Source organism: Globicephala melas, chromosome 15 (genome assembly GCF_963455315.2).
Source record: "Globicephala melas chromosome 15, mGloMel1.2, whole genome shotgun sequence".
Taxonomy (NCBI): Eukaryota; Metazoa; Chordata; class Mammalia; order Artiodactyla; family Delphinidae; genus Globicephala; species Globicephala melas.
In genome coordinates this window covers 86,091,603-86,148,791 of record NC_083328.1, presented here as the reverse complement: position 1 = coordinate 86,148,791, position 57,189 = coordinate 86,091,603, and the positions used below count along the sequence as shown (strand labels likewise).

The 57,189-nt window shown below is 64.4% G+C and overlaps 1 protein-coding gene across 21 annotated transcripts; it reads left to right on the top strand.

Annotated features, from left to right (window-relative positions):
- Nucleotides 1-1,116: 1,116 nt before the first annotated feature.
- Nucleotides 1,117-56,931, top strand: KCNQ2 (potassium voltage-gated channel subfamily Q member 2). Of its 21 annotated transcripts, none has more exons than XR_009559127.1 (18): nt 1,117-1,465; nt 16,381-16,471; nt 17,692-17,818; nt 18,085-18,260; nt 19,256-19,381; nt 23,224-23,334; nt 24,013-24,108; nt 29,321-29,415; nt 30,512-30,541; nt 34,917-34,985; nt 35,843-35,872; nt 39,934-39,987; nt 43,365-43,588; nt 44,015-44,123; nt 44,548-44,679; nt 47,239-47,346; nt 49,080-49,272; nt 49,828-49,923. XR_009559127.1 is itself a non-coding variant. In XM_060285435.1 (18 exons), exons 1-18 carry the CDS (start codon nt 1,170-1,172, stop codon nt 51,294-51,296), a joined length of 2,694 nt encoding a protein of 897 aa, XP_060141418.1. In that variant the 5' UTR covers nt 1,117-1,169; the 3' UTR covers nt 51,297-56,931. The 21 variants fall into 21 exon arrangements, 15 of the variants coding, with proteins under 15 accessions (XP_060141418.1, XP_060141416.1, XP_060141415.1 ...); XM_060285435.1 differs by lacking the exon at nt 49,080-49,272 and adding an exon at nt 50,565-56,931 and having other exon boundaries at nt 43,401-43,588; nt 49,828-49,951; XM_060285433.1 differs by lacking the exon at nt 49,080-49,272 and adding an exon at nt 50,565-56,931 and having other exon boundaries at nt 44,018-44,123; nt 49,828-49,951.
- The last annotated feature ends 258 nt before the right edge of the window (nt 56,932-57,189 follow it).

The following is a 57,189-nucleotide window of genomic DNA, read 5'->3' as shown; positions in this document are numbered from 1 at the left end:
TGAAGCTGACACCATCCTAGGTGTGCAGATGGGGGGTCCGGGGGGCACATCGTGAGGAGCTGACAGCATCGAGTGTGCAGGGGCCCCTCGGGAGCTGAGGAACGAGCCCTCTGGTCTTCCAGCAGCAGGTTCCTGAGTGACCCCCCAGGACACCCACAGCCACAGGGGAGGCCAACTCTGCCCACTGCCCGCCAAGGGGACACGCTGCTGTCTGCGTCCAGAGCCTGCTCTCCTGAGGCCTAGGTCTTGCCCTGGGGCCCACTCTCCAACCCCCTGCTCCTGCCTCGGGCCTCTTTTGGGATCTGAAGAACAAATCCCAGGCCCCTTGGGGGACTTCAAGGCTCCCCGGGGTGTCTCTCAGGTCTGAGCTTCCTGACCCTCCTTCCTGCCGAGAAGCCTCTGCACACCCCCACCTTTCCCCAGCTGTCTCCCCCGCGGGGACGTCCTCTCCAAGGCCCAGTTCACGCTACCTCTTAGGAAGGAAGTCTCCACAAAGGCCTCCCTGCACGACCAAGGGCCTGGGGCCTAAAGCGTCCTCATGCCTGGCCCATCTAGAGGCCAGGAGCATAAGGTCCCGGGGAGCTGGGCCTTCTAACAGAGAGCCTGGCCTCCCCGGCTCCAAGGGGTCCAGTCCGGGCCCAGCTGGTAAGAATTCACCTGGGGCCAGGCCCCGGCACCGCACCGCCTGGGGATCCCAGGGAGAGCTGGGGTCTCTGCTCAGGCGTGTGCTTGCCTGGTCCTGCCCACCCCAGAGGGGACCAGGGGGCCGGATCCCCTCGTCAGGGCACACGTGGCCGGAGGGGCGGGAAGAGGTCGGCGGGGTGGCGCAGCCTGACCCTCCCTCCTCTTTCTTCCCCCTCCTCTCCTCCCCTTCCCTCCCGCGGCCGGGGCGGCGGCGCAGGAGTTAACGGAGGGGGGGGCGGGGCGAGGCGGCGGGCGGAGCCGGCGCGGCCGCGGGCCAGGCGCCCAGGCGCGCGCGGAGCGAGGGGGCCGGAGCGTCCCCGCGCGCGGCCCGGGCCCGGCAGGAGCGCGGAGCCGCCGCCGCCGCCGCCGCCGCCGCCGCCGCCTGGCCATGCGGCTCCAGGGCCGGGGAACTGGGCTCGGGCCCGCGCCGCCCCCCGCGCGCCGCCCCCGCTGAGCCCGCGCCCGCCCGGGCGCCGCCCGGCACCATGGTGCAGAAGTCTCGCAACGGCGGCGTGTACCCTGGCCCGAGCGGGGAGAAGAAGCTCAAGGTGGGCTTCGTGGGGCTGGACCCCGGCGCGCCCGACTCCACCCGAGACGGCGCGCTGCTCATCGCCGGCTCCGAGGCCCCCAAGCGCGGCAGCATCCTCAGTAAGCCGCGCGCGGGCGGCGCGGGCGCCGGGAAGCCCCCCAAGCGCAACGCCTTCTACCGCAAGCTGCAGAATTTCCTCTACAACGTGTTGGAGCGGCCGCGCGGCTGGGCTTTCATCTACCACGCCTACGTGTGAGTGCCCACCCGGGCGGCGGGCGCGGGTCGCGAGGCACCCGGGCGATCGGCCGCTGGTGGCCCGTGGGCGCACAGCTGCGGGCTACGAGGGCCTCCGTGTGTGTCCGAGCGCCCGCGTCAGTCACACCGTGTGCCTGGGGTACCTTGGTTCAAGAGAAGGGCAGAGGTTGGAGAGCGATTTTGGAGACGTCTGGTTGGAAGGAGTTCTGGGGTCGGGGTGGGCGCGCCCGCCAGCGGCCTGGTTGGGTTGCATCAGTCCCTCCCCCGCAGGATGGGGAGATGTGCAGCGCCCCAGCCTCCCCTCCTCAGCCCTGAGAGGCCCCTCCCCACGGCCACTGCACCGAACAAAGGGCCGACCAGGGAGGGAGGGCGGCGCTGCCCGTCCTGTCACTGGACCTGGACTCCTAGAGGGCCCCCTCTAGATGGGTTCCCTCAAAGAAGGGGGAATGGGGGGAGGGGTTGGCCCTCCTTCTAGGGTGCGCTTCTGGGGTGCTGCAATGGCGGAGGGGTCCCGTCGTTACTCTCCGCCCCCAGCCGTGGGCTCAGGGTAGATAGTTGGCTGTTCCTGCCCCGTGGTGCCTGCACCCACCCCTGTCCTGGCCTGCGTCGCCCCCCCTCCCCCTCCCCCAGCACAGCCTCGAGCCCCTGCCGCGGCTCGCTGGAGGAGCAGGTGCATGCCTGACGCCCCTGCGCGCGTTCTGGGCTCCAGACCCCCTTTATTGCAGAGTGGACCCCCAGGAAGAGGGGGGCCGCCAGCCCTGGCCCTGGGAGGGCTGTCGGTGGCCCTGGGCCCGTTGTTCAGGGAACTCCTGGCTCCTGCGCCAGGGCTGGTGGCCACAGGCCGGCATTGTGTGCACACGGGTGTTCGAGCGTGTGGTGTGTGTGTGTGTGTGTGCACGCGCGCCTGTGCTGGTGGCGAGCACGGCCTCTGAGCCTACAGGCGCTCTCTCCCATCCCAGCTAGACTGGGCCCAGGACTCGGCCATTTTGTGAGAAAGAGGCATTTGGGGATGGGAGTGAGGGGTGGATTCTGGGAAACCGTCTCCGACCAAGTGCCCACCTGGGATGAGGGGGTGCGTGCCCGTGAGTGTGCCTGTGACCTGTGAGTGTGTGCTCTGGACGGGCCCGCTGCGGGTGGGGGAGGAGACCCTGGGAGGACATGCCAAGCTGCTGGAGGGGTAGGTGTCCTGGGGGTCACCACAGCCCTGGAGGCCTCCTGGCCACTGTCCCCAGCCCCAGCGCTGAGCCACCCCGGGAGTCCCAAGAGGCAGAGGCTCCCCTGGCACTGTGTCAGCCCCCGCCTGCCCCAGGGAGGTGACCTGGTTCTTCCCGGGGCGGACATGCCCAGGTGCGCTCTTCCTCCTTGGAAGAGCCCCGTGCCTCCTCTCCCTGCCGGGCGGGGGCCAGCTCTGGTCAGCCAGGTCCTGGCCCGAGGTGGCCTCTGGTGTCTGGGCACAGCCCAGCGGCGCCCCCACTCCTGTCTGACCTGTGGTGCGGCTGCTGGAGGGTTCGCTGTGCTTTGGGCACGAAGGTCCCCGCCGGCAGCACTTCCCGGGGTCCCCTCTGTGTGGCCTCTCCCTGCCCAGGCCCGAAGTGGCCGGCCCCTCCGTGCGTCCTGCGTCCTGGAAGCTGCAGCCTTCAGAGCTGGGAACAGAGTGTGGGGACTGGGGGCCAGGCAGCTGCTCTCGGGTGTGGGTCTGCGTTGCCCCCGCCTCGGGAGTGCCCGAGTCGGGACAGGTGGGCCTGCAGTGTGTGAGGGTCCAGGGGCAGTGAACGGGGCAGAGCTGCCCTTGCCCCCAAGGCATTGTGGAGGCCACCGCGTGGGGTCTCCACCCTCCCGGCGCCGGCCCGGGGGTGCTCCTGAACGGCGACATCTCTGTCCCGCTGTTGCTGCTCATCGGTCACCCCCCGGCTCCCCGGGCCTGGAATTCACTAGCTGTCCCCAGGCCCAGCCCATCCTTGGGCCCAGCCCACTGGACTCAGGAGGGCTTCACTGCCCCCATATGCTGGTCTCCAGTGGTGCGGCCTCCCCTGTGCACCCCCCGCCCCCCAGCAGGGACTGGCCCTCGTCTGTTTGGTTTGTTGATTAAACCAGTTCAAGCCTCCTGAGCTGGGCCTGGGAGGGGCAGTGGGGGCCGGGAGTGGTCGCAGGGCTGGGGCAGCTGCCCTCCTGGGCCACCTTCCAGCAAAGCCCGGCTTCTGGAAGGAGAGGCGTGCTGAGCCCTCTGGGTGTCAGAGGCGGGGAGGGAGGTGGCCGCCCTCTGGGCCCTGGGCTTGGTGCGTATCAGGCCAGGTGCCCCTGCCCTTTGCGGACGGGCTGTCTCCATGGACGTGCCTCTGGGCCTGGAGCCATCGCCATCACTGCTGCTGCTGCCTGTGGAGGCGGGAGGCTTCCCTGAGTCAGGAGGATCCTGGACCAGGCTGAGGGGAGCCCGCCCGGGCCACCCCTCCCAGCCTCGAGGCCCCTGCAGTGTCCCTTCCTCTGCTCTGGCTGGAGAGGGAGAGCAGTCCCCGGTTGGGCAGGTCCCAGCCCCGCATGGCTCTTCACCCAGACCTGGCCGGGATTCTGGGCGGGCAGGCTGGTGTCGTCCGCAGTGAGTGGGGGCCCTGTTGCGAGGAGCTGGGCCGTGTGGGGTGGGGAAGGGGTGCATCTCAGCTCACCATTGCCTGCCCTTCACAGCCCCAGGCAGGTCTCGGGGCTCCGAGGGTCTGTGCACCCCTAGAGCAGGGCATCTTTACACGAGAGGATTTTCTAGCTACGGTCTAGGGTTTTCATGAGTTTCTCAGAGCGGGTGTGAGCCACAGAAAAGACCCCAAACACTTCAGGATGCGTGTCCAGGCCAGTGGGGCCCCAGGGGCTACTCATCTGCTTCAGGCGAGCCCTTGGGGGTCCTTTGAGAGCCTGGGTTGGGTGCGCGGCCCCCTCCCCTCACGGGTGGGAGCGGCAGCTGCTCCACCATGGTGAGGGGGTGGGGGGTCTCCCCGAGGCTCGAGTTAGGAGGGGAGGGGAACCGCACGTCTTCTGGGCCGGCCCGCTGTCCGCTGGTCTCAGGGCTTCCTCACTTTGTGGCCCCATTTTCACTGGTGAGGAAACCGAGGCTGAGACGGTCGAGTTCCTGAGTTGCCCCACTCACGCTGGACAGAAGGGGTCTCGGCCCAGTGATGGGAACTTGGGGTGCAGATCGGTTGACTTTTCCAACATCCAAAAGCCACTTGGAGTTGCCAGGTGAGACTGTGTTTGAAATCGGTGGGATGGAAAATGCCGGTGACTGCAGGGCAGGGACTGGCCCCTGGAGGCCGGGGCTCGCCTGAGCGGCTCACTCTTGGGAGCTGCCTTCTCTCGGGCTAGTCCACGAGCCCCCTCCGTCCTCGGATGGCGTCCAGGTGGGTCTCGGGGGGCCGCTGACATTTCGGGGCCTGTGGCTGGGGGCAGCGGGATGGGGGCCTGGGGCCTCAGGGCCCAGCTACAGTCCCCTGCGTGGCCTCGGATAACCCACGTGCAGGCCGCCCGCTGCCCCCTCTCACCTGTCCGCCCTCGGGTGGGCAAGTGTGGGCCCACGTGCTGGCCTCTCTTTTCCTCGGTGTGACTGCACTTGGGGGGGCGTGGGGGCCCCAGGGCAAGTGGCCCTGGGTGTCTGCTTCTGAGAGGAGACTGGGGTCTGAATGGCTGTATTCTCAGCTTCTTGCAGCTCCCAGACCTCGCTGCAATCCTGGGGAGGAAATGTCTATTGATTGAAGAGTTAGAGAATCTTACGGAAATTTCCCCAAAGGTGAAAACGGTAGGAGGGTTGTGGTTTCCACGGAGACCAGGGCTCAGTAGACTGTCCCCAGTCGGCTGTCTGGAGACCTCAGGCCTCATCGTAGGATTTCTCACCCACAATGAGACAATGAAGTGTTTTTTAATGAAGTGTTTCTTAATCACGGTGTCTAATTACACCGTCCTGAATCCCCGCAAATGGTCTGTGTCCTCAGGGTGATGGGGTCGGTAGGAAGCTCTGTTCTTGACAGTTTCACAGATCAGAACAAAGAAAAATCTGTTTTGTTAGAAACCAGTACAAGTCAAACATTGAAACTAGTCTCTACGGAGACTCGGCGGGGGGCTTTGACGTGGGCACCGCCTCGGAAAACACCTAAACCCTGAACGATTGTGAAGAGACCGGCTTGTTTCCAGGAGCGCAGCCCGAGCCTGGTGGTGGATAGAGCGTCTCAGGGGGTTCTTCCCGGTCCGTTTTGGTCAGTAAGTGAATCCTAGGCTGTGTGAATCCCCACGCGTCTGCGTGTCCACGGTGAGGCCCGGGGTCTGCTCCTGGCCACCGCTCACAGGCGTCCTCAGTCCGTCCTGGCAAGCCCGCCAGGCTGCCCCCACCCCCGGGAGCTGCGTTCTGAATGCCCCGGAGAAGGGACAGGCTCCAGAGGACCGAGAGTTCTCTGGGGCCTTTCGTGGAAGGTGCTGAGGGCCAGGATGGCGGTGGGGGACCCCGCGGAGGGCCGAACCTCCGCTCGGCACGACAGGGCGGGACGTGCTGCAGGCACTGCGGGCTTGCCACCCTTTCCTTGTGGGGGACGGGGGTGGGGTGGGGCTGGGGGCCAGGCCTGGGGCTCACGATGCTGGGTCGGCCCTGGGCTGCAGCCTTCTGCCCCTTCCTGAGCCAAGGCTTGTGAGAGACCTTGGCCTGTGTCCGGCAGCCTCATTATAAACCGTGCTGCCTGGGTCACCTCGTGGGCGGGTCATCTGAAACGTTCTTGAGTGTAAACGGAGGGCCTTTCCTGCATGGAGATCGCCGGGTACGTGCCTTAGTCACGGACGTCACCTCGTCACCCCCACGCCCCATCAGGTGTGGTGTGAGGTTATAACCAGTGATGGTTCGGGGGCGCGCGTGGGCAGAGGACGGTGAGCCGTGGGGACCGTGGGCTCTGCGGGGGCCTGGCGGGGAATCCTGCCTTGGGCCCGGTGTCCCCTCATCTGTGACGTGGGGACACCATTCTGGGCTTGTCTCCTGTGACTCACTCAGCACAGTGCTCGGAGCGTGTGACGTTCACGGGGTCCTGGCCGCGTTGTCTGTCACTCAGCAAGGAGGAAGACCAGGCAGAGGGAGTCGGGCGCGTCCGGGACAGCACCCTGCGCCGTCCGCCCTCCGCGCGGCCCGGGTGTGTTCTCAGTCCCGTTGGCCAGTGACCGCGCCTGGATGGAGGGGTTTGGGGCTGCTGTGAACGTGGCCGCGTGATTAGACACGGGGCCCCCGTCTGAAGCTGTGTTTGTCCAGGAGGACTGGCCGTTTTCCTAAAGGACCTCACTGTTCTACAGCTGCCTGGGTATTGGGGGAGGTCTTCCTTCCACGGCTGAATGGTCCCAGCGCCCTGGACCTCCAAGCATAGAGGCCAGAACAGTTTTGGCTTGAGAAGGACCATTGCGAGCGGGTTGTACCAATGGACCCCCAGACCGTAAAGGGGACCCCAGGTTTCCGCACGGGCTGCGTCCTGATGAGCTGCACCCCCTCCTAAGCTGTCGTGTGGTGACTTAGTGTCACGTGGGCCGCCAGGCTGAGCCCATCTCCTGGCGCTGCCCCGGAGCATGGGAGACTCCTTCTAGCACAGCCACTCCCTTCTGAAGGCTGGTGCCCGGCTGTGCTTTCCAACAGCGGTTTGCTGACAGCTCTGCGGCATCGGGAAACGGGCCTCATCCGTGCCATGCAGTTCCCTCCCAGCTGTGGGGCACCTGGCCAGCAAGCCCGGGCCAGCTTGGTGAGATCCGAGGTAGAAAGAAGAGGGGCGTGCGGCCCCGAGGTTGTCCCCCAGGGACTCTGCCTTCCATGCTGAGGGGAGGGTTTGACGCAGCTGCCCCCGCCCCGTAGGCCTTCTTTCCACTGTTCTGCAGGCGGCTGTGGCCCGATGACCGCTCCCAGCTTGCTCCCCTGGCAGCTGGTGGGTGCCGGTGAACCCCCAAAACCCCTCTTGGTGAGGTGGGCGCGTGCAGGAGGGGTCAGGGCAGAGAAATGACTGTTTCTAAAGCCTGTTTGTTCCTCGTGTGAATTAAGGCAGCCATGGCCGGAGCTGGGGGGAGGTGGTCCGGGTGCTGTTTTGCAAACGGTCTGGAGTTAGGGAGAGGGCTGGTCTTTGTTGTCTGAAGCTGGGCTGCACCAAGCTTCTAATTCATCCAGGAGGAAGCAGGGCTGGGGATGCCTGGGTCTTGGAGGCCCTGGGTGGGCAGCTCTGGGGCCTGCGTGCCTCCCAGTGGGGCTGCAGGGCCCACATTCCTCAGTTTGCCCTAGTGCATTTGGGTGGCTTCATCCACAGCCCAGCCAGAGCCCCGGGGCATGCAGGCCCCAGAGTTCCCTACTGTGAAGGCCTGGGTTTGGCAAGTGCAAAGGGGGTTCCCTGGGGAACGGGCAGGATGGTGCCTGCTGAAGGGAGAACAGGGACAGCGGCAGGACTTCTACCAGGTGTCCTGATGCCGCGGGGCGGGGCGCAGGTGAGCCGGGCTGAGTGATGGACCCAAGCGCGCGCTGGTGAGCGGGGCCAGCGGTGCTCAAGCCCGGCAGAGGCTGGGTGAGGGCTGCGCCTTCTCCAGCAGCCCCAAGGACGGTGGGGAGACCCCTGGCCTGGGGCGGGTGCCCACCCACGAGGGGGCTCTCGCCTCTTCTCGGCCACCAGCGGCCCAGAGCCTCGGTCCCACTGCCCAGCAGCTGGGATCGGCCCAAGGGAGGGTGCGCTGGAGCGGGCGGGCCTCTTCCGGCCGCTCCTCGCAGAGGCCGTGTTGGCTTCCCTTGGTTGAGACGTGAGGGTGGGTGTGTTCCAGCCGCCAGCCCTGAGTCTGACCTTCATCTCCAGGATGTACTCAGAGCTGAGCGTCCTTAGGCTCTGCCGGCTACCCGACTTGAGTAAAATTAGGTCTTTAATGTCTTCAGATTACCCGGGATATTTTTTAAAATATTTATTTATTTGTTTATTTGGTTGTGCCGGGTCTTAGTTGCAGCACGTGGGCTCCTTAGTTGTGAACTCTTAGCTGCAGCGTGCATGTGGGATCTAGTTCCCTGGTAAGGGACCGAGCCTGGGCCCCCTGCATTGGGAGCGTGGATTCTCTGCCACTGCGCCACCAGGGAAGCCCCCTGGAATAATTCTGTAAAGGTACAGAACCGCGTTTGTTCCAGAAAGTCCTACTCGGACTCGTTGGAAACAGCGTCTCCAGAGATTCCTTCATCGTCTGTTGTGGGGACAGGTCTCAGCTCCCAGGTTGTCCTTGGCTGTCTGCTGCGTGTGCCCCCGCCCAGGCCCCTCCCTCCTCTGGGTCCTGTCTGGTCCGCCCCTTCCTTCCCTGGAGCCTCAGTCTTGACCTGACTAGAGAGCTTAGAACTTCTGAGCTTGCTTTTACATTTAGGCTTGGAAAAAAATATTGGAAGGGTTTGTCTGAGGAAAAGGCCAGTTTCTCCTGGGATTCCAGGCTTCGGGGGAGGAAGCGGGGGCGGGGGAGGGGAGTGGAATGTGGAAGTGGGAGGAGCCTGGGTGAGCACCTGCTGATCCATTTCTGTTCCTGGGAGCAGGGCTCTGAGCAGGGCTGCCAGTCCTGCCGGGCCTGGCTGGGTCCACTGGCGTTTAGAAGTCTGTTCTCTCTGGAGGCCAAGCCTTGGTGGGATGTGGTGGCAGCACCGGGACGGGCCCTCCAGCAGGAGGGCAGGGCCTGACCCGGGGTTCGACTTTCACCCGGAGGAACAGGAAGCGAGAGCATTTGGAGCTCAGCCTCTGGCGGGGGTGACCCGGGTGAGCCGAGGCGGGACGGCGTGCAGGGCGCTGGCCGCGGTCCTGATCACGAGCCCACGGCCGTCTCTCCAAGCGAGCTCCGTGCGGGACATGGAAAGTGGGGAGATTGGCCCATCACTGGCTGGCCTGCGGACGGGGCGCTTGGGGCAGGCGCGTGGCCGCTTGCTTCCGCCTCCCGATTCAGCCTCTTGTGCTCACAGAGCTCTTTCCTCCTTGGTCAACGTTCTCCAAGACGGTCCTCTCCGCTTTGTGCGGTTTGATTAGCTGAGAGCTGAATTAATATCATGTGGACGGAAATCCAGTGTTTCAGGCCAGGTGGTGGGCAGACAGCACTGCGTGGTCTGAGCGAGAGGGGCTGGCGGCCTCTTAGAGATACACTTGGTTATGGTCCATTACCTCTTCTGATTATGAAAATTACACACGTCCACCGTAGGAAACGGAGAAGATGCAGAAAAGCTGAGGAGGAGCGTTTGTCTTTCCCGATTGCCTTCCGGGCATCTGTGCCTGTCTCTGCATTTCTTAAAGGAGATCGGATTCAGGCTGTCGTCCTCCTTCGTGCTAATCGTGTGTGGTGGGGATTTTCCCGTGGAATCAGACAAGTCTCTGCTGGACGAGTGTTGAGCTTTGTCTCTGTCATCAGGGCTCCTGGTGCCCCTGGGGTCGGGGGAGCATGAGGTGGCTCTGTCACTGATCCCTCACCCTACGCCCTCGGTGGCTTATGGCTGGGGAGCAGACGGCGCTCTGGCCTGGAGAAGGACCCAGGCAAGCACGTGCCTGGTGGCCCCCCGGGGTCAGGACCAGGGCTGGTCCGGGAGGGGGCTTGTTAAACCGAGGTCCTGCCCATGGCTGTCACTCGAGGTGTGCAGATGGAGGCCGGCAGAACACCAGGAGTGTTTTTAGGGGACCACTGAGCTATGACCCATGGGGCACGGGGGGAGTGGGCCAGCCCGAGAGCCGCTTGGAGGGTGTTCAGGAAGAGTCCGGGGGAGCAGGCCTGGCCGTGCTGTCGACCTGGGGAGGCGGGTCTGTGAGGGGCCCTGGTGTGGGGGTACCCTGAGCGCCTGCATGGGTTCCTGTGCTCACGAAGGGGATGTCAGGTGCCCAGGGTGGTCCAAACTGACCCCTCGTGGCGGGGGAAGCACCTCTCCCCCGAAAGATGGTATTTGCCCTGGGCCCTGACCTCAGAGGGCTGTCCACGGCAGTGCCTCCCACAGGGGACCCCTCCCCTCCTCACCCCGCTCCTGTGCAGGCTTCTGCGCGGTTGGGGCTATGGGACCCGCAGGGCCGGGGGTCAGCCATGCTGACCGTTTCGTCAGGCCAGCTCCCTGGACAGAGCCTGGCACTCAAGGGACCCCAAAGGTGGCTGTGCTGGGGGTGTGTGTGGCAGGCCTGGGGGACGCACCCCAAGACGGGGACCCCCAGAGTGAGCCGGGGCCGGGGGAGACCAGGACTTACAAGGACAGAGCTCAGTGTGGACCGTGGAAGAGAACACACCTGGAGGGGGACCCCCGCACCACAGCACAGGAAATCACCCAGCCAGCGGCTGCCTGATCCCCACGTGTGGATGCTAAGGCATCCCGGGGGAGGCTGGGGCCCTCCTTGCCCCCCAGGAAGCCTCAGAGCAGTGTCCTTCTTTGAAGGATGGGGTCAGGTCCCCTGGTGGCAGGGGGTGCGGGGAGCAGTGTGGGCAGAGGGGTAGGCTCTCCCGCCCAAATCTGTGCTGGCACAGGGGGGAGCTGAGGCACGGGTGGGGAGGGCGCAGAGGGGAGCTGAGGCACGGGTGGGGAGGGCAGAGGGGAGCTGAGGCACGGGTGGGGAGGGCGCAGAGGGGAGCTGAGGCACGGGTGGGGAGGGCGCAGAGGGGAGCTGGGCACGGGTGGGGAGGGCGCAGAGGGGAGCTGAGGCACGGGTGGGGAGGGCAGAGGGGAGCTGAGGCACGGGTGGGGAGGGCGCAGAGGGGAGCCGAGGCACGGGTGGGGAGGGCGCAGAGGGGAGCTGGGCACGGGTGGGGAGGGCGCAGAGGGGAGCCGAGGCACGGGTGGGGAGGGCGCAGAGGGGAGCTGGGCACGGGTGGGGAGGGCGCAGAGGGGAGCTGGGCACGGGTGGGGAGGGCAGAGGGGAGCTGAGGCACGGGTGGGGAGGGCGCAGAGGGGAGCTGGGCACGGGTGGGGAGGGCGCAGAGGGGAGCTGAGGCACGGGTGGGGAGGGCGCAGAGGGGAGCTGGGCACGGGTGGGGAGGGCGCAGAGGGGAGCTGGGCACGGGTGGGGAGGGCAGAGGGGAGCTGAGGCACGGGTGGGGAGGGCGCAGAGGGGAGCCGAGGCACGGGTGGGGAGGGCGCAGAGGGGAGCTGAGGCACGGGTGGGGAGGGCGCAGAGGGGAGCCGAGGCACGGGTGGGGAGGGCGCAGAGGGGAGCTGAGGCACGGGTGGGGAGGGTGCAGAGGGGAGCTGAGGCACGGGTGGGGAGGGCTTGCCTGGGCACAGACGGGCGGATGGGCCTTACCCTCTGCTTCAGTCCCTGACAACCTGGCCTGTTTCTGTTTTTTTCTTTAATTGATGTGAAATCCACAGAATGTGCAATTATTCAATTTAATTTAATTCAAGGGAGGCCTCAAATGCCAAGGCCGGAGCTGGACCTTCCCAGGGTCTGGGACTTCCTGGGTTGGGGCCTGTCAGGTCTGAGGCGTTTACTGAGCACTTACTTGCCGTGTACGGGGGCCTGGCGGGACTGCAGTGGGCCTGGGTGGGCGGCCCTGTGGGCGGGGCTCGTTTCCAGGGTAGGGTCTGCACACGGCCTCCCACTCCCTCGGACCCACTCCCTCGGACCGCGGCGGGATCTCAGAGCGATTCCTCGCGTCTGGCTTGCTTGCGCCCGGAGCAGCCATCAGGAGTCCAGGCTTCCTGTTGCCCAGAGACTGGCGGTGGCCCCAGGTACTGGAGGCAGAGCAGTTCATTAAGGGTGAAATTAGATTCTGGGCTGCAGCGCCAACTGCAGTCCTGATGGACGAGGCAGCGGGAGGTTCCCCGGGGACCCGGTGTGGGAGCTTGGACCTCACGCTGGCGGCTCCGCCCCCGTCCCCTCCTGGGCTCCCAGGCCACCCGGCCTTATCGGGATGGACGTTATCCTGGGGAGACCCCGCCAGTGGAAGCGTGCTCAGGCTCGGCCCCGCGTGGCCGCGGTGAGCTGCATCACAGCCTCCGTTTTCTCATCTGTAAAACGGATGAGCACCTTCTTCCAATCTGCTGGGCTGTCGCCTGCTTGGTGCATAGCTGAATTGGAGCCTGGGGGGTGGTGCTTGATGTCAGGGACCCCTCCCCATCCTTCTCTCCCAGCTCTGCCAGCCAGGGGCTGGGGGTGAGCAAGTGGGGTGCTGGTAACACGACTTCCTGCCATTCGCTTATGAAAGGTGTATTTCACTGAATATGTAGAATGAGGTGAATAATCCCAGTCATCGCCCAGCTTAGTCCTTGAAGGGAGCGGGGAGTCTGGGCTGTGGGCCAGCACCATGACACCCCCCCTGGTGCCCTCCCAACAGTGGGAACCAGACGTGGGAATGAGGTGGCAGAAACCTTGTCACGTTTTCCGGAAAAGAAATATTCCCTGCAGTCAGATGGGCGGAGGGGGTGGGAGGGGAGAGCCGAAAGCAGTGGGGTCTCCCTCTGGGGGTGGCGGCCGCCCCCTCCCGAGAGTGCAGGGCAGGCAGAACGCACACGTGTGCACCCAGGACCTGCGGCACGGCTGTGGGTGGGCTGACCGCCTCGAGGGGTGCTGTCAGGCCTTGACTGGGGGGCTCCCCTGGCCAATGCCCAAGGCTCCACCACCCTCAGTCCCTCCCGCCTGCCCTGCCTGTCTCTCCATGCGTCAGAATCCCTACACTGAGGACCCTGCCGTGCCTCCACCTGTTTCAAAAGAGGGGTCCATCTCTGCCCAGAGCTCAGGCTGTGGAAGTCCCTCCTGATGTCTGGCTGAGGTCTCTCCTGCTGCTGTGGGTCCTGCAGTGCTGGGGCCCGCCCCACCTCGTGGCCACTCGTGAACTGGGTGGTGCAGGCCTGGTTGTGCATCTGGGATGCGGCTGCTCTGATGCTCACTCTCCAGGTGGCCTACCTCCCCCCTGCCCAGGTGAGCAAGGTCTGAGGTCCCTGGCTGGCCTGCCGCTCCGCCTGACCCCCATCACAGCCCCTGGAATCTGGGGCTGGGGACCAGCTGCTTGAGCTGCTCGTCTCCTTGGCAACCGCTGCCAGGGAAGCATCCTGACGATGAATTCATTATCATAATCAGCCGCCATGTTCTGCCTTTGCAGCCACCTCCTGCCTCCCCTCCTTTCTTTTCCTGCAGCCTGGACAGTTCCCAGGCTGGAGGGCATGAGAACTCCCCTCCCCCAGGGCCCTGGGGCCTCGGTCCCGGTGCTGGGGAGATGTACAGGATGGTGCTGGCCATTGAGCTGAACCTTGCAGCAGGGGGACGGGTCTCCCAGCCTGTGGGCGGGTAGAACTGCTCACCGATCCCATCTGGGGAGGAAGCGGACCCAGCTACTAGCCACCACGTCCTCTGGGGCCTGGGGGTCGGTGCTAAGCACACAGCTTGCCTCCCGGGGCCTCCCAGTGGCGGCGGCGTCCACCCTGCACCTCCCCAATGCCTCTACAGAGGAGGAGAGGGGAGAAGGGGAGTCCCTTAGAGCCACAGCTGGCAGCTCCCATGAGCCTGCCAGGAGCCAGAACCCGGGTCACCGAGGCAAGAGAGGTCTTTGGGAAGGAAGGCCCCCGCCTGGCTCAGACTCCCCAGGGTCTCCAGGATGCTCCGGTGCCCAGGGCCCCAGCATAACGGCAGCGGGCGGCCCTGCGATGGGCCTCAGGGCTGGGGGTGATCACCTGCGTCGTCCTGCGGGAGGGCTGGCCCCCCCACTCCCTGGCTCCCCGGGGGCTGGGCCTCAGGGAAGTGTCCCCTGTAATGGAGGATGCCGTGCCTGGGACCACGAGGCCAGAGGCGGAGCCCCTTTCAGCCTCGCTGGATGGGCGTGGGCTTCAGACGTCTCCGGGCCCAGGATGCGGCTGTGTGCTGGGCAGGGGTGGTCGCCGGTCACAGGGTTACCCGCAGACAGGAGGGGACCTGGAAGTAAGTGCCTTTTCCCCATCGTGGCTACCTGTGAGTGGCCGGGGGGGGCACCACTGCCCTTTGGAGTTGTCCCTTTCTTGATCTGCGGGGGCCCTGCCTGCACCTGGAGGCGTGGCTGGGGTGCCCGCTGCGCGTGGGAGTCTGCTGCTGCCTCTCCTTCCTCCTTGTCGTGTGGGTGTGCTGGCCTCTCTCTGGAGCGTCCATCCTGCTGCACCCCCTGCGCGCCCCAGGCGGTGTCGCCTGCGACCATCTGTCCCAACACATCAAAAACAAAACTTGGAATGTCACTGGCGCTTGGGCCGCAGCTTTGGCTCCTGAGCTGCTGGTGGGGCTCCCGACAGCCTGGCAGCTGCCTGCTGGGAAGGGCTGCGCTTTGTGCAGCGTACCCTGGCCATTCTGGAAGTTTCCGAGATGCTGGTCAGAGCGCCCTGGGGAGGCGGGGCTGAGAGGGCCTGGTCACCTTGGGACCTGGGTCTTTCCTGTTTTTCTTTAGAGGAATGTTTTTATAAAGCACGAGGAGCTGCCCTGCGTGGGCGCAGCCCTGGACTCAGTCTCCCTGACAGGTGACGATGGCGTCAGGCATCCCGGGGCCCCGATCTCCAGTCTGGTCAGACTTGCCCGCTGCCAGGTCCTGGACACACTGTCTCCCCCTCCCCCCCCCGACCCCCTCCTGGCGCCAGTCCACTTGCCCTTCCCTCTGCCAAGGAACACTTTCCCTTCCCTGTTGGCCCCACCAGCACTTCATCCTGCAGCGTTGTGAACACCTCCACAGGGAAGCCCACCATGCTATGCGTCCCCCCGACTCCCGCGCCCAGTGCTGAGCTGAGCTGGGGATCCTGCCAGTCTCTCCCACCGCCCAGGCCCCGGGGTCCTGACTCACCACCCTGGGATCTCCTCTGACCCTGGCAGATCCTCTCTGGGCACGTGGGCTCCTTCCCACCGCAGGCAGAGAATTACGAGTATAAGGCACATGAGACATCTGGACATTTTTTCCCCCAGGGCTCAGCTAATTGAATAAATTGGCTAATGAGCAAAGGAAATTAATTGAGGTTTTGAAACGTGACCGTTTCCCCGCGTGCGTTTTTTCTGTGCCAGCGGCCTCTGTTATCTGCCCGTAGCGCCTCTGCCCTGGAGCTGGGGGCGCATCCGGAGACATCCTCGGGGCCACGCTCTGGGGAGGGGCTGCATGTGGAGGCGGGTCTGCGCCTCTCTGGGCCTGGTTGTCAGGCCTCTGGGGCACATGGGCGGGGCCGCCGCTCCGTGACGCAGGCTGGGCTGGGCGGGGTAGGGCCCGAGTCACTGTCGCTGTGGCCCGGCTGAGGGTGGACCACGCGGCTTTGGCTCTGAAGGGTCTCATCTCCCCTCCTCCACCACTACCACGGTGGATGGTGGTCTCGACACTCTGGGGTGATGGGGGTGTCCCAGTGGTGATGAAGTGGGAGGGGCGTGGTGTGGCGTCCCTGCCCAGCTTCCCGTACCAGGTGCTCTGTGCCTCAGGAGGCCTGGACGCTGACCTCAGCCCTCAGGGGCTCTGCTCCCTGGGACCCCAGCCCCGCCCTGTCCGCTCTGGCTGGACACCTGCCGCCCATCGGCTCCCGGCTCCGTTAGTGCCCCCGCCAGCACCGCCTGCAGACACAGGTCCGGCTGCCAAGGGCGCTGGGACGGTGTGTGTGAGGCTGGTGTGAGCCGGGAGACAGGAAGTGTCTACTTCGGGGCCTCGTGAGGAAACAGCTGTGGATGAGGAGAGGGGTGACTGTGTATGGGGTGCCCTGCGTGGGCACGGGCTGTGCGGTTCACTCATTTCTTGTTTGCCCAGCGGCCCAGAAGGCAGTGTCCCCCGTTTGTGGTTCCTCTGAGAGGGACGTTGGACGTTGGCGAGGGACGTTGGTGGGGGCGGCGGGGGGAGTGTGGTGGGCGTCCTGCAGAGCAGCTGGGCCCAGGCATCGCCGTGGAGCCCTGGGCTGCCGCGTGCCCCTGCCCTGCCCTGTGCCTTCCGCGCCGGCTGGCTGCCCGGCCTGGCTGACCGCCTTCTGCTCCGGCCCCCAGGTTCTTGCTGGTCTTCTCCTGCCTCGTGCTGTCTGTGTTCTCCACCATCAAGGAGTACGAGAAGAGCTCGGAGGGCGCACTCTACATCCTGGTGGGTCCCGTGGGTCGGCGCAGACGGGCCTGATGGCAGCGGAGACCGTGGGCGGCAGCCTGTCCCCGGTCCCGTTGGTCTGATCTCCCAGACGCCCACCGGCAGGGACCCCCGTCCTCCTGGCACCCATGGCCCCTGCTCTTCCTGGTAGCCCTTGGGTCCCTCCCAGCTTCCCCCCCACGTTGGTGATGCTGCCGCATCCTCAGCCCCCACCCGTCCCTCCCCTGAACACCCCCGGCACCCTGTTACCCTCCAGCCTAGGCTGGCCCCTCCCTGTGTCGTCACAGTGCCTGATAGCGCCCCCCCGTCCCCACCCCCTTTCCTGTCTTCTGTTCTCACTAGAGCCTGAGGGCCCCGGGGGCCCCCTCCACCCCATAGTGTGGGGTGTTCCCTGGCAGATGTGGGCGTGGGCTGGGGGTTGGGAAGCTCACAGCAGGCGCCATGGCAACCACAGGTAATTTCTGTGTTGCCGTTGGTGATGGAGGCATATGGGGCCCCAGGGAAGCTGACGCACCTCCGGGGAGCCCTCCGCCCCTGCCCACCCTGCGCTGTGTCCTGGGCCCACCCCCGGGCATGGGAGCCCCGCCCCCTTGGCAGTTACCTGAGACCCTCCATCGGCTCTGCCCTCTGGGTCCCCACTCGCACACCAGCTGCACAGGACGGGGTCCCCACTCGCACACCAGCTGCACAGGACGGGGTCCCCACTCGCACACCAGCTACACAGGACGGGGTCCCCATTCGCACACGAGCTGCACAGGACGGAGTCCCCACTCCCACACCAGCTGCACAGGACGGGGTCCCCACTCCCACACCAGCTACACAGGACGGGGTCCCCACTCCCACACCAGCTACACAGGACGGGGGTCCGCACTCCCACACCAGCTACGCTGCACAGGACGGGGTCCCCACTCGCACACCAGCTGCACAGGACGGGGTCCCCACTCGCACACCAGCTGCACAGGACGGGGTCCCCACTCGCACACCAGCTACACAGGACGGGGTCCCCATTCGCACACCAGCTGCACAGGACGGGGTCCCCACTCCCACACCAGCTGCACAGGACGGGGTCCCCACTCCCACACTAGCTACACAGGACGGGGTCGCCACTCGCACACCAGCTGCACAGGACGGGGTCCCCACTCCCACACCAGCCGCACAGCACTCTCCCCTCCCCCCCCCCAGCGGAGCCGGCAGTGGCTCAGCCGTGGCTTCCCCTGCAGGAAATCGTGACCATCGTGGTGTTCGGCGTGGAGTACTTCGTGCGGATCTGGGCCGCGGGCTGCTGCTGCCGGTACCGCGGCTGGAGGGGGCGGCTCAAGTTTGCGCGGAAGCCCTTCTGTGTGATCGGTGAGGCCCGCTGCAGGGGGGGGCAGGCAGGGCTGCAGGATCGGCTCCTTCTGGAAGTTTCTCGTCACCTGCCCTCTTGGCGTCAGAGCCCGTGGTTATGAGGTGTCGGGCGGCCGTGCCCAGGGCAGGGCTGGGCTGGGCGGACAGTGGAGCCAGGCCCACGCCAGCACTTTGTGTGCTTCCGTCTGTCCGTCCTCCCGGGGCCCTGGTGGGGACTGCCCTTGCGCGGCAGGGGGCCGGCCCGAGCTCCTCCGCTGTCCCCGCAGACGTCATGGTGCTCATCGCGTCCATCGCCGTGCTGGCCGCCGGCTCCCAGGGCAACGTCTTCGCCACGTCGGCGCTGCGCAGCCTGCGCTTCCTGCAGATCCTGCGCATGATCCGGATGGACCGGCGCGGCGGCACCTGGAAGCTGCTGGGCTCCGTGGTCTACGCGCACAGCAAGGTGAGCAGGCGGGACCCAGCCCCTCGTTTCCTCTGGGCGTCTCCCCATGACTTGGCCGTCTTCCTCCTCTCTCCAGCGTGTCTGCCGTCCGGTCCCTCTGGGCCCGGAGCCGGCTCGCTCCTTGGTTGGGTGGCCGTGCCGGATCAGCACCCACTGCCCCCCAGCACCTACTGCCCCCCAGCACCCGCTGCCCCCCAGCACCCGCTGCCCCCCAGCACCCACTGCCCCCCAGCACCCGGGCTCCTGCCCGTTTAGGCTGAGGCTCGTGGTGGCCGCTGGCCGTGGGAGCCGCGAGGGGGCTGCAGCCCCATGGCCCGTCCAGATCCCGTCCCTGTGTTGCCAGGGGCCCTGCCCGCCCAGACCCCGCCCTGGCAGCCTCCGCCAGGAGGCTGTCCTCTTGTGGGTGGGCTTATTGGCCCCAGAGTCCCTTCCCCACCACCCTTCCTGTCTGAGCAGGAGGCCGTCCTCTTGTGGGTGGGCTTGTTGGCCCCAGAGTCCCTTCCCCACCACCCTTCCTGTCTGAGCCCGGAGGCTGGGGCTTGGCTGGCAGGACAGAGAGGGTGGTGGTCCCCAGGGTGCTGAGGTGCTGGACCCCCAGGGAGGGCACTCAGTCGGGGTGTCTCCCCCAGGCTCAGGCAAGTTGGGGTAGGGTCCCAGCAGCCCAAGCTTCTCCAGCCTGACGGGCTGACGGCCGCCTGGGGACACTCCCTTCCTGGGTGGATGCGGCGCTGAGCCGTCCGTACCCACCGTCCTCCAGGGGTGAGGTGCGTAGGTGTGGGACCACCCGGGGCTGGAACTGGAAAACACGCTCCCCCTCCTGCCTGCCCCGGGATCGGGGCTGCTGGGGCTCTGCGGCCGGCTCTCGGGAGGGGTGCCCATCCGCTGAAGCCCGGGGGATGCGGCGCCCAGCAAACCTCCTGGCAGGCGGGGCCTCGTGCTCCCGGGGGAGAGTCGGGCTGGACGCTGGCCCAGCGGCTGTGATGTGCCTCTTTCAGGAGCTGGTCACTGCCTGGTACATCGGCTTCCTCTGCCTCATCCTGGCCTCGTTTCTGGTGTACTTGGCGGAGAAGGGGGAGAACGATCACTTTGATACCTATGCGGACGCGCTCTGGTGGGGCCTGGTGAGTGCCCAGCCGCTGGGGCCATGGCCCTTCACTGAGGACACGCTCACCGGGTGTGGCCTTCCTCGGGGTCCCTCCTGCGCGTTGTCTGCCCTCCCCTGCTCCCCACTCCGGGGTGTGCCCCTGACCCCTGGGCCTGGACAGGAGATGCACAGCTCTCCCTGGCTGACCGGGCCAGAGACGTCTCTCTGGGGCCTCTTGCTGGCCACTACTGACGGTGATGCCACGTGGATGTGGCGACCCAGGCGGGGTGGTGGTAGGGGATGCGCCGGTCTGTGTGGGGTGGAGAGGGGCCTGGCCTCAGGGAGCCTGTGCCTAGCCATGGCCAGTCACCTTCCCTCCTTCCTCACTGACCACCTGTGTGACCTCTGTGATGGGGGGAGGGGTCCTGCGGTCCTGTTGATGGGCAGGAGAGTTTGCAAAAGGGGAAATGGACGCCCTGGCTCTCCCAGCTCAACTTCCCAGGCTGCCCCTGCCCAGGGTGGGTCCGGAGCTGGTGCCTTTTCAGCCCATGCTCACGGCCACCCACCTCCTGAGCCCCTCGAGGGCCTCTCTCCTGTCACCGGGTGCACGTGGTCTCTTCTGAGAAAAGCCTTCCCGGGCCGCCCTCTGCAGGGCCCTCCCGCGCTGAGAGGCGATGCCCCGCGTTCTTGGAGTGTGCCCTCTGGAGACCAGGCTGGGCCCCGCGGGCTGAACGGACCTCGGCCTGGCTCCTCCCCGTTTCCACGACGTCCCCAGGCAGGGGGGCCAGAGTGCCCTCCTTTGTGAGCTCTTCCTGGGGGTACTGGACACTCAGCCCGGGGGCACTGGGCCGGGGGTCGGTGGAGGGTCCCGTGGGAGGTTTGAGCCCATTGTCTCCTGGGACCCCAGACCCAGTTCTGAAAACGAGGACCACGTGACCTGGGGCAGATGCTGCAAATCCAGTCGCTGGCAAGAGGGGTGCCTGCTTTCTCCCGGCCTTTAAGCCGGAGAGCAATTTACTTGCAGTTCTTGTGTTAATTGCCACGAGGCCCGGAGTCTGTGTCCCTCTAGCGACCACGTGGGAGGCGGGAGCCTGGCCGGGCTCGGCAGGAGAGGGGAGTTGAGGCCCGGGCACCGGGAGCCGCGCATCGGAGCCCACAGCCGCTGTGCGTCTGGCCTCTGAGCGGACAGCCCGGGCCTGGCCGCTCTCTCGACCTGCCCTGCGCAGGCCCTGCGGGGGGGCCTCCCCATCTGTAAGAATTGAATCAAAATCTTAAACACGCCAAATAGTGCCTGAGTGTTAGAGTGAAAATGTGCCCCCGCTCCCATCGCCCCTTCTGTCGCCCCCGCCCCCCGGAGGCGGGGGAACCCATCTGTACATTCCCCGCCTCCACGGGGTTCCCTCTGTGAGCTTTAGTTTTACTTTACTTTAGGCCGCGCCTCGCGGCTCTCGGGATCTTAGCCCCCGACCAGGGATTGAACCCAGGCCCTCGGCAGTGAGCGCGCTGAGCTGTAACCGCTGACCCTCCGGGGAGTTCCCTCCCCTGTGAACTTGACTTCAGAGGCTCGCTTTGTTCTGCGCTAGGGTGCGGTTAGCTCCCTCCCTCTCCCTGTCGTTCTCGGAAATCGTCCTGCCGGAGTCCCCTTTCTTCTGCTCTGTGGGCCTGGGGTCCTCGGAGGGGCCTCACTGGCGTCGGGGGAGTCCCCCCACTGCAGCGCGCTGAAGCCAGCCCCCCGAGCGCCGGCCGTGAACGCTGACCCCTGAGGGCTGGGCCCCCCGAATGCTGGGCCCCGAGTGCCGAGTCTCCCAGCACCACCCCCAGTCTGCCCTCGGTTTGGAGGTCACAGTCTTCTGAGGGAAGAAGTTTTTGTGAGACGTGCGTGTCTGAAGGTGCCCCAATTCCACGCTCCTGCTGGCGGCCGGGCCCCTCCCTCCCTGACGCTCTTCTGGAGCGTGGGCCCTGTGGAGGGGGGGCTTCCTTCCAGGAGGCTGGTGCCCTTTGCGGCTTCAAAAGTCTACCGCTTCCTCCTTCCCTTCTTCCCGGGGCTCCGAGGCCGCTGGTGAGACCGCTGGGCCGTGGAATGTGTCCTGTCCAGATTCCTCATCCCTTTGCCTACATCCTGGGAGGTGTCTTCCACCTGACTGTGATTTTAGTCTCGTTTCCAAGACTCTTTGTTTTATGGATACACTTTGTTCTTCTCTCTGTCCGGGGATAACGGAATGTTTAGGAAGTCTTTGCCCCGTGGGAGGCTTTCTGACCAGCTCTGGGGTCCCCAAGAGTAGGGCCAGGCATGGGGGGTACAGGCCCGGCTGCTGGTGGGTGGGCAGGAGGGGAAGCGTCTCCCCTCTCGCTGCTCCAGTGTTCGCCTGTGTGGAGAGGACATGGGTGTGCGGTCCTGGGGCGGGTGCGGGCGCCCTGGCACAGACTCGCCATCCTGCCCTGCGCGCCCTGTGCCCACATCAGTGCCCGGTCTGGGGGCCTCTCCTTGAGCCCCGAGCTGCCTTGGGCTTCTCCCCGCCTCCTGGCCCTGAGTCAGGCCCGCACCGGCCCCGCCTTGGCGGCTCGCTGCCCTCGCCCTCGGCTTGTGCCCTTTCACAGCCTTTCCTGTCGCGCTGCCGAGTTTTGCGGGGGGAGGGCGCGATTTCAAGTATTTTACGTCTTTAAAATGTGTTCAGTCTCTGTTGAGAGCAGTCGAATAGAGGAGCCCAATCACCGGGAGGCTTCTGGTGAGAAGCGAGTGTCCTTCTCGCTCCACCCGGCTCCCCGTTACCTGCGCCCAGCTCGCTGGCTCCTTCCCAGAACCTCCTATGCAGGCCCGAATGCCTTGGCTGTGACTTCGCAGGTGACCAGCACAGAAGTCCCTGCTGGCGAAGCCAAGATTATTCAGCCCCGTTTCGCAGACTTTCCTCAGGCTGCACAGTGGGCTTTGGGTGGACTCTCTGCGTGACCCCAGAGTCCGGGGGATGGATTCCCAGGGTGGATGGTGGGTGGACGGTGAGAGATGTCCGGGCCTGTGGCGCGGGGGCCAGTTGACCCTGCTGTCCGAGTCCCCCGAGGAGCAAACTCTGCTCCTGTCCGCCGCCTGGCCAGGGCCGCCGATGCCCCCAGTTCCCTCTCCTGCTCGCACCTCGGCCCCTCCCGCTGTTTGGCTAAGACCTCGCCCCGCAGGGCCCGCCTGGGCCCACCTCCCAGCGCAGCCGGCCACGTGGTCTGTCCTGAGCCTCCGAACCTGCCTGTGTGTGTGGCCTTGGTGGTCCTGCACACCAGGCCTGGGGCTCCACTTTGGCAGGTTTTGTGGGAGCTACCTGAAAACGGCCCCTTTCATTTGGGCTCCTGGGAAGGCCCATCCGGGCCCCACTTCCTCCTTGCCAGCTCCCCACTGCAGAGCAATTCTAAACCCGTGGCCCTGCCTGCCACGCCCTGGGGAGGGGCCTTTTCCTTCTCCAGTCTCGCCCCTCCTGTTGCCTCCTCCAGCCCCACCCCCGCCCCTCCCGCTCTCCTGGCCTCAGCTTACAAGCCACCCTCCGAAGGGCCCACACGACCCTCTCCGCGTCCCTGGAAGGTCCCTCGGCACTGTCACCTCTCAGGCCCCTGGCTCTCTCCTAGCCTCTTGGCCCCTGGCTGGGTGTGAAGTGAGAGCAGAGCCTGACCCCCACTCCCAGCCCACAGGGAAGGAGCAGAGGTTCGGAGAGTGGATGTGATCGTTGAGGGGGGAAGGGCAGCCAGCAGTGACCCTGGCCTCTCGGGCCCTGGGAAGGCGGCACGGTGGGGGTTCTGTCCAGCTGCCCTGAGGCCTCAGGAGGAGGGTCTGGCTCGGGTCGCGGGTCTCCAGGCGGCCACTGTCCGGCCTGGCTGAGCGACGGGGCCTGCTGTCCGCAGATCACCCTGACAACCATTGGCTACGGGGACAAGTACCCCCAGACCTGGAACGGGAGGCTCCTGGCGGCAACCTTCACCCTCATCGGCGTCTCCTTCTTCGCTCTTCCTGCTGTGAGTCCTGCCCCTTCCTGCCTTTGCTGGGGACGGGGTCTGGGCCCCCCTGGTGACCACAGCTGCCCTCGGGGCCATGTGGGGCAGGGGCAGGGCTCCCAGCAGGCCCACAGCCCCCAGGAGTGGATGTGGCAGCCTCCACAACGTGCCGCCCCAGGCTGTACCTTCTGACCCGTGTCTGTGGGTCACCGTCAGCGCCTCCCAGCCTTGTGGGATTGGCTAGTTGGGTCCTTGTGACCAGGAGCGGTGCTGTATGGTGACACAGCTCCGTCAGGTCTCCTTCAGAAGAGGTAAGGGCCCTGTTAACCCTCTACCCGCAGCTGTGAGGGGCGGGGCTGGCGCTGCTGCTCTCCTGGTGGCCCTTCTCTGGGACCCCGGACCACACCTCTCCACTCACTCCAGTGTGGACAAATTGGGGAGGAGGATTAATCTCTGGGCTGAGATGTGTTCAGAGTGGGCCCCGCCAGGCTCCTGTAAGCCTGAAGTTCCCTTTACCCCAAATCCAAGTCTTTCCCCCCAGCCTGTCTCCTGGCACTGGGGGCTGAGGAGGCGGGAAGGTGGAGCTAGAAGTGTGCAGGCACGGGTGGGGGGGCTGCGGTCCCCCGGACATGGTCTGACCCTGAGGAACTGTGTGGGGCTGTGGTCCCTGGGGCACCGTCTGACCCCAGTGATTTGCAGGGCATCTTGGGGTCTGGCTTTGCCCTGAAAGTTCAAGAACAGCATCGTCAGAAGCACTTTGAGAAGAGGCGGAACCCTGCGGCAGGCCTGATCCAGGTGAGTCCGGGTGGCCCCCCACACGCAGTGCCACGTGGACCTCCATGTAGACCGGCAGAACCCCTGGCCTGGGCCCACGGTGTTGGAGTGGAGCCCTGCTTCGCGTCCGTCTCCCTGTTGGGGAATTCGAGTCTGTGCTGAGAACCGGCCTAGATGCCCTCAGCTGTCTGGCAGCTACAGCACAGGCAGCAGCAAGGCGGGTGCTGGCCAGCGTTCTGTGGGCCCTGGGTCCTGGGCCAGGCTGTCACAGGTGCCCCCGAGGTGTCCCTTCACAGCACTGACACCCATCCTGCAGTGGAATCAGGGTTCAGAGATTCCCCACGCAGGTAGGTGCCAGAGCAATGTCTGTGCTGCCCCAACTCACAATGCCCACCCCATCACTGGGGGTCACAGTGGCCACTCGGCCTCCAGTAGTGCTCCATGAGCCATCCTGAGAGTGTGGGCCCGAGCACAGGCTGCCCGATGGGCCCAGCGTTCCTGCAGCCCCTCCCAGAGCCCAGGGGACCCAGTGGACCTTTGGAGTTGACTGGCCTTTCCTGCTGGCTGGACACTGCCCTGGCCCCTCAAGTGCATTTCTTTCTTAAAGATGTGGTCTTGCCCTGGTGCAGCCTACTTTTGTGTATGTATGTATGCCTGTGTCTTTCACCATAAGAACTTCAAATGGCTACTTCTTTTAAATGCAAAAAAGTGTGAAGAAGAACAGAAATGCCCCCCAGTCCCACCCACTGTCGACATAAAGTCACAGCACTACGTGTGGTTCAGAGGTTTGAGTAGCACAGGGAAGGAGCGTGGCCTGAACACGCAGCACCTACCCTCTGCCCCTCCTCTCTGAGAAGCTCAGAGGTTTGGGAAGGAGACGTGGAAGAATTAGGGCTTGGGAAGGACCCACACACACTGGGGGATCTAGGAGGCACACACATGCCCAGTGCTGGATGCAGGCTCAGAAGTGACGGGAGAAGACACTAATTGCTCACTTCAGGCTGATCTTTAGACTCCGTGCAAGCAGGAAGTGATGGCTAAGGCAGAGCTGTAAGTGACCTTCTCAGATGTTGGAGGAGTGCCCCAACACAGGGCCGGTCTGCAGAGGCTGAGAGCATTTGTTTCCTCTTTGGTTCTTTGGGTTTAAGGGAACGTCTGTCAAGTCACCATCTGACAACTGAGCTAAGGGAACAGACTTCAGTGACCACACACAACAAAGAATACAGTGTTTATGGAATAGCTTAGAAAAGTCACTTAACAAACTACTACAATCAACAACAAGCAGCGGCAACAAACTCCGGGGATGGGGAGGAATCTGACTTCCAGAGGTACCACATTACAATACCCAGAATGTCTAGTTTTCAACAAAAAATTGTGAGGCATGCAAAGAAACAAGAAAGTGTGATCCAGTCACAGGAAAAAAAAAAAAAAACAAGTAATAGAAACTGTCCCTGAAGAAGCCCTGATGTTTGATTTACTAGACAAAGACTTTCAATTAGCTGTTTAAATACGCACAAAAGACTAAAGGAATCCATGGAAATGAGGAGAATCAGAAGAATGATGTCTCACCAAATAGAGACTGTCCATAGAGATAGAAATAATACAAAGGAAACAGATAGAAATTCTGGAGCTGAAGAGTACAATAACTGAAATGAAAAATGCACTAGAGGGTTCAGCAGCAGATCTGAGCAGGCAGAAGGAAGAATCAGCAGACTTGAAGACAGGTGAGTTGAAGTTACTCAGTCTGAGGAGCAGAAAGAGAACAAGTGAAGAAAAATGAGCAGAGCCCATGAGACCTGTGGGATACCATCTAATGTACCAATATTTGCATAATGGGAGCCCCAGAAAGAGAAGAGGGGTTGGGCAAAAAGAATACCTGAAAAAATAAGGCTGAAAACTTCCCAGATTTGATGAAAGACATGAATCTGTACATCCAAGTAGTATAAAGTCAAAGAGATTCACACCAGGACTCATTATGATCAAACTGTTGAAGCCCACAGACAGGGGGAGGCTTGGAAGCAGCAGGAGAGAAAGGACTCTTGGTGCCCAAGGGTCCTCAGTGAGGGTAACTGCCGATTTCTCATCAGAAACCATGGGGGCCAGTGGGATGACGTGTTTAAAGTCTGCAAAGGAAAAACTGTCGACCCAGAATTCTGGTCTGGCAAAATTATGCTTCAAAAGAGAAATCACAGCATTCCCATAAAAACAAAAGCTGAGGGAGTTTTTAGCTAATAGACCTGCCCTACAAGAAATGCTGGAGAGGGCTCTTCAGACGGAAGTGAAAGGACCCTGGGCAGTAACTCAAGCCACACAGACACTGGTAAAGTTAACTACACAGGTAAATGTGAAAGTGAGTAGTATTATATTTTTGATTTGTAACTCATTTTTTCCCTTATATGAGTTAAAAGACAAAGGCATAAAGCAATAATCATAAATCTGTATTTCTGGGCACACAACATAGAGGGTGTAATTTGTAACAGTTACAACATAAAGGGGGTGGACCACGCAAGAGCAGAGTCTTTGTTCACTATTGAAGCTGAGTTGGTGTTAATTCAAACTAGATTGTTACAAATTTAAGATGGAATTAATCATAATCCCAGGGTAGCCCTTAAGAAAACAACTAAAAAATAGCAGAAAAGGAAAAGAGAAGGGACTCAATAATAACTAGGAAAAAATGAAACTCTACAGAAGGCAATAATGGAGGAATTGAGAAACAAAAAATCAGCAGAAGCAAGTCCTTCCTTATAAGTAATTACTTTAAATGTAAATGGATTAAACTCCCCAATTAAAAGGTAGAGATTGGAGGAATGGATAAAAATCTATCCAACTGTACTAGATCCAAAGACGACAATACACTGAAAGTGAAAGAATGGAAAAAGATATTCCATGTAAACAGTGACCTAGAGCTGGGTTGGCCACACTTGTATCAGACAAAATAGACAAGTTAAGACGAAGAAGGCTGTTATGTATTGATAAGAGGCAATTTATAAAGATGATTAACAATCATAAACATTTATATACTAACAACAGAGTCCTAAAACTATATGAAGCAAAAACTGACAGAATTAAAGGATGAAATAGACATTTCTACAGTAATACCTGGAGAATTCAATACCTCACTTTCAAAATGGGTAGAAAGGTATTTCCCTGGTGGCGCAGTGGTTAAGAATTCACCTGCCAAGGCAGGGGACACGGGTTCGAGCCCTGGTCTGGGAAGATCCCACATGCCACGGAGCAACTAAGCCCATGCATCACAACTACTGAGCCTGCGCTCTAGAGCCCACAAGCCACAGCTACTGAGCCTGAGTGCCACAACTACTGAAGCCCATGCGCTTAGAGCCCGTGCCCCACAACAAAGAGAAGCCACTGCAATGAAGAGTAGCTCCTGTTCGCTGCAACTAGAGAAAGCCCGCAGGCAGCAATGAAGACCCAATGCAGCCAAAGATAAATACATAAGGAAAAAAAAAGGGTAGAAAAACCAGACAAAAGATCCTAAGGAGACAGAGGACTTGAACAAACCACGACGCAGCTAGATCTGCAGACATCTGTCATTAGACATGTGTCACCAACCACAGAGGACACATCCTTCTCAAGTGCACGTGGAACGTTCCCCAGGACAGACCATGGGTTGGGCCAAAACAAGTCTCAATAGTTGGGTGCCACATCTATCCAATGAGGAAAGGACAGTCTCTTTGACGGTGGTTCTGGGATACTGGAGACCCATTTTTAAAGGAGTGAAGTTTGACCCTTACCTCACACCAATACAAAATTAACTCCAAATGGATTAAAAACCTAAATGTAAGAGCTAAAACTAAAATTCTTAGTTGAAATCATGGATGTAAATCTCTATGACTTTGGTTTCTTAGATATGACACCAAAAGCACAAGCAATAAAAGAAAAAAATAAATAAGACTTTAGCAAAATTTAAAACTTCCATGCGTTAAAGGACACTATTCATAGCATCTCTTTAGAGAGTGAAAAGACAACCCACAGAATGGGAGAAAATATTTGCAAATCATATATCTGATACGGGTCTGGTATCCAAAATATATGAAGGACTCATACAGCTCAACAACAAACAGACACACAACCCAATTAAGAAATGGGCAGAGGATTTAAGTAGACATCTCCCCAAAGAAGGTACACAGATGGCTAACAAGAACATTAAAAGATGTTCAGGGGCTTCCCTGGTGGCGCAGTGGTTGAGAGTCTGCCTGCTGATGCAGGGGATGCGGGTTCGTGCCCCGGTCCGGGAAGATCCCACATACCGCGGAGCGGCTGGGCCCGTGAGCCATGGCCGCTGAGCCTGCGCGTCCGGAGCCTGTGCTCCGCGAGGGGAGAGGCCACAACAGTGAGAGGCCCGCGTACCGCAAAAAAAAAAAAAAAAAAAAAAAAAGATGTTCAACATCATTCTTCATGAACGAAATGCAAATCAAAAGTGCTTCACATCCACCAGGAGGGCTAAAATTAAAAGAAAAAGTGTCGATGAGCATGTGGTGAAATCAGAATCCTCGTACATTGCTGGGGGGATGTGAAATGGTGCAGCCACTGTAGGAAAGTTTGGTGGTTCCTCAAAAAGTTAAACATATCACATGACCCGGGAATCCCACTCCTAGCTATACACCCAACAGAGCTGAAAACAGATGTTCGGCCAAAAAGCTTCACACAGGTGTTCGTAGCAGCACTATTCACAGGAGCTGAAAGGTGGGGACAGCTCAGACGTCCCTCGGTGGGTGAAAGGTACACAGATGTGGTCCATCCGTACGCCCGAATGTTGTTCAGCCTTAGAAAGAACGAGGCTCGGATGCAGGCTCCGGCAGGGATGGGCCTCGAGAACGTGCTAAAGGAAGGAGGCCAGACACAGGAGGCCACGCGCTACCATTCCATCGCTACCACCCACAGGGACCGATGCAGACTGGGGGGGGGCAGGCTGGGGGCAGGAGGGGGCGGGGAGGGAAGGAAGGTGACCACGATGCCGGGTGACGGCTTCCAAGCGTCAGGTAGGGCAGATGGGAGGAAAGAACCGAAGCTCCCTGCAGCCTCGCCGGGTGCTTGACCTGTGCCCCGCACCCCGCCGCGTCTCCATTCTGCAGAGGCTACTGAGGCCTGAAGGGGTGGGAGCAGCACGGGGCCTCAGTCCAGAGCCCCGTGCACGGGGATGCGCAGGGGCGAGGCCCTGGGAGAGGCCGGTGGGACCCCTTAGTGCCCAGCTGACGTCCTGTCCTCCCCGCAGTCTGCCTGGAGGTTCTACGCCACCAACCTGTCACGCACGGACCTGCACTCCACGTGGCAGTACTATGAGCGCACGGTGACCGTCCCCATGTACAGGTACCTCCCCTACCTCCCCAGCACTGCCTGTGTGCAGCCCCCTTTGTTCTTAAACCCCATTTTTCGGTTGTTGTTCATCATTTTGGTTATTTTTTGTTTCTTTTTCTTTTGTTTCTTTTACTTTTCAAAAAGGAATCGTGTGTGATTATTTGATTAATTTTGTTCTGTTTTCTAGTTTGCGGCTTTTATTTTTCACCTTCATTCCGCCCCCTGCTTAGTGTCCTTGCTGTCAGGTGCATAGTGTGTAAACCTTGTGACGACAGCCCCCCAGAGCTTGCGGAGGTAAATGCTAGCTGGTTCCGGGGACCGCAGCCCCTCCAGGGGGCCCCGTGTTTAGAAACAAAAGGATAACCTTGACCCTCTGACCCCCAGTGAGGGCAAGAGTCTCTGCTCAAGTAAGGAGAGCACCCCAGACCCCACAGCGAGGTCCCCACAGGGCAGAGCACAGACACCCCCAGGCGCCCTGAGGGGGAGATGAGGGGGCCGGGGAGGCCTCCCTGGGGGCCTGCGTGGTCAGCAGGCGGCTTTCCAGGCACGGCTTGTGCCCCCCGGGGTTTGTCTGCGCCAGGCTGCGGCTTAGAACAAGGTCTGAGGTGAGAAGGGCGAGGGCTGGCCAGCGTCCATGCAGGTCAGGTGCCCCCGGGCTGGGCGCTGCCCTGCCAGCCCGCCCTCCCACCTCAGGGCTGACGCTGAGCCCTGGGGCCTCTCAGCCCTGGGGCCTCTCTTACCTGCCCCTGGGGGTGTCCACCCACGGAGCCCTCCCCCGGGGCAGGGTCCTCCTGCGGGTCCCTACCTGCCACCCGCCTCTCTCGGGATCTGCCCGCTCCCTCCTCCAGCACCGTCCTACGGGCACTTTCGGGGACCCTCAGCTTCGGGGTGGTGGGGGCCTGGCGCCACCCGCTTCCCGGAACCGCTGCAGGCACTGTGCTCTCAGCCCTCCGGCCGAGGCAGGACTGACCCTCGTGCTAATTTTCTTTGTTCTGTTGTTTCCCCCACTTTCCTGGACTATTTTTTTTTCATTTTCTTTTTCTTATCCCGTTCTTTTAAAATCTTTCATTCCTTTCCCTTTGTGTGTGTGTGAAAACACTTGAAAAAGCTCGCAAACTCAAACCTACGGGGCCTCCAGGTAGGACTGCATGGGCGGAAAGCGTGTGGTGTGGTTCTGTTCTGTTGGGGACTGTTCCGGGGCCCCCCCGAGCCCACCCTGCCCAGCCTGTGGCCCCGCCTGGAGCCACATGTGCCCTCCTCGCTCCCCGGTTCCCTCTCCCGACCGCCCCTCCCCACCAGCTGCTTTCTCGTGCTGGTCTGTCTGTCCAGGTGTCCTCCGTTCCTTGTCTGCTTCCTGCCTTGTCTCAGTGGCTGGGGTCCCGCCCCACGGGCCCCACTTACTCCCAGTGCAGAGGTGGTGGAGATGGGGCATCAGCCATCCCAGCTCGGGGGCACCCCGGCCAGCGGCCCCCGGTCCTGGAAGGCAGCTCTGGGCTTGGGGTCTCCCTCTCTGCATCCGCTCCCCGCCCCGAGAGGGAGACGTGAGGCCCTGGGCGGAGGGGGCCTGCGGTCCATCCGTGTGGCCCCACTGACCGTGTCTGCCCCGCACGGCTGTCTTCCTGCTGCACTTTCAGTCTGGGGCCCCGTGCCCAGACGGGGGCGCTGCACTGCTCCACAAGGGCCCCTGTGCCTGGGGCCAGGCCCCTTTGTAGGCCCTGTGCTTCCCCTCGGAGTGGTGGTACCGTGCTGCGCCTCCCGTGGCGCCCTGCGTGGGAACCGTGTTAGGAAGGTAACCCCTCCGCTCCCAGGAGAGAAGAGGGTGCCGTGCTGGGCAGTGTAGGGCCAGGCTCCGGGGGCGGGAGGGTCCTGACCCCTCGGCATCTCCGCCCCAGCAGTGCCTGCCTTTCACCATTGGCCACGGGCCCCACGGGCTTCGCTCAGCAGAGGGTGGTGGTGGGAGCAGCATATCCTCCCCCGTCTGCTGGCCCTGGACCCCTGGGGCTCCAGGCTGCCGGGCAGTTGGGGGGACCCTGCTTCAGAGCCCGACAGGCTCCTCCCAGACCCGGTGGCCCCCTCGGTCCATCTTCTCCAGAAGCCCCCCATCCCCTGACGTCTGTGGAAGCACCCCATCCCCACCCCGGGCCTGGGGGCTGGCCTTGTCCTCCGGAGGTGTCTGACCCCAGACTAGCCGCTGCTCGCTCCTGGGGACGCCCCCCAATGTGTCCCCCACTCCCATCGCCCACTGCACCCTCGTCCTCCACGACTGGGGCTGTGTGTGGCCCTCACGTGTGTGGTGCCTGCGCGTCTCTGTCCGCGGCCCTGCCCGTCCGTGTTTTGTCCCCTGCCTCTGTGTGTCCAAGGCATGACGTCCAACTGTGTGCCCCTACCCTGGACCTGCGTGTGTGGCGGCCGAGTGGGGCCAGCTGCCCGGGGTCTCTGTTCCAGGCCCCGTGGTGGGTGGCCAAGGGGGTGGGGAGAGCAGCTCTGTCCCGGTGTCCAGTCCTAGGGCTCTGCTGCGCCCACGGTGTGAGCCGACCTGACCGCGCAGGCCTCCTGCTAGGTCTGGACCTATGAGGACAGGAGAGACCTGGAGGGGGAGTGGGGAGGGGAGAGAGAGGGCTAGTGTTCCCAGGTTCCAGGCCTGGCCGGGCTTGGGCGGCAGAGGGAACAGAGGGGCAGGGCCGCCCCTGCTGGCCCTGGAGATGGCAGTGACTGGGGCGAGCCCGGCGGAGGGGGCACTCGGATGGGCGCTAGGGGGCGTGGCTGGGTAGAGGAGGGGTTGGGAGGGACCAAAGCAAAGCCAGACTGGCAGGTGGGCGGGGGCGGGTCAGGGCCAAGGGTGCAGGGGGGGTCACAGATCCTCCTGTTTCGGAGACAGCGGGCAGTGTGAGCAGGGGAAGGACAAGGACACATCACACGAGGAGGCTGGGCATCCAGGGAGGCCCAGGGAGAGGAGGACACCAGGGACGTGGGAGGGGACAGGAGGGAGTGAGGGCTGGAGCCAGGGCTGTGTGTGTGGCGGGAGGTGGTGCTGTGCACCGGGTGAGGGTGCCCAGGACGGCTTGGACACAGGTGCACAGGAGGGACAGGGGTCCCCAGGCTCAAGAAGGCCGGAGGCTCAGGATTGGGTTTGGGGGTTGGTGGGGAGGTGTCACAGAGCAGGTGGGGTGTCACAGAGCAGGTGGGGGTGTCACAGAGCAGGTGGGGTGTCACAGAGCAGGTGGGGGTGTCACAGAGCAGATGGGGTGTCACAGAGCAGGTGGGGTGTCAGAGAGCAGGTGGGGGTGTCACAGACAGTGGGATGTCACAGACAGTGGGGTGTCACAGAGCAGGTGGGGTGTCAGAGAGCAGGTGGGGGTGTCACAGAGCAAATGGGGGTGTCAGAGAGCAGGTGGGGGTGTCACAGAGCAGGTGAGGTGTCACAGAGCAGGTGGGGGTGTCACAGAGCAGGTGGGGTGTCACAGAGCAGATGGGATGTCAGAGAGCAGGTGGGGGTGTCAGAGAGCAGGTGGGGTGTCACAGAGCAGGTGGGGTGTCACAGAGCAGGTGGGGTGTCACAGAACAGGTGGGGGTGTCACAGAGCAGGTGGGGTGTCACAGCACAGGTGGGGGTGTCACAGAGCTGGAGAGGTGTCACCGCAGGTGGGGTGTCACAGAGCAGGTGGGGTGTCACAGAGCTGGTGGGGTGTCACAGAGCAGGTGGGGTGTCACAGAGCTGGTGGGGCATCACAGACAGTGGGGTGTCACAGAGTATGTGGGGGTGTCACAGAGCACGTGGGGTGTCACAAACAGTGGGGTGTCACAGAGTATGTGGGGGTGTCACAGAGCAGGAGGGAGTGTCACAGAATAGGTGAGGGTGTCACAGAGCAGGTGGGGTTGTCACAGACAGTGGGATGTCACAGTGGGGTGTCACAGAGCTGGTGGGGGTGTCACAGAGCAGGTGGGATGTCACAGAGCTACTGGGGTGTCACAGAGCAGTGGGGTTGTCACAGACAGTGGGATGTCACAGACAGTGGGGTGTCACAGAGCTGGTGGGGGTGTCACAGAGCAGGTGGGGTTGTCACAGACAGTGGGGTGTCACAGAGCTGGTGGAGGTGTCACAGAGCAGGTGGGGTGTCACAGAGCAAGGTGGGGTGTCACAGAGTAGGTGGGGTGTCACAGACAGTGGGATGTCACAGACAGTGGGGTGTCACAGAGCAGGTGGGGCGTGACAGACAATGGGGTGTCACAGAGTATGTGGGGGTGTCACAGAGCAGGAGGGAGTGTCACAGAGTAGGTGGGGGTGTCACAGAGCAGGTGGGGTGTCACAGAGCTGGTGGGGGTGTCACAGATCATGTGGGGTGTCACAGAGCAGGTGGGGTGTCACAGAGCAGGTGGGGTGTCACAGAGCTGGTGGGGGTGTCACAGAGCAGGTGGGGTGTCACAGAGCAAGGTGGGGTGTCACAGAGTAGGTGGGGTGTCACAGACAGTGGGATGTCACAGCGTAGGTGGGGGTGTCACAGAGCAGGTGGTGTGTCAGAGACAGTGGGATGTCAAAGTGTAAGTGGGGTGTCACACAGCAGGTGGGGTGTCACAGACAGTGGCATGTCACAGAGTAGGTGGGGGTGTCAGAGAGCAGGCGGAGTTGTCACAGCAGGTGGGGCTGGGTCAGGAAGCAGAGACCAGGGCCTGGAAACACGCAGCGTCACTGATGGCGTGGAAGCTGTGTGAGAGCCTAAGGTGGCCAGGATCCACTGGAGGAGTTGGGAGTGGGGTGGGGTTGGGGTCAGAAGTGTCCCCAGACATTGTGGGGACTCGAGTCTCGGGTGAGTCTCCTGCAGCTGGAGGTGGGAGAGCTGGCCTTCCCCAGGAATGTCCCAGGGGTACAAAACCCTCCCTGGCATCCCAGAGGGACTGTTCACCCCTCGGCTTCCTGGCCGGTGGTCGCAGCACTGAATGCTGGGCCGGCAGGCGGGCCAGGCGTGCGGCTGTCCTGGTAGGTGTGACTGCCTCTGGGAAGAGGGGCTCGGAGCGGGGCCAGGCCAGCCGTCCAGGAGGCCCGCTTGCAGCCCTGTGGGCTCTGCCCAGCACAGTCATTTCCTGTGACCTCGGCCCCACTCAGCCTTGGTAGAGCGAGTGGCTCTGTAGAGAGGGGTCTGGGAGCGCCACTATGTTGGGGGCTGGGTTTGCAACTGTGCTTCCCCTGAGGGTGTTCAGGGATTGGGAAGGGGGAGGGCGGGAGCCCCTGTCCTCCCTGCAGGACCAGCCCCACACAGGCATCCCCTCTAGGGATGGCCCGGGCCCCGCGCACTCCCAGGGCTGAGGCCCCCGGGAGGATGAAGACAGTGCCCCAGCCCCAGAGGTGGGGGCCCGGGCTCCCTGGGGTCTGCCGCCGCCGTGCACTCCTCCCCTTTTTCTGCCTGTGACGGGCACAGCCCGTGTCCCCGCGTGAGACACGGATGCTCGTGAGAGCTGGGCTGAGGGCCCCTGGGGCTCTGGCGGGCGGGGGCCCACTCACCTGTCCTCCTGCCGCAGACTGATCCCGCCGCTGAACCAGTTAGAGCTGCTTCGGAACCTCAAGAGCAAATCTGGACTCACCTTCAGGTGAGTGGGGGCGCCTGGGCTGGCACTCGGGGCACGGCGTCTCGGGGCCTGGCAAGGGGCTGGCAGCAGCAGGATGCTGGTGGTCGGGCTGCCGTGGGACCCGGTGACGCCGGTGGCTTTCCGCTTTTGCTGACCCCGGTCTCGGCTCCCATCCTGAGGGCGGCCGGGTGCGGGGTGGGCACAGAGAGGGGAGCTCCACGTGGGGCCAGGAGGCTGGTGCTCTGGCCTGAGGCGGGAAGAAGAGTCCAGCCGTGCACGTCCCTGGAGCGTCGGGTGGACACACGCGGCGGCACCTGCTGGCTCTCCCAGTCACAAACCCCGCGACTCCTCGAGCGCTTGATGCGCGAGGGGGGTGCGGAGGAGATGGGCTGGGCTGCAGGAGAGGGGAGGGGAGGGTGCCGTGACCAGGCCTGTTTGCCGACAAGGAAGGGCTCTCGGTGGGCGGAGCGGCCGAGTGGGTTGAATGGTGCCCCCTCACCTGCCCCGCAAAGACACATCCATGCCCTGGAACTGTGAACGTGACCTTATCTGGAAAAAGCCTTCGTGGGGGTGATTGAGTGAAGGACCTCAGCCGTCCTGAGCGTCCATTGTGGAGGAGCTTCCTCCACACTTCCTCTCTGAAAGTTTGTTAATGTCGGTGATTCTGATGAAAGCGCGTGTCCATAAACACGGGGCGGTAGCGACCGCAGCCTCAGAACTTCTCGTGACCCCTTCCGGATTCCCTGTCCCCTGGGACCCGCCTCCTCCGGCCCCTCACACGCAGCCCCCGGCCTGTGGGAGCTTGGGGGGTCCTCTGGGCTGTGCACGGGGTCGGCCCGGAGGGCTGCCCGCGAGCAGGCTTGTGCTTCTGTTTGCAGGAAGGAGCCCCAGCCGGAACCATCCCCAAGGTCAGTGCCACCTGCTCCCGCTGCCTCGGCGCCTGCCCTGTGTCCTCGGGGGGCGCGGGCTGCCTCCGGGCTGTGCATGCGCCTGCGTGCTGCTGAGGGTGGCGCCCTGCCTGCTGGTGATGTGGGCCCTTAAATCACGCTTCCCGTGGCCACGCCCCTCCCCAGGCCCCGGGCCTGCTCAGCAGCTGAGGGGCAGCTCCTGCCCTCCTGTGACTGTAGCACCGCGGACTGGACGCGGGGGGCTTCCGGGGGAGCAGTCCTACCAGCTCCAGCACAGGGCCTGGGCTGTTCTGAGCCGAGGGCGACCCAGGTGGCCACTCCCACGGGGTGTCCCCCCGACACTGCAGGTCAGGGTCAGACGGCGGGAGGAGGGGCAGCTCTGAGGAGGGGTCTTCGCATCACCCCGGTCAGGTCTCGGTTTGTGGAAGGTTCTCGAGGAGTGGGAGAGGGTCCCCTTCGGGGCAGGGTCTCCTGCCCTGCTTCGCAAGCCCTCGGTGGGGACCGGTCTCCCCCTCCCTGGGTCTGTCCAGGCCCCTGCGGTTCTGTTTGCTTTAGGCGAGCTCGAGGCTGGGACCCCAGATGGGGACTCGCAGGGATCATTTCTGCTGGAGGCAGAGGAGGGATGGCAGCACCCTGCTGTTTTCCTAGTGTTGGAAAAAAAAACCCAGACCAGTTCACAACGTTCAAGTTGGTGACCTCCAGCCCGTCCGCGTATCGCTGTGTACCTCTGAGCTCAGGGTCCCCCGGCGCCCCGTCTACACCTGCAGAGGGAGCCCTGTCCCCGAGGCCGTGGGCCAGAGACGCTGCCTGCCCACATTAGTGCCCTCCTGGATCAGAGGCGGCTCAGCTGGCTGCCCAGCTGGGGAGGCGTTGGGCTGAGCCCACCCTCGGCATCCATCGGAAGGGGGCACGTGTCCCCACCCCCACGTCCCCAAAGGGGGCTGTCAGCTGGGGCCTGGGGTCGGAAAGGTCGGCAGCGCTTCTGCCCCGAAGCAGCCCAAAGAGCAGCAGTGGTGAACCCCTCAGACCTGGACCAGAGCGGGTTCAGCCCAGGCAGCGACCTCTGTTTTCCTGGGCAGGCTGGGAGCGAGGGGGCCCGACGCAGGGCTGTGGTCAGGGTGGGCGGGGAGGGGCGTGCAGCAGGGCCTCGCGTGCTTTGTGGGATCCCGTCGGTGCTGCCATCTGCCCCTTCCGTGAGCCCCGGGACCCTGAGGCCGGGGAGGCGGCGCGGCTGCCCGTGGCTCGGCCGGGGTGGGCGCCTCTCTGGCCCTCGGCGCGGCCCGCCCACCCGTCCGGCCCCTCCGGCCTGACGCGGCTTCCTGTGCTCGTCGCCCTGCTTTATCTCCTCTCCCGACAATTTTCGTCTCAGCCTCTCTCTCTCTCTCTCTCCTCTCCTGCCCTCCCTCCCCCAATCTGGAAAATCTTGCCTGCCCCCCAAGTGCCTTTAATCATGTCACTGCCCTTCTCGGGCCCCTTTCACGTCTGCTCTGTCTTTGGGGATGAGGTGCTGACCCTGAAAGCAGGACTCAAGGTGAGGATATGCGGGAGCCCCCCGGCTCTCCGGCACGTTCTGTGGCTCCCCCCGCCCCCCCGCTTCCTGCTCCTCCCTCCCTCCCCTCGTGTCCGTGTGTCCCTGCCTGTGGCCCAGCGGCTTCCCCTGGGGGCCCCGGGCCGAGGCCCTGGGACAGAGGCCCTGCCCCTCCTGGATGCACACCGGCCAGCCACGAAACAGGTGGCATTTCTGTTCCCTGACTGGAGCAGCCGTGAGCCCCTTTGTAGCGCCCAGTGCATAGCAGGTCTGCAGGAAATGAGCCTGCCACAGGACCCACGGCAGGGTGGGCCTGGCCCTGGGCTGCCTGGTGAGGGGACCCTGTCCCGTGAAGCACAGGTGGACGGGGTGGACGCAGGGACCCTCCCTCAGCTGCCGAGAGCCCCGGTCCTGGCTCAGGATGGGGGCGCGCCCCGTGGCTGTGTGGGCGTCAGACCAAGGTGTGGGGCTGGGGGCGGGGCAGGCGGGGGTCTCAGGCTGTGCTGCTCTGGGTGTGGCTCTGACCTGCCCTTTGACCCACCCCATTTCTGACTGCCCCCGCCCCTCCCATGCCTGGGGGAGCCCCTGTGCCCCAGCCGCTTTGCCCCTGTCCTGTGGCTCCCCTCTTCGTCGCGGGGGGCAGTGTGCCGTGTTCGGGTGCGTGTCTGTCCAGTCTGGTCTTGGTGAGTGTCCGTGGGCGCCTCTTCCACCCTCTCGAGCCCGGGCCTCCGGGCTTGCCTGCCGGCAGTTCTGATGGGGTGAAGCTCCACTTGGCTGCTGTGGGCAGGAAACCCCAGCGCCAGCCTGGAACCCAGAGGCAACGGGCTGGAGTTGGGGCTCCTCGCCCCCCCGAAGCAGAGGGGCAGTGCTGGGGGGGGCCAGGCCACCAGCAGCCCACCTCCCCCCGCTCCGTCCCACTCTCAGGCCGCGCTGTCTCATGCCGGAGCCGCTGGCCGCGTGAGGCTGTTTAAGTTTTCGTTACAATTAAAGACAGTCACTGCGGTTAGAGAGCCTCTCCCCGGTCTCGTGCGCTTGGGAGCCAGGCGTGGGCGGTCACCTAGGAAACGGTGGGTTCGGCGGTGCTGGGCTGTGGGCGGGCGAGCGCAGCGAAGCTGGTCAAGGTGGGGGCTTGGAAGACCCCGCCCCGCTTGGTCCTCTTTCCCTGGGGAGGAGCCTCCGGGTGGGGCGGGGCGGGGCGGGCCTGGGGACCCCTGGGGGGAGCTGGCCATGGGGATCCGGTCTTTAGGCTCCTTATCTGTCCTGCAGGCCCTGGTGGGGCTGTGGCTGCCTCGGGGGTGCACTCTGGAAGAGAACGTTTGCCCTACATTTGAGGGGCTCCTGCTGGCGGGGGGTCCAAGTCCTGGGGAGGTCTGCCCCCACGTGGGTGCGCTCGGTGGACAGCTGGACCCCAGCTCCCTCCACCCGGGGCCGACCTCTAGTTAGTTTGGTTCTACAACCCGAAGTGACTGGGGAAGGTCCCACTGGGGAAGCACGCACGCTCGCAGGGGACTGCGTGCAGGGCGAGGCCGGGGCGGCCGAGCGAGGGCTCCTTGAGGAGACTTGACCTTGGCTTGCTGGCGTCAGTGGGGAGATCCTTGTCTGGACGCTGGCAGGTGCCGTCGGTGTTTACGTGAACGTGGGGACACTGAACACGTTTGTGAGTCGAGACCGCTGGCCGCGTCTGGGTTCGTCAGGCACAGAGTTTAAGAACCGCGGTCTCAGAAGCAAAGGTGGGAGCAGAGAGCGAGGCCCCGGGGAAGTGAAGGGTTTCCTGAAGTTCTTGCTGGTTCTTCTCATTTTTGATTACAAGTTTTCAGGTTCTAGTGCAGAGCTGAGTCTTGGGCCTTTGGGGAGGTTCTTGGGCAGGGTGACCAAGGGCAGCGTCTCCTGAAGGGCCGCCCGCAGGTCCGTCTCTGCCCTCAGCACGGGGTGGACTTCACCCAAGGCCCGACCTTGGCGGCCCTTTCAAGTCCAGGAGCCCCAAGCCCCCTTCTCCTTAGCTCCCCTCCAGGGAGGGGCAGCCACTGCCTTCTGGGTAAACCGAGGCCACTTCTGATCGGGCCGCTGGCTGGGCTGGTTTGTGAAGCCGAACTTGCACGTTTTTCCTCTGAAACGTGAGCTTTCTGGAATCCTGTCCCTCTAGAACCAGCACAGCCTCAGCCCATGTATTATTTTTGTTGTTGGCATGAATATAGCAAAAAAAAAAAATAATACATCTTTTGAAAGACGTGGCCCCAAACTGACGCTGGAAGGAAAAGGTATTTTTGGAGGAAAAAACTGGGATTTTTTTTTTTTCTCTCCAAAAATAGGGACTACTTTTTTTCCAGGCCGACGGAGGACTTTATGCGCGGCTCCCTCGTTCTCCTCGCTCAGACGCGAACTCTGTAGCGGGTGCGGCTTGAGCACAGAGCCGCCCCGGGTGGTTGGTGCCTCGTGTCCCTGCGCCTCCTGCCCGCGCGCCCGGCCCAGGCTCCCTCTGGTCGCGTTGGGTCGCCGGCGCCCCCGGGACTAACTGTCCTCTCCTCATTTCCAGTAAAGGCAGACGGTGCACAGAGTCCCTGTGTGGATGCTGCCCAGGACACGCTAGGTACCTCAGACACGTCGCTCGGACGACCATTGCTGCACGGCTCTTGTCCCCCTCCCGCTCCAAGCACTTTGCTTATTAGAGGTTCTAGATGCGCCAGGGAGAGGCTGCCGCCCGCCCGGCCCCCCAGGCCCCGATTCTGATTGGCAGCTCGCCTCCCGGCCCCTTGGTGGAGCCCTAGGCCCCCTCTGGCTCCAGACGACCAACCGCCTGGGTGACGGTGGCCATGGAGCTGTAACCCCTTTCCTTCTCCCCATGCCAAACGATGCCGTGCTCCAAGCAGGAGGGGGGCCGGCCAGGGGCTCTGAAAACCAGAAAGGGCGCCTTCAGGGGCCTGACTGCTCTCCCGCGAGCCTTTTTTCCACGGCTCGTCCATCTAGCACCTCTACTACGCACGGGAGGGCCGCTGCCCTCAACCCGGAGCCCGCCCGCCCGCCCGCCGGGAGGCAGCTCTGTCGTGTGTGTGCCCGCTCCCCGCGGTCCTGGCACACCAGACACATCAGAAAGCCAGAGGTCCATGGCTCCCCCTCCCACGTGCAGGCCTGGTTTAGGGCAGGCTGGAAACGGGTCGGTGAAAGGCCGCCCGATCTCTGCCCCGTGGGCTCCCTGACTGCCGGCACGTTTCCTCTCTCTGTCCCCTCTCTGCTCTCGGGGGTGTGGAAGCGTCTGTCCTCTTGCTTGCTCTGGGGCCCCCTCCTGCCCGCCCCTCCCTGCCCCGTGCGGCCCTGCAGGTGCTGGCAGCTGCACTCACCGGTCATCGTGTGCATGTGGTCCGTGATGGCCCCGGAAGCAGGGGTGCCGAGCGGCAGGCGTGGGGAGGGGCCGGGCAGCAGGGTCGGGGCTCCAGGGCGGCGGCATGCTTGCACATCTGCATCCGTGCATGCTCTGAACCCTTCTCGCCCTCAAGAGGGGCCCGGAGGGTCGCCTGCCCCACCTGCCCGTGCTGCCTGTGTGTTCCCGACGTAAGGCCCCGTGGGGGAGGCTCTTGCGGCCCCGGGAGGGGAGATGTGGGGCCCCGGCAGAAGCCGTCCTGCTTGCCCAGAGCTGGCGTCCAGGGTGCTTCTGGCCACAGGCTGGCCGGTCGGGTCGGGGGCCGTGATCAGGCTGCCCGGGAACCGGAAAGGCCAGAGGTGCCCGTGGCCGGGCCAGGAGCCCAGGCCTCACTTGGCCCTGCCGTGTGCGTCTCACGGACGTCACTTCGTCCCCGCCCCCCCGCCTTCCCTGGGCGTCCGCAGTCCAGCGGTGGGCCAGGCGGCTCTCTCTGGACGCCGGCTCCTTCCCCGCTGAGCTGGGCCCCGGCCGGCCGTGCAGACCAGGGTGCAGCCGCGCTCAGCCGGGGCCCCCGCTCGCCTGTCCCCGTTGATGGCTGGTGTCACTTGTTGGGAATTTGCCCTGGGGAGGGTAGCAGGCAGGGGAGGAGAGGCTGGGCCTCGCTTTCTCCCCAGACCCTCCTGAGCTTGGCCCTGGCCCCGTGTCAATGCCCCTCACTTGGAAGGTGGGCTGGCCCGTGCTCTTTCCTGGGGGCGGGCTGCCGGAGCCCCGTCCCGTGCATGCTTCTGTCCTTGGCTTGTGAGGTGACGGAGGGTCTCTCTCGACACCTGCAGGACCGTCGGCGTTCGGGCACCTGGAGTTGAGGCGGGCCTGGGGTGGCTGGGGGCCGCATGCCTGTGAGCCCTGAGCTGTGATGAGCGTGGAGGTCCAGACAGTCACCCGTGGCCTCCTCCAGCAGGGCACCCCTCCCCGGTCTGAGCAGTCTGAGAGCCAGGGACGGCAGGGCCAGGCCAAGGCCAGGGAAAGCTCCTTCCTGGGGCTCTGTCATCGCGGTCCGCTGCGTGGGCCCAAGTTCTGGGGGCCCCAGCAGTCCTGGCTTGGTGGGGCCCTTGTTTCACGGTCTCCCTGGACCAGCTGGTGGTCTCCTTCGGGAGCAAAGGGAGGAGAGGGTTATCTTCATAGCAGCCTCCACAGCCTGGCTCTGCTGCCTCTCGGTCCCCCCGTCTGGGCCTCGTGCCGGGCACAGCAGTCGCAGGCTGGCGGACCCCTGGCTCCTGTGTTCACGGGGTCTCTGAAGGAGCCACCCCGCTGAGTGGGCTCCACGCCTCGGGCCTGAGAACCAGCACAGATGGTCTTGGCTGCCTGGGGGCTGGTGGGCAGGGGCAGGGGCACCGGCCTGGACCGCAGTGTGCGGGCTGGCCGGACCAGGCCACGGGCTGCTTCTTGTCCACGGTGGGTCATTTCTGCGCCGTCTAACGACATGTCTCTGCTGTGGGTCCCCTTCGGGCCGATGGAAGCAGCTGACCCGGGCCATCTGCGGTGGGGCTGGCGCTGTCTGAGGGATTAGCTGGTGGTGGGAGCTTCCCAGCGACAGCAGAGGCCCTGCCAGACACCCATGCGGGCTGGTCCCAGGCCCCAGGGCGGCGCAGAGGCCCCGCGGGAGGTTCTGAGTGTGGCCCCTGAGTGTGGTGGCGTGAGTGGGCTCATGGGGGCCTCACTCTCCTCCTGGGCAGATGGTGGAAACTGTCCACGGGAGGAAATGAGTGGCCGCCTGGCCCCGGGCCTGACCGCACCCTGACCAGAGACCGCCCTTGTCTCCTGCCTGCTGCCTGGAGGGTGTTAGAACCAACAAACGTGGGGTGTCAGACCCGTCTCCATGGTTACCAAGAGACGGGGCAACGAGGCCCAAAGACCCTCACGGGGCTGTGGCTGTACGGCCATGGTCGCCCCCTGTCTGCGGCCTCGGGCCGGGGCTCGGCCGGCACCCGTAGCATCCCTCTGGAAGTGTGGACGTTCCGTTCCTGGCCGTGTCCTGGCGGGGGGTGGAGCCTGTGTGCCCTGGGTGGAGATGAGGTGGGCAGACCCTGGCCCTCGTGCTGCTCTCCGTGCTCCCCGCCCCCCGACCTGTTTCGCCAGGCAGCTCCCTGGGGTTCGGCCGAGGGGCCCGGGGGCCAGCTGCAGCCCTCACCCTCCTGACCTGGGGCGGTTACGGGGGTGGAGGGCAGGCACGGTAGCTGCTGGAGTGGCCGGGGGCCCTCAGGAGGTGCCCAGGGAAGAGCCGTCATCGCCCAGGGCGTTTGAAGAGGGAGCCCTGGTTGACGGTGTGGCGAGGTCTCAGGCACCTTTTGGTGGTAGCTGAAGGTGATTTCAGAGTCCACTGACCACTCACCGGCCAGACTGAGTGCTGAGCGGGCCCCGGAGAGCCTGTGGTGGAGCTGACCTGTCCCCGCTCGCCCTAGCGACCCTCCCGCCCCGGCCCGTGCTCCATCCCACGGCCAGGGCACCCCGTCCTCCCACCAGGAGCCAGCGGGAGCGAGTGTTCTTTGCAGAGTGACCTCTCTTGCTGTCTTTCTGTGTGTCTGTCCGTCTGTCGGTTCTCGCGGGAGCAGTCAGAAGGTCAGTTTGAAAGACCGTGTCTTCTCCAGCCCCCGCGGCGTGGCTGCCAAGGGCAAGGGGTCCCCTCAGGCCCAGACCGTCCGGCGGTCGCCCAGCGCCGACCAGAGCCTGGAGGACAGCCCAAGCAAGGTGCCCAAGAGCTGGAGCTTCGGGGAGCGCGGCCGCGCGCGGCAGGCCTTCCGCGCCAGGGGCGCCGCTTCCCGGCAGAACTCGGAAGGTGGGTCGGGCAGCCCTCGAGTTGGGGTTTGCTGTCCTGGAGCTCCATGCGATGGGGCCACACGGGCTTGTCCTCTTGCGTCGGGCTCTGCTCCCCGAGCTCCGTGTTTGCCAGGCCCACCCGTGGAGCTGGTGCCGGCGCATCACTGCTTTTACGGCTGACGCTCCCCGAGTACTCTGTGTGGACGTATCCCACCTTGCCCTTCTGTCTGTGCACAGGGGTGCCCTCTTACACCCTTGTGGTGGTTGCTCCCTGAGGAGCACAGTGGAGGGAAGCAGGCTGGAAAAGCAGGACGGGGGCGGGCTGGAGTGTGGCTGTGCCCGGCGGAGGCCCCCTCGGACACGTGTGCGCTGTGGGGCCGGAACACTAGGCCCCCTCCATCCCGGGGGTGGCCCAGCCCCTCACGGGCTGTGTCCTTCCACCCAGAAGCAAGTCTCCCAGGGGAGGACATTGTGGACGACAACAAGAGCTGCAACTGCGAGTTTGTGACGGAGGATCTGACCCCGGGCCTCAAAGTCAGCATCAGGGCCGTGTGGTGAGGACCCGGCGGGCTCCCTCGCAGAGTTGTCCACGGACGCGGGGCCTTGGGGGGCTGGTGTGAGGGCACGCGCTCGGGAGGGATGCCTCGCGGCCGACACCCCTTCAGTCTGGCCCCCGCGGCTCACGAGGCACCTGCCGTCCCAGCCATCGCCTGCGTCCCAGGTGCCGGGTGCCCAAGGCTGCTAGTAGACGGCTGGGAGCTGCCGCGGCACAGGGGTTTCTGGGTGGACACGGGTCCTCTGCGCAGCGGGGCCCAAGTGTGGCTGGGGTACGAGACAGGTGGGTGGCCCAGATGACAGGGCCGAGTCATCCAGCAGACATTCTCGGAGGTGCTGGGCGGGCCAAGGCAGGTGGACGCTGGGGGGCTGCCTTCGGTGGTCTGTGCCCAGGGCTCACAGCCTGCCGACCACCCCCTCCAGTGTCATGCGGTTCCTGGTGTCCAAGCGCAAGTTCAAGGAGAGCCTACGGCCCTACGACGTGATGGACGTGATTGAGCAGTACTCGGCCGGCCACCTGGACATGCTATCCCGCATCAAAAACCTGCAGTCCAGGCAAGAGCACCTCCCCCGCCTGCTGGTCCCGGGGGCGTGGGGCGGGTCCTCCGGGCCGAAGAAGCCGGGTGGGGGTAGGGACGGGGCGTGGCGCAGGCAAGAGCACCTCCCCCGCCTGCCTGGGCCCCGGGGCATGGAGCGGGGTCCTCCAGGCCGAAGCCGGGTGGGGGGTAGGGACGGGGCGTGGCGCAGCTGCACACTCCTGCCAGAGATCCAGGCAAGAGCACCTCCACCGCCTGCCTGGGCCCCGGGGCATGGAGCGGGGTCCTCCAGGCCGAAGCCGGGTGGGGGGTAGGGACGGGGGCGTGGCGCAGGCAAGAGCACCTCCCCCGCCTGCCTGGGCCCGGGGGCGTGGGGCGGGTCCTCCGGGCCGAAGCCGGGTGGGGGATAGGGAGGCAAGAGCACCTCCCCCGCCTGCTGGTCCCGGGGGCGTGGGGCGGGTCCTACGGGCCGAAGCCGGGTGGGGGGTAGGGAGGCAAGAGCACCTCCCCCGCCTGCTGGGCCCGGGGGCGTGGAGCGGGGTCCTCTGGGCCAAAGCCGGGTGGGGTAGGGACAGGGGCGTGGCGCAGCTGCACACTCCTGCCAGAGGTGGGGCGGCAACGCGCTGTGGGCGCAGCGGCTGGCCCCGCTAGCTGCCACATCTGGGCCCTTCCTCTCCGGCCCCGCGTGGGCTTTCTCCCATGTCCTCGTGTGGTCTGTTTTTAACCTTTCTGTTGTCTCTCTCTTCTCTCCTGCCCGTGCTGCGATGGGCAAGCGTGTATGTGTTGTGCGCACACACGGGCGTGCATATGCACATGCGTGAATGCACGTGTGTGCTTGCACGTGTTCAGGCCTCGGGTGCACGTGTGTGTACACATGTGTATGTGTACAAGTGCATGCATGTGCATGTGTGCACAGGGGTGCAACACATGTTTTGGCAAACGTGTGGGTGCGCGCATGTGTCTGTGCTGTGCCACGTGTGTCGTGTGTCCACGCACGTATGTTGCCCATGTGTGCCCGTGTGTGTTGGGGAGAGGAGTTAGTTCTGTTGAGAGGTGAAGGTGCAGGTTTCCGTGGGCCCATCAGGCAGCAGTTAGGCCACGTGGCACCTGTTCCTCCAGACGGAGGGCTGGTCGTCCCTCCCCACCGCACAGACGGATTCCCACGGCCGGAGCAGGCGGTGGGGCTGGACATGTGCCTGGTGGGCCGCAGCCGGGCACACGATGGCGCTGCCATCTCTGGCTGCATGTGAGCACTGGCTTGCTCACCCCAGGAGTCAGCTGTACACACGTGTGTACAGACACAGCAAGGACCCAGGACATGCACACACACAGACCCATGTCCACTCCCACATGCCCACGTGTGCCAGCACACATGTGTACACACATAGCCATGCTCTAAGCCTTGTGCTCACACGTGTGTCCTATAGGACCGACACACGCACACCGAGTACGTGTGTGCTCGTAGGCACGCACCATACACACAGACGAGCGGGCGCACACACGTGTGTCTGGTGCCTGGGAGGAGGCCCGTGGCTGTCGTGGGTCTCTCCTGGAATGGACCCTGCCTTCCTGCCGGCCAGGCCCCTCCTGGGGTCCCTCCAATGAGGCGGCTGCCGGTTCTCTGGCCCTGAAGCCTAGGCCCTGGCCGTGGGGGTCTGGGTGGTTGGGGCGGTCCTGGGGGTCAGCCCAGATCCCAGCCCCATGGCAGGTGGCGTCTCCCCGCCCTGCTCAGGATGCCAGGGGAGAGGCCCCTCTGGGCCTCCGGCTGCTCCCGTGGGGTGAGGCCAGGGCACAGCCCCTCCCTGTCCCCAGGCTCAGGCCGGGAGGCCATCTGCTCAGCGGCCTCCTTGAGCATGAGTAGACCTGTGTGTTTGCGCGAACGCGCGTGCCGTTGTGCACATGTAAATGATGTGCGAGAGCGTGCACGTGTATACGTGAGTAAGTACACGTGTGCCCGTGCGTGCAGACTCGAGGGTGTGTATACGTGTGCCCTGCGTGCAGACTCGAGAGTGTGTACACGTGTGCCCTGCGTGCAGACTCGAGGGTGTGTACGTGTGTGCAAGCGTGCGTGTGTCCACGTGTGTGTGTGCAGGTGTGAGCACACGCGTGTGCGTGAGAGGCCACCCTGGGTCTTGACGGCCGGCCCGCCGCCACTCGTGATAGCAGTTTTTTTCACGAGGCTCTTCTGTCCTAGGCCGTCCCCTCTCCCTCCCCTTCTGTCTGGAAAACAGACGAGACAAACAGAGCCCCGCAGGAACCAGATGTCTGTCGCTTCCTGGCAGGGCCTTGGTGTCTTTCCCGGGGTCCTTTGGCACTTTGCTGCCAGCTGCCACGTGTCCTTGGACGTGCACCCTTGCCCGGGCAGACGGGGCACCGCGAGCTCGTGGCCTCACCCAGTGCTCGCTTGACCACATCTGAGGTCACGGGAGCGCAGTGTCCCTGCGTCCCGTTTGTGAGAAAGGTCACGGCTGCTCTCAGCGGGTCATTCATTCCGTCTCTGCAAGTTTCCGGCTGCCTCCCCTTTCATGTTGCTTCACGATGCATTTTCCTGGTGTCTCTTTTCTTGTTTACTCGCCAGGATAGATATGATTGTGGGCCCCCCACCCCCTTCAACTCCCCGGCACAAGAAGTACCCCACCAAAGGACCCACGGCCCCTCCGAGAGAGTCACCCCAGTACTCACCTAGGTCAGGACACCTCCCGCTTGTCTCTGTGGAATGGCCAGCCCCCTTCGCTCCAGCCACATGACGGCAGCACCCGCTCTGCTCGACGGGACGGAGGGGCTGCTTCTCTGTCCCTGACAAAACGACGTCCTCTGCAGGCCCTGGCGGGCTGGGTTGGGGTGCCCTTGAGCTGCTCCTCTTGGCGGGGTCCTGGGGAGGCTGTCCGGGGGGCTCCTTTCCACCGACCCCTGTGTGGCGTCCGCTGGGGGTGGGGGCTCCCTGGGCAGAAGAGGGCGGCAGCCCCCCAAGGATCAGGTGCGTTTAGACGTGGGGCCCTGCCCCAGCACCGCCTCAGACCCCTGCCACCACCTGCCGGTGGGTCGACCTGGGCTGCTGTGCGGACTGAGCAGGTCCTGGCGGGAGCCCAGCTCCCGGGGAGTCCCCAGAGCTTTGGGGGCTCTATTTCCGGTTTTCACCGTGGTCAGAGTTGTTGAAGAAGACGGTCCCAGCCAATGGGCAGAGTGGGGGGCAGGCAGTGAGGCGGCGAGTCAGCAGAAGCAGGCTCGTTGGTGATGAATTCAGACTTGGGAGCCTTCCTGCTCCCCCGGAGCATGGAAATGATGGCCGCGACCCGCCCCCCAGCAGGTCTGGGAGAGCAGAGCCCAGGGCAAGGATGTGGGGTGAGGGCGGACACGCCCGCCGAGTAGGCAGAGGGGCCCAGGGGCGTCCCGGAGGCCGGCAGGGATGCTGGCAGCTGGGCAGTTGGAGTGACTGGGGGTGCCCGACCCTCGTGTGCCCAGGTTTCTGTGCATGAGGCCGAGGGTCAGTGTGCGCCAGTCTCAGCCTGGCGGCTCTCCCATGAGAAAGGAATTTCCTGGGGAGCAGGCCTGACCCCGGGCCGCCCAGACAGTGTTTGCCGCGTCCCCCGCTCTGCCCGTGTCCTCCAGCCCCGAGGAAGCTGTACCTGAGACAAGCCCACCCTCCTGGGCATTGCTGCAGGGCATAGGGGCTGGGCGCTCAGAGCCACGGGCTGGGAGGGCCCCGCAGGCCTCCCGGACCACTGCAGCCAGATGCCCACAGAGGAGCCAGAAGGACGGGTGAAGCCCGAGGCCCAGGGGAGGGGGGGGCACAGGCTCCACGGAAGACCCACCGGGGGCAGCTCCAGGCTGACCCTGGGCCAAGGCTCCCAGGGGAGAGGCCGGGAGGGCGGCCCGTCATGTGGCAGGGGCGAAGGCGCTGAGCGCCCGTGCCTGGACTGTGTGGACGCCTGGAGCACCAGACACCCCTCCTGCCGCTCTGTCCCCACTGGCGTGTGCTGGGAGCCGAGGGCCCCACGCCCGCCCTGCCACCGCATGATCGAGCATGACGCCCCGCGGCCGACGCGAAGCCTGACCCCCTCCTGCTTTCCGTGACAGCAAGGACAGAGCACCCTGAGCCCCGACAGGCAGTTAGGGCGGCGCTGTGGGTGAGGACGGCGGCCAAGCAGGCCGGCAGCTCCCGTGACGCTGCTTGCGGGGTAGGAGCTGGCGCCCCTCCCCACTCGGGAGCTTGGGTGGCGCACTTCGCGCTTGAGGCTCCAGAGAAGCGGCGGGGCTGTGCGGCCTGTGCCTGGGTGGCTGTCCCGCCCAGCTGCACCCTGGCCCTGGTGCATTTGCCCAGCGTCCACGTGGCTGCACTTTTGGGGCTCAGGGTGTCGGGCGCCCACCCTGCCACTCCCAAGGTCCCTTCCGAGCCCCTCAGTGGCCCTTCCCGTTCAGCACAGGGGACAGGGGACGCCGCATGGGTCAAGCAGAAGGCCTCCGCCCTGAAGGAGGCCTCCTTCCCCTCTTGTTGGCATTCGTGACTGATGGCCTCGTTTGAGGTCACCTCAGCTGCGTTCTGCTTCTCCCACGTGCGTGCGCACACACAGGCCCACGCGCACTCACACAAGTGCACGCACAGGCATGCACGGTAAGCACACACGTGCGCACGCGCGAGCACGCACGGACCCCCTCTCTGGTTGCCAGTGGCTCTGTCTGTCCCCTCCTCTGGTTGTGCGTTGGTGGTTTCCTGTGTTGGTCTGTGTCCCCTCCCCCGTCCGGCGCATGGCGCGAAGTCCTCACGCCCCCCTGCTTCTGTGGTTCCCGCTGCAGACGTTTAACTCCATCCCCTCCAGACCCCGGGTGGGCAGGGGCCTCGGCGGCACGTTATCCAGGAGCAGAGCTCGGGGGTGGGGGCGGGGGAGCCGAGGGGTGCTTGGCCCCAACTCCCTTCTCTTTACCCCTTGCTAATGTGCCAGCCCCACTGGAATGGAACGGTCGGGGACAGGCCCCGAGGGCAGCGGAGGGCAGGACGAGGGCCAGGCGCCCGGGCTCCATCTGTCCTGCTTCCTCGCTGCCCCCGGTCGGCTCTGGATTCAGCCCGGAGCCTGGATCTGGTGGCTGCGGCCTGGCCCAGGAGGAGAGGGCCACGGGCTCCACTGCTCCCACCTGAACTCATGCTGGGGACGGGGTCTCTTCCCGGCAGAGTGGACCAGATCGTGGGGCGAGGCCCGGCCATAGCGGACAAAGACCGAGGCAAGGGCCCGGCTGAGGCAGAGCTGCCCGAGGACCCCAGCATGATGGGACGGCTGGGGAAGGTGGAGAAGCAGGTGGGAGCGTCTGGGGGTCCTGGGGTGTCGGCATGGACCCTGCGGGGGAGAGCTCAAGCTTTGGGGGGAGGGAGGGCTGCTGTGTTTGGACCCTGGGCCCCCAGGAGCACCCCCCGGGCCTGGGGCGCTTCCCTGACGGGGGCTGAGGAAAGGAATGGCCAGTTCTTACCCGCTGTAGAGTTTGCTCTGAGGGGTGAACCCACAGCGGACACAGGGCGGCCCAGACAAGCAGGAGGGTCCGTGTTTGAAGTCCTGAGGCCACACACTGACAGGTGGGGTCAGAGGCTGAGCTGCTGTGGGGAGTCTGCCCTCCATTGCCTCTGCACCTCTGTGGGAAACATCCTGGGCCGCCCCCCTTCTGGGGAGCAGCCCAGTTTCCCCCCACCCCCGGGGAGCAGCCCAGTTTCTCCCCCCCGGGAGCAGCCCAGTTCCCCCCCTTCTGGGGAGCAGCCCAGTTCCCCCCCTCTGGGGAGCAGCCCAGTTTCCCCCCACCCCCGGGGAGCAGCCCAGTTCCCCCCCCTCCGGAGAGCAGCCCAGTTTCCCGCCCCCGGGGAGCAGCATGGGCCCCCGCCCCGGGGGGCAGCCCAGCATGGCCTAGCAGCCCCTCCTGCAGGTCCTGTCCATGGAGAAGAAGCTGGATTTCCTGGTGAACATCTACACGCAGCGCATGGGCGTCCCCCCGACGGAGACCGAGGCCTACTTCGGGGCCAAGGAGCCGGAGCCGGCGCCGCCATACCACAGCCCCGAGGACAGCCGGGACCACGGCGGCAGGAACGGCTGCATCATCAAGCTCATCCGCTCCACCAGCTCCATGGGCCAGAAGAACTTCTCGGCGCCCCCCGCCGCGCCCCCCGCCCAGTGCCCGCCCTCCACCTCGTGGCAGCAGCAGTGCCACCCGCGCCAGGGCCACGGCACCTCACCCGTGGGGGACCACGGCTCGCTGGTGCGCATCCCGCCGCCACCCACCCACGAGCGGTCCCTGTCCGCCTACAGCGGGGGCCACCGGGCCAGCACGGAGCTCCTGAGGTCGGAGGACGGCCCGGCCTGCAGGCCCCACGAGGGCGCCCTGCGGGACAGCGACACGTCCATCTCCATCCCGTCCGTAGACCACGAGGAGCTGGAACGCTCCTTCAGCGGCTTCAGCATCTCCCAGTCCAAGGAGAATCTGGACGCCCTCAACAGCTGCTACGCCGCCGCCGCGCCGTGCGCCAAAGTCAGGCCCTACATTGCGGAGGGCGAGTCGGACACGGACTCGGACCTCTGCACCCCGTGCGGGCCCCCGCCGCGCTCTGCCACGGGCGAGGGCCCCTTCGGCGATATGGGCTGGGCCGGGCCACGGAAGTGAGGCCGCCCGCCGGCCTGCCCCTGACTCCTGGCCTCCCGGGCTCGAGGCGGACCCTCCGGGGCCCTTTGCTTAGAGTAGCGCAGCGCGGGTGCCCGTGTGGGGTGCCGGGCAGACGCGGCCCTTGGTCTCGCACTGGAGGTCGGCAGAAATTCTTCTCCAGCGAGGGGCAGCCCGGCTGGCCGTGCCCACTCTGCAGACTCTGCAGACTATTGGCCTGGGCGTGACAGAGGCCGGGGTCAAGGCTGAGGACGGGCCCCTGGCGGCTGGGTCGAGGCGTGGGCTGGGAGCGGGGCCGGGTGAGGGTGGCAGCGAGGGGCAGGCCTGTCTTGTGAGGATCAGTGGCCTTGAGGCCTGGGTGGGCGGTGGCTGGCCCCTCGGGCGTGGCTTGTCTCCGCCCCCCCTTCCTGTCCTGCCCCATCTGTCTTGGGTGCCCACCCAGAGCTTCTGGTCAGTGTCGCCCTCCTTCCTGTGGGTTCTGAGTGTCCTGTGATGGGAGCCGGCCCCAAGTCCAGTATCCTGGCCTGCAGGGGGCAGGGGGGCGAGGCTTGGGACCACCCCAGAGCAGAGCAACCCTCAGACCTCCCGAACCTGGCTCTTGTGGGGAGGGGCCCGCTCCACAGGCTCCTGGAAGGGGGCTCTTGGGGGCTCCCTTCTGGATGTGGAAGATGGCGGGTGTGCCCCCGTGTCCTCTCCCCTCTGCCCTGGCCGGGTGCTGGTCACCAGGCTGTGGCCAGCACTGCTATATGGACCTGCCTGTGGGGAGAGGTGCTGGGAGGCTGGGGCACTGCCCCACACTGGGCTTGTGCTCTGGGGTCCTGGGCCGGGCTGGTCATGGTGAGCAGATGTGCACGCTGTCCTCCCCTGGGGACCCTGCCTTGCCTGTCTCCCATCAGCCCCTGACGGGGCCCGGGCTGGACAGTGCCGCAGCCGTCGGGGAAATCTTCAGTAGGGCGACCCCCGCCGTCCAGAGGCCAAGGCAGCTCTGTCTTGTAGGCGTCTCTCCTGTCCCCGCGGAGCTGACCGTCCCCCACCTGCTCTCCTCCACTCACCGGCCCCTTGGCTGTGACCTCTTGCTGTCTTGGAGTCAGAGCTGCCCATCCCCACCCTGTATCCTGGGAAGCAGTGGCCCCCGTCATTCCTATCCCGGGCACCTGGGTCTGTATCCTGGGAAGCAGTGGCCCCCGTCATTCCTATCCTGGGCACCTGGGTCTGTGGGGCAGCAGCTCTGAGCTGGGATTCCAGCCCCAGGAGGCGGAGTGGACCCTGTCCTGGGCCCCCAGCTGTCAGTGCGCGGGGGCGTCTGGCATTTGGGGTGACACACGGTTCAGGGAGAGCCTCGCTGTCTCCTCAGGGTGCTTGTGTCCGTCCTGGTCAGTGAGGGAATCCGCTTGCTCTCTGGGAAGGACTTTGAAAGCAACATCACGTGCCCCTGGCTGTCAGGGTCCTGACGCTCTGAGATCTCTGGGGAGCAGTGTCTGCAGTAGCCTCTGTGCATGGCCCCCGCCCTCGCCAGGACACCCAGGGTCCCACCTGTGTGCACCTCTCTGCTGGGGCTGCTGGCCAGGCGGCTGGAGGGCGGGCTGGGCCTAGTGCAGGAGGATCCAGGCTCGGAGTCGGAAACCGTGGTGTGCACTCAGGGCCGCAGCACGAGGATATCCCTCTCTTCCAGCCTCCCGGGAGGGGTTGGTCGTGGAACCTTCCATGTGGCCCCACCGGCCCCCTCCGCCCGGCGTGTCTGCTCCGTGCCCCCTCTCTTGTTCTCGAAGGCAATGTTTCTCCACCTCAGACCCTCAGTGGTGAGAAAAGCCCCTCCCAGTGTGGTACTCGGTGTGGCTGGTGTGAAGGGGCCCCGGCGAGTGGCCGCTCCTCTGCGTGAGGTCTGAGCCCGCCTTCGCCCTCCTGCCGTGGGAGAGGGAGGCCCCAGCTGCAGGCCCCTGGGCCAAGCACGTGCACATCCTGCCCAGCCCAGCCCCTGCTCTCTGGCCCTGGGAGAGTCAGGTCAGGCCGCCAGCAGCACGGACCCTCCCCTGTCGGATCTCGGTGGCCGTGGGTGCTCGACCCTACTGGGAGGGGCCCTTGGCCACTGGAGAGAGTTTTGTGTCCTGTCCCACACGCTCCCTGTGCCGTGGGCCCCTGGTGACGGGAGGTGCCGGCCCAGACATACCTCTTGTCCCCAGAGCTGCTGAGCCGGACGCAGGCCCCAAGGCCACTGCTGGGAGGGTCTCCGAGGTTGCAGCAGGAGGGGTTGAGGCTAGACTGTCAGACGTGCTGCACTTAGCAAGGGGGCTAAGCTAGCAAGGGGGCTGTGGCGTCTCCTCTGTGAAATCGCGGCCCCTTGGAAGACAGGAGACCCATGTCTCCGCTTGAGGGACGGTTTGGGGGGGCAGTTTTGGGAGATGATGGAGTAGAGGCTCCTTCTCAGGGGCCCCCAGACCCCGGCCCAAACAGTGCGTGATCCTCCCAGCGTCCATCCACTGCCCCGGGGTCCCCACCTTCAAGAAGTGTAGAAGGAAAGAAGCCGGGCGCTTTGGGAAGTTGGCGTGCTTGGGCACGCATGTGACTGCCGAGGACCCGCCCTGCTCCTCAGCAGGTGTGGCGAACGTTTCCCAGGACAAGCATTTTAGTTACTAGAGCACGCGCCGCCCCCCAGCCCCTGACACACGCCTGTGCTGACACTCACGCCTGTGAACGTGCAGCACACACGCACGCACACATACCGCACATGCTGGCACACAGAGTCATGCACATGCATTCTCACCCCCCCGCCGCACATGCACACCCCATGCACGCACGCTCACACACCCATGTGCACACCCACACCCACGCACGCACGCTCACACACCCATGGGCGCACGCTCACATCCCCCCACGCACGCACTCACACCCACGTGCGCGCACACACGTGCGCACACACCCCACACCCACGTGCGCACACTCACACCCACCCACACACCCACGCGTGCACACTCACACACCCACGCACACCCACTCACACATCCACGCGCGCACATACCCCCACATGCGCACACACGCACGCTCACCCCCCCACGCACGCTCACACACCCACGTGTGCAGACACGTCGTCTGGCTCTGTGGCTCTGCCTGCTTTAAGCAGAGGAATTAACGACTCTGGAGTTGCAGACAGTCCTGGGACGTTGATCCCTGGGTCGCGGTTCCAGCTGTCCCAGGCCTCCGGGCAGTACCGGACACGGTCCACTCGAGCCCATCCAGGTCCCCCCCGCCCCCCCCCTCAGCTGCCCTGGAGGCCGTGCAGGACGTCGGGTCAGCCAGAGACCAAGAGGTCCTGGCGTCCGCGGGCGTCCAGCTGTGACGCGGGGGCTCTGGCGCCTCCGTCTGCCCTCCTCAGCCATGTGGCCCGGCCCCGGCCCCCTCTCCTTTCTCTGGCCCAACACCCCCTTCTTCTGTCTGCGTGACAGCGTGAGCTGTGACTGTCCTGGAGGATGGAGGGACCTCAGCCAGGTGGCAGGGAGCTCCCTTCCGGGCCTGCCTGCCCGGCCCTTCCCCGTGGGAGACCACAGCGGCCCCACCTTCCTTTGGGGGTACTTGCCTGTGAGTCTGCATCACGAGGGCCCCCCGGTGGGCCTGTAATCGCCACGTGCAGCCCAGAGCAGAGGCACCGGCCAGGCGGCCGCTCACGGCTTTCACAGGTTGGTTGGTTTTAACTTCTCCATTCCCTGGGCTTGTCCCCCGGTGGCCACTGATCTGAGACGTAAACACGGGAGAGACGGGGGAAGCGTCCTGTTTTCTTCTGCTCCCCGCCCCGTGAGGCAGACGCCCCCGTCCGTGCTGTTTGTGGACAGAACGAGGCCCTGGGACATCTCTGGATGCTTCCGAAGGCCTGAAGGGTGGAGGCTGCGGGGAGGCCTTTGTAGGAAGCTTGTTTGTACTATTTCACACTCGCCCCAAACGTAAAGAAGGTGCTGGGCGCTCGTGGAGGCATCTGGCCCGGATTTCCCGCTGCGAAGTCAAGATTGGATCTGCCCCCCCCGTCAGACCCTTGAATAAGCAAGGTGTGAAGAGGGCTGGTTTGGCGGTAAGGACCCACCTGGAGGGTTTGGTGCACCTGCACCCAGGGAGTTCTGCACAGCAGGAGGGGCTTCGTGACCCCGTAACCCCCAGTGCACACTGGTTCCCGATCAAACACTCCCTCCCTGGCCGGCGCTGTCCTGCGTGGTCCTCAGCTGCCCTCAGCAGTGGTGTGGACAGCCCTGCTCTCTGAGACCCCTGAGCAGACCTCCAGGCCGCCTGCTTGGATACACGGACGTTCGGTGTGGGGCAGGGGGGCTGGGCTGCCTGCTTGTGGTGCCCAGGGGAGCCTGCGTGGCTGTCCCAGGACAGCTGCCTCCTGCGTTCCCGCCCCCAGGGGCGGGCTCCACTAGGGCCGCTCGCCACCAAGTGCCAAGTGGGAGAGACAACTAGAGAGAGCTTCCTGAAGGAGGCGGTGTGCTGGGATCAGGGGCTCATGCCTGCCTTCTCTCCAAGGGATCTGGGAGAGCTGCTACGCAGGCCCGGACACTGTAGCCCCTGGAACCTGCCCCCCCTGAGTGGGTCCCACAGTTGGCTGAATTCTGCTGTCTTGTAAGGGGTGGGGGCTGGCGGCAGACACCAGAGGAGGGGATGCTGGGGAGAGGGGAGCTTAGGAAGCCGGTAGAGAGGATGAGAAAGAGATGCCCTCTGGGTCGGAGGAGGAGTTGGGTGGTCTCTTGTCTTGGACACTTGCATGGGTGCCCCCGCCCGACAGAGGTGTGGCTGGATGGCCCTGTCCAGAGACGCCCTCGGGACGGGCAGATCAGGTGCCAGGAGAGGAGGGGACCCTCATGGGGGGTTGTCCTCCGTCCTGGGGTTTCCAGGTGGGCGAGCGGACTTTGCCACATGCCGCACGTGCAGCTCTGACTGGGTTTCATAAAGTTCTTGCCTTAATGCACGTTGATGAAAATTCACCAGGGTCACCCCCTGCCCCCTTGGCGTCCTCCAGGCACCGACACAGAACCCCGCTGCCTGTCTCCATTCAGGATCTGCAGGACCATGTCCATAGCTAGCGCAGCGTGGGCAGCGGGCCTCACGGCATCACTCCTGCAGGGGCCCAGCCCACCCGCCCGCCCGGGGGTCCCTGTGCCCCCATCCCACGCCGTCCTCACAGCCATCGCCCGCCCTCCGGCCGCAAGGCGGCTGCAGTCCCCGACCTGCGCTGTTGCTTTGGCTGTCTTTGCACTTTTGTTCACGTTCACGCTCCAAAGAATATGTCATGATGCCTTCAGTGCTGACGAGCACCGTCTCACCAAGTCCCTGCAGCACAGCCGGGCCTCTTCTCCTGGGCGTGTCACACACACCCCTCCCGTGACAGGTGACGTGTGCGCTGTCCGTTTTCTAGGGACAGACGCCCAGGGAAAGAACTCTAGTTTTCTATGGACCAGCCGAGATTCTCACTCCACTCACTGTCAGGTTGACACTTGTGCCGCCAGGAGGGCCCAGTGCGGGTCTGCCCGGGGACTGCAGGTGTGGAATCTGGCGGCAGGGACACATGTGGAAAGTTCTGGAAAGCTCTACCGCCACGGGGACGAGTTTGGATGCCCAGTGGACCTGTGCACTTAGTAAAACACAGTGATTCAACCTGGACGGTGTGTGCTCTCTTTCCTTGCGTCTCGGGGCTGCTGGCCTGTGGCAGGGCTCACGCAGGGTTCTGCCCTCCAGGGTGAGGGCGCTGGGCACTGCCGAGGTCCTGTCGCTGCCTTAATGAAGGACCATAAGCCAGTGGCTTACACAGCAGAAAGCCACGCCCACGAACCTGGGCCTGGGGCCTGAGTCCATCGAGATCCCCACCTGGCCCTTCTCTCCACCATTGGGACGGCAGGGGCCCTGGGACCCAACCTTC

Coding starts and splice junctions, on each gene's coding strand:
- KCNQ2 (XM_060285432.1), top strand. CDS start 1,170: ATGGTGCAGAAGTCTCGCAACGGCGGCGTGTACCCTGGCCCGAGCGGG. Junction 17,819..18,084: donor GAAGCCCTTCTGTGTGATCG/GTGAGGCCCGCT, acceptor CTGTCCCCGCAG/ACGTCATGGTGCTCATCGCG. Junction 30,542..34,916: donor CAAACCTACGGGGCCTCCAG/GTAGGACTGCAT, acceptor CTCCTGCCGCAG/ACTGATCCCGCCGCTGAACC.